Source organism: Phoca vitulina, unplaced genomic scaffold, assembly GCF_004348235.1.
Source record: "Phoca vitulina isolate PV1807 unplaced genomic scaffold, GSC_HSeal_1.0 scaffold22, whole genome shotgun sequence".
In the NCBI taxonomy this organism is placed as follows: Eukaryota; Metazoa; Chordata; class Mammalia; order Carnivora; family Phocidae; genus Phoca; species Phoca vitulina.
The window spans coordinates 15,239,561-15,311,649 of NW_022589725.1; the positions used below are offsets into that span (position 1 = coordinate 15,239,561).

Here is a 72,089-nt window from a genome sequence, read left to right on the forward strand (position 1 = left end):
AATCTCGTGGACAGAGAAGGAGCAAAGCGATAGAGTTTTATTAAGCAAGAATACAGTGAAAGCTCTCAGGAGTGAGAGGGGTCCCAACTGGGTTGCCTATCTGGCTTTTCATCTCTGACCTTGTATTAGGACTTTACCAGAGAGCTTGCCGGTGGTTCGGTCAGTGGTCTGGGACTAGACATTGTGTGAGAGTCTTTGTTTCTTGGGACATCTGTGATTTATAGGTATGGGTTGCTAGGTCTGATTCATCTTTAGAGCTAAACTCTCCTTTGAGGCCTGATCATTTTTTGTGGTTATTTGTTATTTTCTGTGGTGACAATGTAAGTATTAGAAAAATATTTTTAACCCTAGTAGTTGGGACAGGGTGGTCTGGTTTTTCTTCCTCATCTTTCTTTTTGTTCTTAGTGTCTGCCCACATAAAATACCCTCAGAGCCTGGTCAGGGGCCTCCTATCTCTCCCTGCTTAAAGTCCCATCCTTTCCCTATTCAAGTCCTAATCCAAGTCCAAAAGCCCAAGAGCCAGGGGCATGGATGTCTGCTGTCTGAGGGCAAGAGCAGAGAGGCGTCTCAAATCAAGCAAAGAGAGAATTCATCCTTCTTCCATCTTTTTGTTCTAGTCAGGCCCTCAAGGGATTGGATGAGGCCCACCCACATTGGTGAGGGCCTTCTTCATTACTCAGTCTACCAATTCAAATACTAATCTCTTCCAAAAAATGCTCTCACAGACACACTCAAAAATAATGTCTTACCAACTCTCTGGGCATTCCTTAGTCCAGTAAAGCTGACACATAAAATCAACCATCACAGCATGCACGGAAACTGAGGTCATGGCCATCATAAATCTACCCCTTGTCAACTTGGTGCACATATATATTTCTTCAAGCCATACTTAATCTCCAAATAAAAGCAATAAAATTCATAATTCCATCTAACATGATAAAATTACCCTGTGTACAACAAAAAATGCACCAATCCCTTCCCCAAAAGAAGAGATAAAGTTCTTGAATGATGTTTACTCTCCTGACAGCCCATAACTGAAATGCAGTAGTTCTCCTTATCTGCAGGAGATCATTCCAAGACCACCAGTGGATGCCTGAGAACGTGGATAGTACTGAACCCTATGTATACTATGCTTTTTCTTATCCATATATACCAATGATAAAGTTTAGTTTATAATGTAGGCACAGAACGAGATAAACAACAACTAATAATAAAATAGAACAATTATAACAATATCCTGTAATAAAAGTTATGTGAATGTAGTCTCTCTCTCTCGAAATACCTTACTCTACTGTACTCACCCTTTTTCTCCTTGTGATGATGTAAGATGCTAAAAAGCCCAGGTGACGAGTTGAAGTTAGATGAATAGCATTGGCTTGGTGACGAAGCATTAGGTTACTCTGGATCTTCCGATAATGTCAGAAGGAGGATCATCTGCTTCCAGACCATGGTTGACCGCGGGTAACTGAAATTACTGAAAGCAAAACCGTGGATAAGGGAGGATTACTGGACTGTGATGTAAAGTTAACGACACTGAAATACTGATATAAAGTCAAAACATCTTATGTTTACATGATAAGGCAATAAGAGAACGAAAAACACAAAGATATTTACTTAATAAATATGTATACGCACAAATGTATTTGTAATTAAGGAGGAAATACTCAAGACAATCATAGTCCTTATTTCTGTACCTGGATCTGCTGGAACAGATGGCTCAGTTACAGAGCTTTTTGCTCTGGACCCCGCTCAAAACCAGCAGCTTTTCAGGTCACTCAGTAAATAGGCTGGACTAACACACTCCAGTGAAGAATACGTTGCCTCTGAAATCTGTGGAGGCCCACTGAGCATTGTGCCTCTTTCTTGGCCATAGGAGGGGCCAGATGCAACAACTTTACTATCACCCTGGAAGGGATATCTCGCCACGCCCCACCCCACCGGACCTCTAGAAATTTCACGTAGTTAGAAGACACCAAATTTTCATCAGATTTACTTCCCACTTTGTGACACACACACGTCTTACCAGTAAGTCTAGAGTAGTGGCTGCCCCCTGCTTACTGGGTCCCATCCACATAGTGTCATCCAGGTCAGAGACCAGTGTGATGTCTTGAGGAAAGGGAAGGTGATCAAGATCCCTGCCAACCAAATCATAATGTGGGTCTGGAGAATTGATGTACCCCCAAAATAGGACAGGGAAGGTGCATTGCTCACCTTGCCCGCTGAAAGCCAACTGCTTCTGGTGGGCCCTGTGGACAAGGATGGAGGAAAAGGCATTTGCTCGATCAGGAGCTTCACACCAAGTACCGGGGGATATGTTAAGTTGTTCAAAGAATGAAACCACATCTGGTACAGCAGCTGCAAGAGGAGGCATCACTTAGTTCAGCTTCTGATAATCCACCGTCATTCTCCAAGCTCCATCTCTCTTCCGTACAGGCTAAATAAGAGTGTTGAACGAGGAGATGGGACTCACCACCCCCACATCTTTCAAGTCCTTGATGGTGGCACTGATCTCTGCAATCCAACAGGAATGCAGTATTGCTTTTGATTCGCTATTTTCTGAAGCAGAGGTGGTTCTAGTGGCTTCCATATCATAATATCCCTTTCTTACCATAATATCCCTCACGCCACAGGCCAGGGAACCATTCCGCCAGCTGCTGAGTCTGCTGAGTATGTCAGTTCCGATTATACATTCTAGAACAGGAGAAATGACCACAGGTTGGGTTTGGGTACCCACTGTGAGACAGATCTTCGAAAACCCCATTGATCACCTGACCTCCATAAGCCCCCACTCTGACTGGTGGGCCACAGCAACATTTTGGGTCTCTTAGAATTAATGTCAGAGCCAGTGTCCAATATTCCCTGCATGATCTGATTCCTTTTCCCCTAATGTACAGTTACACAGGTGAAAGGCTGTAGGTCTCTTTGTAGGGAAGACTGGGAAAAGATTATCAGTATAAATTTTGGGGAGTATATCAGGGCCCTTCCTCAAGGGGACCTGGCCTCCCTTCCATTTAAGGGGTGTTGGGTCTGTAAACTGACTCAAGTCTGGGGATCAGTTAAGGGGCCGTGACTCCTTTGTTATGATTTCAATTAGACTCTTGTTCACTTGACCTAGAACTCTTCTGCTTACACAGATCAAGTAAGAATTTAGTAGACTTCCTATTTCACTTCTAGGAATACCATGATTAATACCATGAATACCTGTTTCACTTCTAGGAATGCCATGGGTCAACATGAGTCACACTATTCTAATTGCTGCTTGGATTCTGCTGTCCATTATGGTCATCACACCATCTTGCCTTTGATGGTTGAGTGCAGCCACATGGCTCCTACCACCCCAGGACCCCTTTGCTCCCATTGCCTAATTTAGGTTTACCAGTTGCGTGGCTTCAGTTCCCACTGTGAGGTCTGACCTACAGAGAAAAGCGATCGTGAAGTTCTTCAAGGATGCTGGGACTCCTCTCACAAATATATTTCTCAGAGTATTTGGTGAAAGGTATGTCTTCTGAACGCTCTTCATGTAAGCTAGATCTTAAATGACAAATCCACTCTAACATTCCAGTCTCCCTAAGCTTCTGAATCCCTATCTGTACATTAAATCAAGGGAGGTTGGGCATTTCCAATTCATTCACAGTGGGCTGACCACCTTTTGGTCCATCCTTCAGCCAGTCAACCAAACAGTTAAAGCCTTTCCTAAGCTGCTTCATTAAATGTGGAACCCTTGCTTAGTGAACCCATGTCAATAAATTCTGCCTAATCTAGCTTTCTGTTTCTTCTACCATTTTCCTACTGCCTTAGTATTCATTCTCACACATGTTCCAGGGATTTCTGTCCATAAAAATTAGAAAACTCAAGTAGTCCTTTTGGATTGTAGCTCACCTTATACCTCAAATGTTGGGACCTACTGGGATTTGAGTCTAGTTACAGGTCTGGAAACAAAGAGGGGTGGTGGTGGTGGATCCTGGGAAGAATCAGCATTGTTTTGTATGGCAATCTAGATTCATCATATGTAACAAATGTACCCTCTGGTGGGGATGTTGATAATGGGGGAGGCTGTGCATGTGTGAGAGCAGAGAGTATGTGGGAAATCTCTATACCTTCCTCTCAATTTTGCTGTGAACCTAAAACTGCTCTAAAAAATAAAGACTTTAAATATAAACAAAAAAAAGTTATAGCTAATAAACCAACAAAGGAGATAGAATAGAATCATAAGAAATAGTCAATCCAAAGCAGAAAGCAGAAAAAGAGAAAGGAAACAAACAACAAATGGCACAAATAGAAAACAAATAGCAAGATGGTGGATTTAAACCCAACCATACTAATTATCACATTAAATGTAAATGCTCTAAATGCCCCAATTAAAGGAGCAAACACTGTCAGATTGGATTAAAAATCAAGACTCCAGGGGTGCCTGGTTGTCTCAGTCAGAAGAACATGCGACTCTTGATCTCGGGGTAGTCGTTCAAGCCCCACATCGGCTGTAGAGATTACTAAAAAAATAAACTAAAAAAAAAAAAAAAAGACTCCACAATAGTTAGGCACTTGTGTTTGCTGCCCTTGTGGCAAAGACTCAGGAAATGATAACAGCTAACTCTTATTGAACATTCGGTTTGCCTCATAGTGTTTTAAGGGCTTGAAATGTATTATCTCATCTAATCTTCTTAATGGCCCCAGAAGGTAGGTACTAATGTCACCTTTGTGTTATGGCTGAGGTTATACTTTGAGGCCCAAAGAAGTGAGGAAATTTGCCAAGGTCACCTCCTAGTTAGAGGTGGATCCCCAGGAGTTGCGCTCTAACATCCCACTCTGCCTCCTCTTGGACATGCGGTGCCTTCCTTATAGGGCCAAAGCAGAAGGCTGGGCCATCTGTCCCGGGGGCTGAGAATGAGGAGGACTTCCCAGCATGTGCTATAGGAATGTCAGTGCAGAGCAGCATCAAGTTAGCCTGGGGAAGCAGCTGCTAGCACCTTCGAATGAATCTTCATGTGCCACCGCCTTCTTCCCAAGGGCCTTGGCTCTGATTCCAAACTTGAGCTCACTGACAGCCTGGCAGCTGTGTAGTCTCTGGGTGGCCCGTCCCACCCTCAGAACATTGTTCTGCCCATCAGCATTAGAGATAAGATCTCTCTGGGAAGACAAGCCCTTGGAAGCCAGTTCCAAATGCCAAGCAACCAGATTGTCCTAGCATTTTTTCAGACCTTTGCCAAGGTTTTCAGAGCTGCTCCGATGGCAGGATAAATGGCCAAGCTGGACACACATCTCAGAGGACCCAGGAAGAGTCATTGGTCCAATCCAGACTCAGGCATCCATAGAGATATTTTGTTCATTCATTCATTCTTCTATAGATTTATTGAGCACCTTCTGCATGTCAGGCACTATTCTAGGCTCTGAGAATGCAGTGAGGACTCTGAAAAGTCTCTGCCTCCCAGGGGCTCACAGTCCAATGGAGGGAGACAGACAGTTGGGAAAAAGTCTTTGCAGTAAAGCATGATGACTGGCGAAATAGCAGCCATGACAAGGTAAATGGATGTACCCATCCATGTTTTGAAGGATGAGCAGGAGTCTTCTGGGGAGACAAGATAGGGAAGGCCATTGCAGGGGAGGGCCAGTGTTGCAGAGGCAGAGGTGAATAGGAGCAGGATGTGTAGGGGAGCTCCTGGAATATACAGGTAAGGAGGTGGAGTCAGGCAGGCCTGGAGAAATGGAATGTACCAGATGGCCAGGGAGTTTGGACTTGACCCATTGGCCTGGAACAAGGTGACCTTGAAGGGTTTTTTGCAGGTATATGACATGAGGGTATTGGAGTTTCAGGCAGAGGAATGGCCATGTGGGTAGGGGCTCCAGGAAGCCACTAGAGTCAGAGAGATGAGAGAGGGGGCTGGTAAAGAGATACTGGCAAGAAATAATGGGGGGTCAAATTAGGTAAATATCAGTCTGGCTAATAATAAAAGGGTGGATGGGGTGAAGAGGTGGAATGTTAGGGCCTAGAGAATTACCAGATATGAGGGAGGAAGTGGAAACCAGGGAGGGCTGTGCTGGAGTGATCTAGAAGATAGAACCACAGACAGAGGTGAGGGCTAAGGGTGAGTCTTCACCACCAGCTGTAACAGTGATCAGGAAAGGTGGGCTCTGTCACCAAAGACATATGGGGATGCCTGGATTTCTCATAGTCCTACAGGACTGTTCTCTCAGTGCTAATGAAGACCAGAAGGGGATTAGGGCAGACAAAGCTCTAAACAAGGCCATCTTCATCATGCACAAAACCAAATATCTAAAGTCAATGCCTGGGAGAGAAGGGAGTGTGGCCCCAGGCAGTCACACTCACCTTTGCTGCCTCCCTGCCCTTCCCTCTATTTGTTTCTAAGTTCCAGGCACACTTGCAGGCCCCTGCTCTGCCTCCAAGAATGCATGTAAGTTATTCCCTCTGCCTGAAATTCCTATTGCCTCCAACATGCTCCATTTGGCTAATTCTTTCTTTAGGACTTTGCCTGGTTCTCCTCCAGGACTTCTCACACTCCAGATGACTTAAGATTCCCTCTGTGCTCTGCCAGCCCCTTGTCATGCATGATTCTAATTACAGTGACGTGTGGCCTTTCTTCTTATTCCTCACCACTGGATGGTGAGTACAGCAGAAGTTAGAACTGAGTTTTATCCACTTCTTGATTTTTAGGATCAACATGAGGCCTGAAAGAATAGAAGTGGGTGGGTGGGGGGGTGGATGGAGTCATGGATGGATGGAGGGATAAAAAGATATGTGAGGGATAGGTGGAAGAATGGATGGATGGAGTGATATACAGTTAAGCAAGTATATGGATTAGTGAAGAGATGAGTAAATGAGGATTAGAGAAGTGAAGAGGTAGAGCAAGAGAAAGAGCAAATAATGAACAGGCAAATAAATAAATGAATAAGTAAATGATCCTAAGAATGAATGAGCAAGTGAATTGATGAGTGAGTGAGTGGATGAATAAGTAAAGGAGGAAATAAGAGAGAATGAATGAATAGATAAGTAAACAACTTGCATGAATAAAATTAAGAACAAGTAGATGGGCGGATGAGTTAATGAACAAAAGTAGAGAATGAGGGTAATCTGGGTCACCCAAACAATCACTGCTCGGAAGATGTCTGGTGCATAGCAGGCACTCAGTAAGCATCTGTTGAATAAAGGAAGAACACACACCAAAAAAAAAAAAAAAAAAAAAAAAAAGAATGTTGGTTGACCAGTTGACCCAACTCTGGCAAACACTAGGGCTGCTACTAGAAGATTTTGGTTCTAATTACAGCCCTTCAGTTTTCAATTATGTTACTTTGAGTTCATCCTTTTCCTTCTCTAAACCTCTGTTTTCCCATTGGTAAGAGGAGATGATTGCCTTTATTTGTCACGCCTGTGATAAAGATGCACTAGTAAGAGCCACGTGGCAATAACAGGGGCTCAACAAATGTTAGTTCACTCCAGCACCCCCAGTTTTTTGTACTACTTGAAGTACCTTGAATATTTTTTTAATATTACAAAGCCCCTGCTAGTGTCCCCTCTCACGGAAGCACACTTGCTCACTTACACATCTGAGCAGCTGAATTCAACCCATAGCGCCTCCCAGGATTCTGGTCTGTCTGTGCTCATGAAATGCTCTGCCACTCAGGTGTTTCAGTCTTCGTGGAGAACCCTCAGCATTATTATTGTTGCTTGTATCATCATCATCATAGCTTCAGGGCCAGGTGACAAAATAAATCAGTCCTGTTTTTATCTTAATTTTAAATTTTGAGTGGAGAAAAGATGAGGTGGGTGGAGAAAGAAAAGTGCTTTGTTCTTGTTCAATTTCTGAAAGCCAATTGCCCAAGCTCACTGTCCTCCCTGCTGAGGAGAGCCACGGCAAGCCTTACTTCCTCTTCTTCACAGTGAGGAAATTGCTTCATCATTTCCAGCCAAGGAAGAAAGAGAGCCATGAAGAACAGCCTATTTTAATAGGAAGTACAGAGCATAATTCTCATCATAATGCTCACAAGCGCCCATTTATATTAAATAGGTCCCTGCGCTCTCACCTAAATTCTCATTTTCTGTCTACAACCGCAAGACCCCACCCCCCAACCCCCCACCCCAGACCCCGGGATGGAGGGAAAACCTCCCTCAACCTGTGTTGCTCTGTCTCGGCACGAGGGGGCGCTCCCAGACCAGACACAGGTGGCTCTAAGCCACCTGCCTCGCTGCTGCCACCTCCTGTGGATGCAGCAACTTTGCAGACCTATTCGGAAGAGCGGGACCAAGGAGTTCCTGCCCCCTTAAGATCTCCACGAAGACCAGATGCAGTCCTCAAGACTGAAGCAAGGTCACTACAGAGGAACAGGATGTTGCTTGAGACTTCCCTGGATCACCACAGAAGAGACTGGGCCTCTGGAGAGGCAACGGGATCTAAATTGAAGGCCTACCGTGTGCCAGGGCTTTCCATAACTCAAGTCATTCACTCCACAAACACTGAGGGCCTTCGGTGATGGCTATCCAATACGAAGAGGAGACTGAGGGTCCAGGAGGAAGCTTGACCTTCATATGAGTCTTGTTAACAGCCAGCACCACTTCCCATAGCATGTTGCTAAGCAAGAAAGTGGTCTCAGCTGTGGACTAGTTTCAGCCCCCATCCCGAGTTAGCTCTGGAGTTCGAATCGCACCCACATGAGGGAGGGGATGGCCTTTTGCAACCCCAGGCCTGGGATGGGGGTGGATAGACTTGCTGAAGAGAGGGCACCTTTCTGGAGAAGAGAGCAGTGGGGTACACCAGCCAGAAATGGGGTATGGCTCCCACAGCCTTGACTACCAAAGTCGGCGATGGTCGTTTCCAGAATGTTATTATGTCCAGGAGTCATCCCTTCCCAGGCACAGAATGAGAGCCCTTGTCTTCCAGAGCTCCCCAGAGGACCTCCGTGTCCATCCTGACATTTTCATGAGTCCTCCCTCTCTCCAAAGGAAAGTCTCCAGTGAAGGTCAATGTGTAACCCTGGGAGTTAGAGCCCAGGGAGATGGGGCAGTGGGGATCTTCCCAGGGGCACCTGCAGCCTACCTGGACTCTGAGCACCCAGCCTGTGCCCGACCTGCAGGCAGATGGTTCACCGTGGCTTTTCTCTCGACACCCCTCCCCCCACCGCCCCGCCCCACCATCCAGCCAGGTGCCACATCCTGCCAGTTCCATCTCCCTAATGTTCCCCACCCAGGCTGGCATCACTGTGTGGCCAGACCATAAGCAGGGACTTCGGGTCACCCAAAAAATCCCAATTTTGCTCTTGAGTGAGCTTGGGAATATCAGTGTGGGGAAGATTTTTTTTGTGTACAGAAAAGGTTCCTTGCAAATGCTTGTTATTTAATTAATATTCAATGTATTACAGTAGCTTTAAAAAAAACCCTAGTTATTCTTAAGCTTTTAAGTTCAATTTACAAACCATTATTCTGTTTCTATACAGTCACTTTCAAGAGAGTTTTTGATTAATGGTCAATCCACTCATACTCAGTTAAATGATTCATCCCATTTGCAAACTTGGTTAATTAAATTATCTTCAACATTTTACACAGGACTTACTAATTTAACACATTCAATTTCCTTTTTTAAATACTCCCATTGCCTGACCTGACAAGCAAAACTTTCCTAAGCACTTAAACCACTTTGAAAAATCTAATTTAAAAAATTTTACATACAATGAATCTCAAACTCTCTTACACATTTTAGTATTATTTATAAATTTGGTGTAAGATTTGTTTGCTTCTTGACAGAAGAATCACAAGTCTAAAATTCATTACACAGTTTAAATTGGAGTCACAAGGCTAATTTGTTCATACTCTAATATGCAAAAAAAAAAAAGTCTCTTCAATGTTATGAATGCTGTAAATACCAAATACACGATGATATGGGTTTGACTTCTAAACCCTTGTGGGATTATGAGCATTTGCCTAGTGAGGGGACAGTTCCACCTCCTATGTGAATTGGGGTGACTTCCTTCCGGGCATTGTATCACCTCAGGGGTAGAATTTCATATTGTGTCAGAAGCTGCTGGGCCCCCATATCCATGCTCCCCTTTCTCCTTAGAAATAGACCCTTGGATTCTGAATGGGCATTTGGCCACCTGGAATAGAGATGGTAGTTTCCCACCTCCCTTGCAGGTACATGCGGCCACGTGGCTAAGACCTGGCCAGTGAGATCTAAGCAGGAACGTTCTGTGGCAACCCCCAGCAACCCTTCTGGAAAGCCAGCTGGTGTTTGTGTCCTTTCCCCCATCTTTCTCGTTCATTCCGCCAGTATCCCAGCTGAACCACAGGTGTGGTGGGCAGCATCTAGCTCTTCTCTTGGACCTGGAGGACCCAGGGCTCCACTCGAGGGATGGGGGAGTGGTGAGCTGGAAGGACCCCAGGATTCGGATGACTCCATGGAGCAGAGCATCCATTTGAGCCTGTGATAGAGCGTTTGAAATGATCCCTCCCAACCCGACACCTCCTGGCAATGTGCCTTTCCTCTCTCTTCCATCAGGAGATATGTATTTCCCTCCCCTGGATCTGGACTGGTCCTGTGACTCGCTCTGATGGGTAAAATGAGGCAGAATCGGTGTTGGGGTGACTTCCGAGGCGAGCCCATTGCCATGCAGCTTCCGCGTCCGCCCTCTGAGAGTGCTGACCTGAGACCCCAGGTGAGGAAGCCAGCTCGGCCTGCCGCGGGGTGAGGGTCTCAGGCGCCAGACAGAGGCCGTGGGAGCAGTAGCCCGGGCCAGCCTCCCGCTGACTGCAGCTGCACAGGGGAGCCCAGAGAAAACCAAGCAGGGGCGGTGCTCCTCCATCGCACAGAAGAGGAGAAATAAATTGTTGTTTTCAGCCACTAAGTTGCGGGGCAGTTTGTTTATGCAGCAAAAGCTAAATAAAACACAGCCTGAGGCTAGCCCACCTCTGATTTTTTTCACCAGAAGGAAACTTCATCTGGTTTAAGCATCGGTGTTATGGGCCCCGATGCACCCGTGGGCCGGAGATCTTGCTGGGATGTGATACCTCAGCGTCCAGGGTGATTCTCTCTTGCTGCTGATGGACCTGCTGAGCCCCACCTTTTTTTTTTTTTTAATTGGTTGCCATGACAACAAGGGACTCCATTTCCTCTAAAGAGGTTGGTCTCCTGGGCAATTAGATTCCGGCCATACCCATTACATAATTCCTCTGTCTGATCTGAAACCACAACCCCCACTCCCCCCACCCCCCCCACACACACTCCCTGCCTTGCCCACCCCTCTGCCCTGGAGGTCAAAGCCAACTTCCTCCGCTAATCTCCTTAGAGCCTAATTGAATTCTGAAGCTGTCTGCTCAGGCTGCAACTGAGAGAGAGACTCAGAGGCTTCCCTTCCGATTCTGCATGTCTCTCTTCCCAGGCTCTGGGTGGCAGCAGCCCTGGAATTGAGTTAGACGGGGATGGCGAGCCTTCTCTGGCTCAGAGCCTCAGTTTTCTGATCTGCAAATGGAGACCGTGTTCTGCCCCTGTCGGGTGCTGGGAGACCCCTGAGGTAACGTCTACAAGCACCTTGCAGTTCTCAGCCCTGCACCCCCTGCTTTAAGGCCCCACGTGACTTCCCAGAGCACTGGCAATGAAATCTTGGACACCCACTGTGGCCTGCAGGCCTGCCTAGCTCTCCACCTCCTCCAACCAGCACCGGCCACACTGGCCTCATGCTGTTCCTCACACCCCAGTGTCTTCCCACCTTAGGGCCTTTGCCCTTGCTCTTCCCTCTGCTGGGGATGCTCTCCCCTCAGCTCTACCATGGCGGACTCCTTCCCACCCTTGAGGTCTTGTTTTGAAAGTCATCTTCTCTGATCATATTATCAAAAGAGCCAGCCCCTTTCATCTTACCCCTACCGATCAAAGAGCATAGGAAAAAAAAAAAAAAACTTTAATAGTTAAATTGTAACTTTAATAAAAAGTAAAATTCTTGGTTGAAAACTTTGCCCACACAAAAACCTGAACACAGGTGTTAATAGCAGCTTTATTTAGAATTGCCAAAGCATGGAAGCAACCAAGATGTCCTTCAGTGAATGGGTAAATAAATTATGGTGCCTTCAGACAACAAAGTATTATTCAGCGCTAAAAAGAAATGATCTACCTGGCCAAGAAAAGACATTGCTAAGTGAGAGAAGCCAATCTGAAAAGGCTACATACTGTGTATCACACATACTCCATATACTATATAGTATGATTCCAACTATATGACATTCTGGAAAAGGCTCAACTATGAAGACAGTAGAAGAACAGTGGGCACCAAAGGATGGAGGAGAGGACGCCAGGGAGATAACAGGTGGAGCACAGCGGACTTTTAGGGAGTGAAACTATTATTCTATATGATACTACAGTGGAGGATACATGTCCTGACACCTTTATAAAAATCCCTAGAATGTGCAGCACAAAGAGCGAACCCAAATAATAACGTATCGCCGTTTGGCTCATCGGCTACAACAAATGCAAGATAGTAATAGCAAACACCGTTGGTACTGGGGGAGGTGAGGTGGTGGATGGGAACTCTGTACTGATGCTCAATTTCCCCGTAAATTTTAAAACTAAAAATAAAGCTCATTAATGTTTTAAAAAGTAAAGCTCTTACGGCATCTAACTTCTATAAAGATAAAATGGGGATTTCCCGGGTCGCAGTTGTCTCATCCTCTGGAGCACGGAGCCCAGGAGAACGGGCAGCTGGCCTGTGCGTCCCCGTAAGGAATGAACGAGCGAGCCAGGGAGTCGGGTGACAGCTCAGGGCTCGGCACAGAGCAGCATTCGGTACACGGACAGCCGGTAAAACCGCGCCACCGTCCCGCCGACAACCCGTGCGGTAGATTCTAAGCTCATTACCACGCACAAAGCCATGATCTGAGGCTACCTCGGCCCGCAGTGACTAGAGCTCCCTCAGGTGATGCTGGTCCTGCTCCGAGCCCAGCCCCCCACCGGAACCCCAGAGGGAGATGAATCAGGGACAAACATTAAATACAGGGTCGCACCGAGAGTGTGTCTGCGACAGGTGGTGGGTGGATGTCTGAAATTTGAGGAATGCAACCAGGTGAATTCTGAGGGTGTTTTCAGCAAGGACTGGTGGTGACCCTCTGGTTCGTTTAAGCTGATTGGCTGAAACGCACATATCACGGGGTTCTGTACAAGGGCGGTACGATAATATTAATAATAACATGAGCAACTCAAGCGTCTATCCCCTAGGAAGGGGGATCGTATAATTTTTCACTCAGGATTCTCTTAAAACTGAAAGAGTTGCAAGGATGACACCACAGCAAAGCCACAATCTCGGGAATATTCCATGCAGATGGGGATGTTCAGTCCTTCTACCCATCGGGGAATGCTTAGGTAAATTATGGTACATCCAATTTGTGAACTATTGTGATTATGTAGATTTGGAAATGGCACTTAGGAAGGATGTATAAAAAATGCTTAAGACATAGAGTGTTAAATGAGGACAGCATGTCATCCAGGGTTCAGAGATAAGCAGAGAAGCTGCCCTGGCTGGAAGTACGCTAAAACAGTAATCCAGCTATTTCTAAGGAGTGGGATCCAAGGTGGTATTGTTTTCTTTGTTGTAGGTTTGTATATAAATATTTATGCCTCACCTTGTTCCAGAAAACTCTGATTCAGCACACCTGACCATGTTACTTCATTGCTTGAAAGCCTCCACTTGCTTCCCTTGTTCTTAAAATAGAGCCATTGCAATGTGGCCTACAAGTCTTGCATGATCAAGCTCCCTCTCAGTATCCCTGCACGGCCACCCTGGCTTTCCTCCAGATGCTCGCCCACACAGGGCTCCTTCCGCCTCTGGACCTCTGCCCTTCCTGATTTTCTCCTGAAAACCTGCCCTACACTAACCTGCACTTACACTCGGCTAATTCCTGCTCCTCCTTCAGATCTCAGCTTGGGTGGGGGGAGCGCGGCTTCATAAAGCCTTCTCGGCACTGCCATCGGGCCAGGCCCCTGTTCTCTGCATCTGAAGCTCCCTTGGTAACACACTCCTCCCCGGAGCAACTCCTCGTGTATTCTTCACAGTTATTTGTTCCATCAGGTCTTCTCGGCTGAACTGGAAACTCCTTCAGAGCAAAGGTTACGCGGGTTTTGATCCCCACTGTGCCCGGACCCGGGATGGAGGCTCAGTAAATGTCTGATACCTGAACCCTGACTCTTGGTGCATTTCACAGGAGCCTTCCTGATGCTTTTATGACTTTGTCAAATGTCTCCAAATGGGCAAGAGGCACTGTCGTAATCTGTAAAATCCAAAAGGAAATTGAATAGCAATATTCCCCCGTGCATTAAAATGCAATCCGATTTGTAAAAACTAGATTTATACACTTTCCAATAGTTCACCTTTTATGTAAAGCAAGTCCCAATTCAGGGACTTTTCTCCCCAGAAGCTCAAAACTCACACCACTGAGGCAACATTTTTCAAAGCTGAGCGGGGGCAGGGCAGGTGGAGTTTGCTGTCAGCTGACTTCTGTCCTCTGGTTTCTTAAATGCAATCCACCAACACCACTGGCAGAGTCCTGATACCCCTATGCTCCCTGCAGCCTGCTCTCCACATGGCAGCTAGCGCGATTCCTCTGAATTTTTGTGTCAGATAATGTCCCTCTTGTGCTTAAGACCCTCCAGTGCTCCCACCTCACCCCGAGCAAAAGTCAAGGTCCTTCCCATGCCCATAAGTTGGGCAATGAGATGCTATATTACTCAAGACAGGCATTTTGAGAGTAAAGGAGTCTCTAGTAATTCTATGGGTAATGGTGCACACCGGGACAGTGCCGAGTCCTGGGGGTGGGGGGGTGTCTGTGACCTGTCCTGTCTGCTTCTGCAGCCTGCCTCCTACCCTCTGCCCTCACTCCTCCCCTTGGCTTTCTTACTCTTTTCTACACAGCAAATATGCACCCTCCTCTTGGCCTTTGCACCACTGCTCCCCTGCCTGGAATGATCTCCCCCAGAAACACACAAGGCTCCCCCTCCCCACCTCCTACACACCTCTGGCCAAATGGGCTCCCCAACCAGAGAAGCCTCTGGGACTCCCCTGAGTAACTCCTCCCATCTGCTAACACTTGCATCTTGTACCCTCTAATTTCCTTCATAGCACCCATACCCCCCTGAAACATTGACCCATCGGTTAATCTATAGGTGATTGCTCTCCTCCCCCTAGAAAGTGAGCCCTATGAAGTAGGGACTCTACTTGATCACTGCTGAATCCCCTGCCCTTACCCCAGTGCAGGGTATACAACAGTTGCTCAATAAACATTCATCAGGTGATCGGATGAATTCGGATTGGGATGGTGTTAGCACTGTTCCTGTGTCTTCTTATGTGACCCCCACTACCTGCCAGGGTAGAAATCATCGCCCCCATTGTCAGACAAGGAAACCGAAGGTCATTTGCTTTGTTCATCATTTATTGGTGCAGGGCTTGATGCAAGACAAGTGTTATGTGTCAGCTTTAGAAAGGACAAAAGTCCTTACGATATTATCCATTTTACATTTTTCATGTTACAAAAGAGAAAACTGTGTCCTGGAGAATCCAAAGCCCACCCCCATTACGAGTTAGCAGAGCCTGGCCACACTCAATCAGCTGCTTAGGTCCCCAGACTCTCAGTCCAGTGCTCCTTCCTTCTCCAAGTCCAAACCCCGCATGGATCTTCCCAGGGACAGGAAAGCACTCCCAAATTTCACAGACACGGGGGCAGGCCCTTTAGGAGCTATGCTGGTGTAACAGGGAGGTTAAGAACGAGCTAGGTGGGCATTTTCCGATGGCAAACTTCACGTCAAAAGCGACTAAGAATGAGGGGAGTCCTGGGGACAAAGAATAATGGGGCTTGGCTCAAGTTAGACAGGAACAAGACAAATAGGGTAGAAGTGCAACTTACGTGCAAATTTACATATCAGAAGAATAATTATAAATCTTTGTTATAAACCTCCAGAGCTACAGTGGGAGTCCACATGGACGCAGCACATGAATCAAGAATGCTGAAATGACACCTATTAGGGAACCATTGTTCCCAGCACTGTCATGGGAATTTTTGTTGTCTTCACTTGGGGGCCCTTAATTAATAGACAAGCCCCATCACTGGGCCTGTTTGTGTGAAGGGCTTGGAGCTGGGGGTGGGGGAGGGATGATCTAAATCCGAGAGATCATTATGATTGTCATGATCATTATAAAAAGACTTTCCTCGCTGCGGATGGTGTATGGCGTTGTCGTGGAAACGGCGTGCTTATTAGTAACATGCTCTTCTAAGGTTACCGGGATGTTGGCATCCCTTAACCAAGGACTGATCTGTGATTGCTGCACAGTGGCCTTGGTGACATGGACAGAGAATCAGGACTCTGCAGGGTCTGCGATATTTTTGTTCCAATCCTTCCTCTGGCTTGCTCTCCATCCCTCATAAAAAAGTGATCACCCCTCTGGGGTGCTGGAAATGTTTTATATTGTGATCGGAGTGGTGGTCACAGGGGTGTATACATATGTAAGAATCCACTGAGCTGCACACTTAAGATTAAGTACACTCGATAGCATGTATGTTATAGAGCAACAGAAAATAATTTTTTTTTTTTAAATTTCATCCTTCTCTTACCATCAAGAGAATTTTGCTCTTTCCACAGGTGTCTGCCTCGCTCAGGTGACATCTGGAATACCGTCATCAGAGGCATCACCCTTCAAGATGGGGCAGCACCTCGTGTCATAAGCCTCTTGTGTGCCAGATGCACCTGAGACTTCCCATTACCGAAACCTCACCTCCGGTGACGGAAGTCAGAGTTTTCCTCCCCAGTCGACAGATTGAAAACTGAGGCTCAGGGGCACCTGGGTGGCTCAGTTGGTTAAGCATCTGACTCTTGGTTTCCACCCAGGTCATGATCTCCCTCTGCGCTCAGTGGGGGAGTCTGCTTCCCCTCTATCTCTCCCTCTGCCCCTCCCCGCACTTGCGCGCGTGCGCGCTCTCTCTCTCTCTCTCTCTCTCTCTAAAATAAATAAATAAATCTTAAACACACACACACACAACCAAGGCTCAGTGAAGTGCAGTGGCTCTCCCAGAGCCACCCAGGAAAGTGGCATCGCCGCCTAGCTCTCTGTGACCCCTAGCCAGGTTCTTTCCACCGTCCATGGCCATGCCTCATTGACCAAGTGAAATGGGTCCAGAAAAGGGAGTAGAGAGCAATAGTATTCTGGAATCCATGGCATATACAGAGAATGTAAAAACCCAAAAAAGAAGTGTTTCTTATTTAAAAAAAAAAAAAAAGATTTAGAGAGGTCATAGAACAGTGGTAAGAAAGTGATGTGTCTTGTCCCAAAGATGCTATTGTTTGTCCTACTCAATACTTCTTTTAAAAAATTACTTATATGGAGAAAAAGCAAAGTCAGATTTCCGTGGTCTCTTAAAGATCAAATCTGGCTACCCTGAGCCCATATTCCCCATGACATACACTCTCCAGTTTGCCCCAGGTCCCACCGAGCTAATTTCACTCACTGAGGTGGGGGGGGTTGACAATCTATTATTTGGTGGGCTGGCATTTATTCTTTCTCCTACTGGGAACCATGCTCCAATTGTCCTCAGAAAAACTTCCCCTTCCCCACTTCTAGTCCAACTACTTTGAGTTGGATTGTTTTGTGTTTTTTTATTATTATGTTATGTTAATCACCATACATTACATCATTAGTTTTTGATGTAGTGTTCCATGATTCATTATTTGCATATAACACCCCATGCCCCATGCAGAACGTGCCCTCTTTAATACCCATCACCAGGCTAACCCATCCCCCCACCCCCCTCCCGTCTAGAACCCTCAGTTTGTTTTTCAGAGTCCATCGTCTCTCATGGTCTTTGAGTTGGATTGAATCGATCCCTGGCTGCCCATGTGGTTTAGTCCTGACAATCAGAGCATCACATTAACCTGTCCATAATGATTGGCATGAGCTCAGGATTGGACATATGACCCAATCAGAGCTAATGAGGTACAGTGAAACTCTGACAGGGATTTCCTGTGAAAATAGCATGCTAGACCTGAACCTGCATGGTATAGCCTGGAGCTGTTGTCAGCATCTGAAAAGCATGTGGAGTCTGAGAATGAATCCAACACAGAGGAGAAAAAATCTTAGTGATAGAGAAGTGTCGGTGTTCTTTTTGAGGCCCTTGATCAAGCTGTACCTGAAGTAAATATCCTGTATTCATTTATGTGAGCCAACAAATTACTTAGTTGTTTTTGGTTTTGGTTTTGGTTTTGGTTTTGGTTTTAGTTTTGGGTTTAGGTTTAGGTTTTTCTTTTCTTTTCTTCTTCCTTTTTTTTTTTTTTTTTTTGTTGTTGTTCATTTAACTTATTTGAGATAGTTAGGAGCCATTTGTTTGCAAGCAACAGAAAATTCTGAAAAGGTTCCTGGGCTGGTAGACAGCAAAATCAGGACCCAATGCATCAAAGTGACAAGAAACCTTAATTTCAACCCAACATAAAGATAGAACTTCCCCACACTGAATTATTAAGGAGTAGCAATATGTTGTGAAATCCAAGTTAAAAATTTATTGTCAGTGTGTCAATTTTGGCACAGAGTAGGTAGTTGGAGGAGATAATCCCAACCTTAGGTTCCTTCCAATTTGATGATCCTATGAACAGCAAGAATAGAATATCCCTCAAGAAAGATTTCCTGAACTCCCTGGGGATATTCCTCCCCTACCCCTATTATCCATTATTACTAAATCCCAGTTGTTCCTTTCACAATAATGACCACTATTTTAAATTTCATTTATATTTAATTTTACATTCATTACACTTATTTATTTTTTAAATTTAATTTTTAATTTTAGATTTATATTTTTGTTTACTTGTCTGCCCACCCATAGACTGTAAGTTCCACAAGAGCTGAGACCTTGTCCATTTTATTCTCCTGTACCTCCAGCACCTAGAAAAAGACCTACCACACAGTAGGCTTTCAATGAATTCTTTCTTGAATGAAGGAAAGAAGGAAGGAGACCAAACTCCCTGGCCCTGTGTTTTCTATAAAGTCACTCAGAAAACCAGTGGCCAAATGGGACCCACGAGGTCTGGAGCTACTGAGACTCTTCCACACCAGCCCTGTGTTAAGATATCTCCTCGATGCCATTTAATAAAGCATGTCATTTTAGTAAAGGACATTATGCCATGCACTCTCTAGAGAGTTCTTCATCTTTGTCTAGCAACAGTTGTCCCTCTTGCCTTAGTAATCCAGCATAGGAGACAGTCCCTGGGAGTCAGGGGGTCTTTCTTTTACAGGAGAGGAAACTAAGGCTCAGAGAGGCAAATAACTTACCCAACATCACACAGATCTCAAATTTAGGGTGAAGGCGTTCTCAAGTCTGTGCTCTTTCTGTTATCCTACACTTAGTTTTCTGACATGAATATGTGTGTGTGTGTGTGTCTTTGTGTGTGTGTGTCTGTGTGTCTGTGTGTGTATTTTTCATTCCCCAGCACTCTTTTCTGCAAATGGTCTTTCCACGCTCTGGAGACTGAGGCGCACACATACACACCCCGAGTCATCACCATCTTTCTTTTATTTATTGCACTGGAGGAGTAGGAAATAACATAGGCCTGCTAAGGAATAAGCAAATTCTGGGTAAATTGCATAAGTGGGATTTTTTAAAAGCACACGAAGTTAACCCTACAACAATCCATACATTTCAGAACATCATGAGGGACCTGGGGGTTGCGCATGAAGAGGTATGCTCAGTAGCATTATATACAAATTAACTGAACTCAAGACCCTTTCCTCTCCTATCCAGCCCAGCCTCCTGGACCCACAGACCAAACCATAGTGCCCAGGGATGAGCGAGCAAGAGCAACAGAGAGAGAAGACTTTGATTGAAACCAAGACATTGGGAGGTCTCTGCCTCTGATTCTGGGTTATTTGAATCAAGAGAATTCATTTGGCCTCAAACACTTAATCACTTCATGCCTCTTTCTGGTTTTATTCTGAGAAATCAAGAGGAAAGAATCATCACAGGGGTTGAAGAAGGCCTTTTTGTCTTTCTAGCTGTTGCTTCTGGATTCCCTTACCCAATGCCCAATGCATATGTTTGGCCAGATGGCTAAGACTCTCGGCGGCCAATTCAGCTGCTCAAGAACATGGTTGTGCTTAACCTCATCAACTTGACTCAGCTTCAGTTCATCCTGGGGTAGGAGTGTGCTGCCGATCTGTTTAATTAGTTTAATGAGGGCTGAAGGAACTGGTCCACATTTTTAGTTTGCTGCACAGAGCAAATTGGTTTGTCTTGCTCCCTTCCTGATCATTTCAGTATTCAGTGGGAGAACTGCTCTCATTACCATTTTGGAAGGGGTTTTCATGCCCTTCCTCTCACGTGAGGAGTTGGGTGCTATCCAAGGTACCAACATGAACTGGAGTCCAGGAACTCGGTTCCTCGGAGGTGTGTTTCTAAACAATGAGAACACAGAGAACACAACAGAACACGTGCCCACTGGAGGACTGAACGCTCTAGTGTAGAACTTCCTGCTCCAATAAAATGCAGCATTTGAGTGTTTTACCTAAAGCATGGTCTCCGAAGTGGGGAGCACAAGGAGGTCCTTTAAGGTTTGGGATAAAGTGTTAGGATTTCTATTTGTTTCTTTATCTTGTTTTGCTATTTATCTAGAGGGATGAAGAACAAGTCAGTCTGGATTCCTGAAACTGGGGAGTCACATTAATGGGGGGGGAGGGGTTAATAGCAAAAGCTGCTGTTGGCAGTAGTTTCAATGTTCTAGAGTTGGGACCAAGCACTGAGCCTACTGGAGAGGGGAACCTCCGTCCTTCCTCCTTGCTGACTCCAGACCAACACTGCACCCCAGGCAGAAAAGAGGCAGGCTGGGTTTGGATGTTTTGCAGACCAGGCTGAACTAAGCATGGGTACAGGGGATGTAAGGTAGGATGGATGAGGGCACTCCAATCTGGAAGGGTGTCAGGGGGAGCTCCTGACTCAACTCCACGATGGGGAGGGGTTTACCCATCAAGAAGCTCTCCAGAGTAGGCATTGGGGTCTTCCTGAGACCGAGTCACCACCTTGAACTGGCGCCGGAGAAAACCTCCATAGCGCTTCTGGTTGTCCCATTTGAGCTTGGGACGGATACGCCTCAAGAAGCCACCATAGCGTTTGTACAGGTCCTCGTGGCCTGCCCTACCTCCGTCCCCGTCCCCCTCCCCAGCCACCTCTGAGCTTCTCTTGGGGTATTTGCGCAAGAAGCCCCCATAGCGTTTGACCTGCTCCTTGGTGTCCTCCTCATTGGAATCCAATGCCCCAGCCTCCAAGGCATCATCATTCAGCTGGGTGTCCCCCATCAGCTCAGACTCCTCTCCCTCACCCAATCTGCCAGAGAAACCCCAGAGCTTCTCCGCCAGGCTCCTGCTCAGGGCATTCTCTGTCGGGGTGCTGAGGAGAAATCTGTTTTTCTCAAGCTCCTTCGGGAAGGGCCCAGAGCGCTTGGCCAGCTCACTATAGGGTTCCTCCAAAGCAGCCTTGGTCTCCAAGTCTTCTTTGCCATTGAACCCGAAGGTGAAGGGGGTGAAAAAAGACAGAAGGCCTTGGCATGTCTCCCACTCCTCAGCCGGTAGCAGAGCGGACTGGCATTGCAGGGAACAAATCTGCAAAACCCCCCAAAGACCAGAGTGGTAACGTCACCCCCGTCGGACCATCAAACGCCATGCACTCCCCTGCCCCAGATAGTCCCTGTTCCCATGTCAGAAAATCAAAAGTAGCTGCCATTACTAAGCCCCAGGCTTCCCACTTCAATGCTCCCAGGGGTGCATGAAGGTAGGGGACTGTGCACCTGTGCGTAAGAGGAGGAAAGAGACGTGGAGAGGTGGAACAACTTTCCCAGGGAAACGCGGCTACGAAACGCAATGCCAACATCCCAGGTAAGATCTTCCTGGAGTGCTCTGTGGTGTGCTCACTCATCCTCTGAGCTCCTGACTCCAGAGGGAGTATTTGGTTCTCCCCACCTTTCCCAAGTGTGAAGGATGTTCTTGCCATGTGATAGAGAGACACGGAAGCCATGCAGGCTGGTGGAGAGAACACATGTGAGGGGTCTGAGGGCTCATCAAACCTGGGGGACAAAAGTATCTCCTTCATAGGAGTGCTGGGGGAATTTGAATGTGAACATGATGATGGTCATGAGGATAGCAGTGACAACACTGGACAATTCTGGAACTTGGACCCAGGCAGGCTAATGCCACAAGCCCTGGTGCTTAACCTCTGTGCTCCCCTGTGATCATGTGCCTCTCGCTGAAGAGCGACTAGAACCGTGTGTTGAGGACTTCGCATTGTTATCTCATAGAATCATGCCCATTTTGCAGATGTGGAAACTGAAGAGGCGGGGTTCCGGGGTCTTAGAGTGAGAAAGTGGCAGTGCTCCGTCCACCACACCCTTGGGACCTTTACTCTCACCTGTCTGCCATCAAGGAAGAGACACGTGGGGGAGTTTGATTCAAAGCAAAGCCAACAAGGCCAGGCCAAGAGACGCTAAGACCCAGGAGAAGGGTCAAGGCTTGGATCCTCTCCACCAGATCCTGGCATTTGGTGGTGGTGGAAAGATCTCCTTCCATGGGAATGACTAGACTGGGAGGCGCCCAGCAGCCTGGTGGTAAGAAGCCCTGGAAAGTTACTAAAAGGCTGCCCACTCCCAAAGCCAGCACTGCCTCCTTAATGACCCGCCTTGTTGCCAGGCATCAGGTTCCCTGGAGACCTGAGTATCCTTCCCAGAACAGAGCAAGCCGGTGGTGGTGAGGTCCGAGGTGGGGATGGAGGTGGGAACCTGCGCCGGCCGACTCCAGGGCAGGATCTGTCTGGCACAGGTAGGACGAGTCTACAGGACAGACACACAGTGGCCCAGACTCCGCACAGATGGCCCCTTCCACACACAGGCCCAGGACCTGGGCATCCTGAAACCTACCAGAGGGTCGACGGGCTTGGGCCCGTCCTGGGTCTTCACAGCACACAAGGAGCACCGGGACAGGCAGTCCGCCATGGCGGAGGGGAGCACGAGGAGGTAGGCGGCCAGCACCAGCCCCTGCCAGGCCATGCTGTCTCTGCTCTTCCCGCTGGGGAGGGAGGAAGAGAAGAGGATGAATCTGTGAGCGCCTACTCTGTGTCAGTGTCCTGGGCCATCTCGCCAACCCCTGCGGAAATACTGCAAGGCCAATGTTCTTATTCCCATTTCACAGTCAGGAAAATAGAGGCCCCAGGAGGCTCAGTGGGTGCCCAAGGCCAGGGGTCAAGGAAGGGAATTGACGTGCTGAGTACCTGCCACATGCCAGCAACTTTTCCCCGAGCTCACATTCATCTGCGTAATAGCTCCGGAGGTGGGCTCTGCTATTTTTATCAGATAGGTGGGGAAGTTGAGGCTCAAAGAGGGCAAGTGATTGCCCGCACAGCTAGGCAGTGGACAAGCCAGGACTTGACCTGGGTCCGTCAGCCTTCAAAACCCACTTTGCCCATCCCCCAAGCCAGAAGACCCTCAGCATCTGCTTTCCTGGATTCTTTGAGGCCCCATCACCTGCCTTTGTCCCCAGGCCTCAGCTTGTCCCCAGACCAGTCCTTTCTGCCTTGTAAGTTCTCTGGAATTTGCCTTTTTCACCCCAGCATTCTACTTGCCATGGCCATTGTTCTACCTTCTCCGAGCTGGCCTCCCTGCCTCCAGTTCCTTCTTGGAACCCTCCTGCACACCCTAAAACGTCCCGCTCAGCATGGCAATGCTGCGTTTGCATCTGTTAGGCTGGGTCAGGCCTGGCCCCTTTTCTAAATGACAGGAACACCCTCAGTCTCATCCCTACACCCTAACACTTGGCCCCAACCACATCCGGCTACTTGCAATTCCCCTAATAAATGTATCAGGCCCTGTCCCATCTCTAGGACTTGGCTTATGCTGTTCCGTCTGCTGGAAAACCCTTCCTCTCCTCTTCTGTTACCTGCTAATTTAGGCCCTACATTTGATATCACTTCCTCCAGGCAGCTTTCCCTGATCTCCGAGGCTGGATAGGATGCTCCTCCTTTGCATTCACCCTGAAACTTGTGCCTCCTCCATCAAAATATTCCACTATTTGCTAATTATCTGAGTCTTCAGGCTTTGGCTCCATGAAGGCAGGAGCCGTGTCTTGTTTTCGTCTCTCTCTGTGTTCCTCAAACCTGCAAGCTTGCTCCTACCCCAGGGTCTTTGCACTTTCCATCCCCCGCTCTGCAGTACTCTTAGCCCAGATCTTCACAGGGCTTGCTCCTTCTTGTAATTAGATGAAGGCAATGTCGAATCACCAGGGAGCCATCTGCTGCCCCCTGCATTTAATGCTGCTTCCTGGTCCCTCTCCTGTCACACTGCTTTGTTGGAACCAGAGCACTCACCATCTCATAGGATCCTATGGATTTGGTGTCTGTTTGCTATTGGTCTTGGCAAGCATCGTCGCCCCCACTGGAGTGTTAGCTCCTTCAGGACACGGGCGCTACCTGTCATGGGCTGTGTCCCTGACCCGCCCATAGCAGGCGCATGCAGTAAATGCTAGGCATGGGAGCTCATGCTTCACAAATAGTCTGTTAAAAGCTCTTCCTCTCATAATTAACTCCTTATAAACCAAATATCAAGACTCAACGCCATTCAAAAGGGGGCACAGGACCTTTCTCCCAACTGGAAATGGGGAGTTCCCCTGAGACACCCCACGCAGGGCGGGAGGCTCCCGGCTCTTCCCAGCCTCGTCTTTGCAGCCGGACGCCTGTCACACTGCTCATAGGGATGCTGTCCTCCTTCCCTCCTCCAAGTCTCCCGCGCCTGCCTTTGCAGCAAACTGCCCTGTTTGCTCAGGGGATTTAGAGGATACCTCCCATGGCCCCAAATTCCCACGTTGTAGCCCAGAGACGGGTCTCCCCCTCGGGACACACAGTCCTCTCCCCCCCAGCCCAAGTACACCTAGTAAGATCCCAGCCAGCATTTACGGAGCCCTACTGTGCTCCAGGCCTTGAACTGAGCCCCTAGGCCCATCATCCCATCTACTCCTCCCCAGTGAGGTGGGCACTTCCGGTTCAGTGAATCGCCCAAGCTGGGGTGCAAGGCTGTTCTGCTTGACTCCCCACACTTGTGCCCTTAATGATTACAATTTCCAGAGCAACTTTGATTCATTACCAGCTGAACCCTTTGTGAAACCCAGAGGACCCATTGTCTAGGGCCTTCGACTTGTATATTGTCCTCAATCCACCCACCAACTATGGGAGGTGGGTATCACCATCCCCACTTTATAGATGAGAACACTGGTGCTCAGAGAGGCTTGGCAGATCTCCTGAGGTCACACAGCGATTGAAGGAGAGAACCCGGGCCTCTCTCGAGGCTGGGCAAGTTCTGCTCCCCAAAGAAGGGAGGCTCAGAGAAGAAAACCCAGGAAACCCACCTCTCTTGCCCGCCCTGGACATTCTCTCGTGGTAGAACCAGCAGCTGAGCGGCTTTGGGCTCCGGAAGAGTGAGCTATACGTCTTCTATGCAGACACAAAGCAGAGAGCTCCTGTTTTCTCCTTTATCAGCGATGGCGATGTCGGGGCTGGCCCCTTAGGAGATCGGCAGTGATTTCCCTGCTGGGGAGGAGCCTACACTACACATCTCCTGGCCCCCAGGCTTCCCACACAGCGCGGCTGCCAAGGTAGGAGGCCCAATTTGAGATCCTTTTTGTCCCAGGCAAAAATAACGTCAGCAGCCTTTCCTTTCATCCACTAACTTTATATTTAATAATAGTCCTAGCTGATCAGATGGATGTTAAGTACTTGTGACATTCTGAGCGATTCTCATGAATGAACTCATTTCTACTCATCATGACTCTCTGGGGAGGGTACTGTTGTCGTGCCCACTTTACAGATCGGGAAACTGAGTTAAGATGCTTGACAAGATTCTAGAGCGAGTAAGCGGCGAAAGCAGGGATTTGCATCCCAGGGGTCTGCCTCGAGCCCACCTTCTTAACCACGGGGTACTGGCCAGGCTCCCCCTTTCCCCCTCCCACCCCCACCCCCAGGCTCCAGCTTCTCCCTTCCTCCCTCCCTCTCTCCCTCCCAGGCAGCCTCCTCCTGGCTCCAGAGCAGCCTCCAATCTTCCCAGTCTGACTGCACCCCTGCCTTGCATCCCAGCTCTCCACTGCCCTTGAGAGGAAGCTTGCCTCTTCCCCAGATGCTCATGGGCTTTCCCACCAAGCGGAGCCGACGCTGACTAGTGCTCACTGCATGCCAGGCCCTGCTGAGACCCATCTGCGTCTTAACCCATCTGCCTCCTAACAACCCCATAAAACTGGGAGTAATATACTTTCCATTTTATAGGTGGCGAAATGGAAGCACAGAGCTTATGTCATCTGTCTAAGGGATCCCAGCAAATGCACAGCACCCAGCCTGGCTGTGAGCTTTGTCTGATGTGGGCCTGACCACACCACCTGCAATTCCAACATGAATGCCCCATGCGCCCCATCTTCCAAGCTTCACCCAAGGGTTTCCCTCTGCCTGGAACACCTCTGTCACCCCACCCATCCACTCCCATCTCCCTCTGACCTGGCTAACTCTGACTTGTTCTTCAAAACTCAGCCTCAGTTGCCTCCTCCAGGAAGTCTGCCTGGATTAGGCCCCTCCTCAGAGCTCCCACAGTCACCTAGGCTGGCTCTATCACATAACTGCTTCTTGTTTTCTGAGTTCCCTGACCGGGGGGGACTTCAACTCCGCAAGTGAAAGTCGCTATGGTGAGGGTGTGTGGTGCGTGTGAGGATAACAAAGAGGCCAGGGTAGATAAGAGGGCATGAGGCAGGAGACTGGGCTAGAAAAGCAGAGAGATGAGCTGTGGGCAGATAGTGAGGAATCTGCATTTCACTCTAATGCTATGGGAAGACTAAGGCCGTCTGAGGACTGATGAATGAACGGATGCGTGAACGGTGTGCCCAGCACAGCACACAGGGCTCCAATGCGAACAAGAGCTCCACCCAGGTTTGTTGAGTGAATACACAGGCCACCCCTGGATGTCTGGGAAGCCTAGTTTGAATTTTTCTGGATCACAGCTCCGTGCCCCCAGAGAAACCTCACAGGGACTGCAGTTGTCTAAAACCAACACTGCTAAAGGAAATTCAGCTAATGTTTTGGAAACCAGGGAGCCAGGGGAGGGGAGGGAAGAGGAGGTAAAAGAGGGCAGACAGGAAGGGGAAGGGAGCCAGAAGGAGGGATGAGGGGGTGGGGAAAGGCAGAAGAAGGAACCAGGTCACATGATGAATATTAGGGGCTTTATTCTGAGGCTTTGATTCTTTCCCTGACTTGCTCAAGGCGTGACCAGAGCTGTGGTTCCTTGGCCCTGGGAAGGGCTGAGTTCCTGTCTTCCAGCAAAGCCCCTCTCACCCCATCTCCCCCCCCACAGACACCCCCACGCCCCGCTGTCACAGCCTTGGCTCCCTGGGCCTTAGTGGGTTTCCCAGGAAGAGCTGGGGAGGGAGGTTAATGGCATGGGGAGCGAGCAGAGGGCTGCCTAGGGAGGATTAGGGCAGTGAGAGGGGTCAGGCAGGGTCAGGCAGGGCTGAGGCCTCTGGCTTCCTCCTCCCCAGCCTGCAGCCCTCTCCCTGCACAAGGCAAACATCCAGATGCTGTAGATTGGCCGCCTGACTTGCACAGGGATTTTTTTTTAATTCTGTTGCCACCATTTTTAAATTGGGACATTTTTACATTTCAAAATCTTAATTTGCAGCTTACCTTAAAAAAAAATCAGAAGTTCTGGAGACATCGGGCCTGCATTGTAATATGGCAACAGTCACCAAAGGGACATGTGCAGCCTGGTCACCACTGTCCCCACCCAGTGGTTTCCCTCACGTCTGCTGCTGAGCATCTGATAGACACTTGACTCTGCGGCCCCTGCACTGCCTACTCCAACAACTTGGAGAAGCAGTGTGGGGTCAGAAAGGAGAGGGGTGCCTCCAATTGCTTCCTGACCCAGAAGCAGGGTCACCAAGTGCTTAGTTATGCGGATTCAAATCCCGACCCACCCCTTAGCCCCAGTCTGGGAAATTTACTTAACTTTGCTGTGTCTCTGCCTCCTTGGCTACATAATAGGGCTAATAATAATGCATCAGGGGGTGAGTGTAGGAATTACGTAAGAGATCATGCACAGGGCACCTGGCAAGGTACCTGGCACATAGTAGGTGCTTTAAATAGTGGAGTATGAAGGCTCCATGCAACTTTTAGGCTATAGGAGGTGCGAAAAGAAGAAGGCAAAAAGGAGTGATAACAAAGGCCTGGAACACAGTTGAAACTCCAAAAAACAAGTTGTTGAATGAATGAACGGCCACGTGCGGAGGGCCCTACTGTGTGCCAGGCGGGACTGCGTGCTCCGTATGCATGGTCACATCGGTCCAATAACAGCCATCACAGCTCAAGAGCCTACTAGGTGCCAGGCTGTGCGTTCCCACTTTACACACATGACTCTAATTCCTCACCACAACCCGGGGGCGAATGTCTTTATACCCTTTGTACAGAGGAGAAGACTGAGGCTGGGGAAGGCGAAGTCGCTTGCCCCAGTTCGCTTGGCTTGTAAATGGGAGTTAGGCTTCTGACCAGATCTCTCTGGGTTAAAAGCTGACTCTAATAATGACACATCAGCCCTGAGATTTTCGCCACGCAATCCTATTTCCTGCCTATTGTAGGATAAACAATTATTGTGCCATGCCAGATGGGTCTTTTCACCTTTGCTCGGGGGATTTTCTTGAAGTCGTACATCAGAGATAGCCTTGCCAGCTCGTCAACTCCGATCCAGAAAGAGCTAAGAAGACACGGCACTTGGATGCTCATGGGCTGAGAAGTGGAAGCAGGCCCAGTTGGGGGCAGAGGGGCAGCGTCAGGTGCACAGACCCCAGTGGAGAGCATGCATTGTCCCCCAGGGAAGGAGGGGCCCCCTTCACGGACTGGGTGGGCCAGGGGGCCTCCCCACAGCCCCTCCCACAGAAAAACTCTCTTTACTTGCAGGTCTCTGAAGGACTCCTCAGCCACTGCCTCGTGGGCTTTGTGACAGCCCAGGGAGGGAAGCAGGGGCTGGTGAGGAGGAGGGGTGATTCTCCCCTAACAGGCAAGGAAATTTTGGACCCGCCAGCCTCCATGATCAGGTGATCCAACTCTTTCTACTCAATCTCGTTCTCTCTATGCACACATCCTATTGTTTCTGTTTCTCTGGAGAACCCTGAGATCGCCTCCAACACCCCTCCCCATCCCATGTGCTTACTATCGTAAGCGGAGGGTTGAGACAGGGACTGGAAGCCCAGGTGCCCCAAAATATCGACTAGCTGGTCTTTCACGGACCAAGTTTGCCGACCCCTGCTTTCATTTAATCTTATCACTATTTTTCTAATTCAGATTATTCTCATCGTTTTGAAGCTGACTTTCTTGGGAAAAATTGGAGGGGAGTCGCTCCCCTCCCCGAGCCTCAGCTTCTCACTTCTTGTCCGTGAAGGGGCTGCATCACCCCCTGCCCTGCACCAGGGCTGCCCCAGCGACACAGAAGTCCCCTCTCCCACCCAGGCCCCAGAGTTCCTGGAGAGGGAAGGGACTAGCTGCCCGCCCTCTCGTCTCCTCTCGGTGATATTTCTATATTGTAGTCAGAGGGCTCAGAGGATTAAAAAGCCAGCATGGAATAATAATGGCTTGATTTAACATTGCAATCATCTCTCCCAGCACTTTATCGCATATGATTATCCCTATTTGATAGCAGAGGAAACGGGAAAAGGTAGGAATGAAGTCACTTGTTTAAGGTCACATCATAAGGTCACATCAGGAGGGAAGTGGAGACCGAGCTGGGACCTCCCACACCCAGGCGGTGACTCGAACTGAGGAGATGGCGTTTCAGTGACCCTCCAACCACCTGCCCCATGGCGGCTGAGGGGCGTGCCAGGCCCGTGGCCTCCTGTGGCCACTGCTGGAGCAGCCACAGGCTTAGGCGGGAAGGGTGAGGACCAAGGGACCAAGGGCAGGCACGGCTGAGCTGGGCTCTCTGAGTCCGTAGCATCCCTGTGTAAGGCCCGGCTACAGGGCCAAACTCGCTTTCAGCTCCATTACTGCATGTTCGCCCTCAGGAGAATCCAGGAGGCTGGCGTGATGAGCCTCATTTTCCAGATGGGGAAAGAGAGTCCCAGAGAGGCAAGATCACCAGGTCAAGGCCGAGAGGCAAGGACACAGCAGACGCAGGCTTGAAAGTCAGTCCGCAGCCCCACCCACAAATAGTCCCTGAGGCGTGGGGTCACGTTAAATGTCCTCCCACCAAATTCTCATGGTCCTGGAGATGAGACTGTTTCTGGAGTTTTACCACCACCACCACCCCCACCTGAAAACATATAAAGTTCACCTTTGAGGGTCTTCAGGGGCTGGCAAAGGGAGATCCTGAAAAGTGGAGGAAGATGTTCCTGTGAGGCCTTTAGGGTCATTAACAAAGAATGGATTATCACCTGGGGGGGATGGGGGGCTCGGATCCTGGATGGAAAGTGAACCCACCGTGTAGTCTGGCAAGAATCAAACAAAGCACAGAACATGTGGGATGGGGGCCCACGCACAGGGCCGGCCCTCTCTCCTGGGCCATTTGCTGTTCGAGGACCAGAGTGAAACAGGGCCCTGCACTCCGTGGTCATGGGGGGTTATTCACTTTGTTTTTAAAAGAATGATTCTTAAGAGCAGGAGTCACATGAAACCCCCGCCCTTTGTTATTTGACGCAATTAAGGGATGGGGAGAAAGGCAAAGGAAGATGGGTCAGAGAGAGAGGGGGATAGAGATGCAGAAAGAGAGACAGAGACAGAGAGGAAGAAAGAGACAGAGAGAGGCACGTGTGCCAAAGAGTAGCAGAGACTCTTGCGCACAGAGAAAGAGATAAAGACACCAGAGAAGCAGAGAGATGGCGCAGAACAGAGAGGGAGAGGTGGTGGGACCAGAGGGAGAAGGTACAGGAGGAACAGAGGAGCGGGGGAGGGGAAGGAGGAGGAGGGGAGGGAACAGAACCAGAGCCGGGGAAGGCAGCGCAGGAAGCAGACTTGGATTCAGCGCATTGACCTACTGTGTAATCACAAACACCAGTTCCTCCTCCTGCCAGTGGACCAGGGAGCCAACCGCATAATAACTGCTCACTAAACCCTTCTCAGCTTAAACTAACTGTCCAATAACAGGTCAAAGAGCCAAATGACGGCGGACAAATATGGTGAACAGGCCTGGAGCCTCCCACTCTGGCCAGGGGGACAGCTGGATGGCCTCAGGGAGAAGCCTCCTGAGCCCAAGGCTGTGCCTTGTGGATCTGGGCCATTTACCCTCCTGCCAGAAGCATCAATCTGGACCTGGGCTGGGAGGGAGGGATTAATGAGGCCCAACATCAAAGGACCCAGGACGCTGCTCCATCTCCAGGGCCTGATCCTGGGCTTACTGAGTGTCTCCAGAAATATTTACTGCCCTCCACAATGGCCAGTCCTGTCTCAGTGAAATCATTTTAGCCCTTTGTCCGATGCAGTGAGATTAACCAACATTTATGGGCTGAGATGAGCGAAAACGGTGAGAGAAATCAGCTAGCCAACTGCACCTTCTCAGACACACGTTGAAATCAAACCAACTATTGATCCCACTTAGAATGATGGAAGACATCTAATAAATACAAAAATTGTACAAGAATGGCCCAAGGAGGTAGGCAGCAGTAGGGGGGCTAGGGAGGATCGATCAGGAAGAGACTTCCTGATCCCGAGGCAATAGATGAAGAAATGGTCTTCTCTTGGTGTGGAGAGGACAGGATTGGGAGGGGAGGGGAGTGCCAGCCCCACAAACTGAAATACCAGATGTATTTCCCGGACGTAGGGCACGGTTCGATGGTGTGGGGGTGATGAAGACTGAGGGGGAAGCGGTCCAACTCTGCCGCTTTGGACAGTGAGAACTTGAGCAGGTACTCTAGCATTTATTAAGTACCTACTGAATGCCAGGCAAATTACAGTATCCCATGGGAGTCTCACAATAACCTTCGCAGGTGAATACTATTACCTGTACTGCGTGGATGAGGATATGAACACTCGGCTACTGTCCCCAAATCATACAGCAAATGAGTGGTGAGACATGGGATTTGAGCCCAGATCTGGGTGATTGTGAGACACACATTTAGACAATATACGGACCATTCCTGGCTCCCAGGAGTTATCGCAAGACCCGAATCCCCGTCCGTTTGCTTTATGATGATGGCAAATTTCTCAAATAGCTCCCGAGCCAGTCCCTTTTCCTGCTCTGCTAAAACATGCTGGGATCCTCGGGAAGCATGGCGACATCTCACTCCCAGCTGCGAGCGGGGACACAAGATTTGCCTGCCACCCATCACACCTCTAGCTCATCTGGAGCAAAGCAGTGGGCTTGAGATCCCGTCAGCAAACGCAAACCTCCCCCAGGCAGCGCAGCTCACCCTTGGGCTGCTGCAACAGCTCCCCCACGCAGATCTCAGTGCCTGGAGATAAATGACCTGCAAAAATAGAACAAAAGGCAAGGTGGAGTGGGATTGAGGGGAGGAAGAAAGGGGGAAAAGAGAGGGAGATGTGGCGGTGGGAGGGGGAGGCCAGGGGTTGGCATTGTGAAACATTTGCAATGGATCTTGACTGGAACGCCTGTCAAATTAGAAAGACTTGTATATTTTATCAACCCTTGGAAGAAAGATGGTAATGAAGACTTTCAGTCTGTGCGAAGGGAATTGAAATCAGATCCAATAACCTGAAGAGCTTGTTTCCCCTGGGAAGGTTGGAGGCTTAATTAAGGAATGTTTGTAAAGCTTGGAGAGATTCTAGATAAAAGATACCCAGGAAAAAAGTACGAGGTCACAGAATTTACTATTCAACCTCCATGTCGTCACCAGACTTCCCCCCCCCCCCCCTTTTTTTTTTTTTTTTCCTTTCTCTGAAACTCACCAGCTTTTTTGCTGGAGTCAAACTTTGGGATTCTATAATACTTTCCTAGAACAAGGATATCTTTACCAGGGAGCAAATCACTTTCCCATCTGAGCTGCTTCTTCCCTGCCCAACTTGGCTATAATTTACATGAAAGCAACAAGTCCTTTCAAAGTAAAATTGACAAGAAAAATCCTGCTAAGCCTGAGTCTCTGGCATGCTGTCACTCCCTTTCCCCATTCCCTCCCACCAAAATAGCCCCAAACTTCATTTCTGTGTAAATTATGTCAAAGGAAACCACTCAAGCCAGCACCCTGTCAGCAATTAAACATGATCCAAAAAAGAATGAGAAGGCTGAACTTGGTTGTACATTGATGTACATGATACCTGGTAAATGCCAGAGCCCCGAATCTCATTAACGTTCCCCCAGACCTTGTTCTCTAAGTCCGGTGAGAATCACTGACCTTTAAAACCGCCCTGAGTGGCTCAACTCACTTCTTCCACCCAAGGTATCCCATCTTCACATGGGAACCGTGTGTGCTGACTGCTGGGGAAGAAGAAGACCCTGGAGCTAAAACCAAGGGGTGGTCCTCTTGGGGGAGAAGAACCCTTCCACCTATTTAAGCCGGGGCTGCGCCGAGGGAGGATTCCGAAGAACTGTCCATCTCACACAGACGGATCTGGCGTTTGTAAACTAGCTTCATATCTGTGACTCTATCTGCCGGATTATCAGACCCAGACCTGAAATCCCCCAGCCCGAGCTCCTACCACCTCCGGGTCCAGAGGACCAGGAAAAACAGATATAATCAAAAGAGAGATTCCCGTGCCCCTCCGGATATTACCTGTGCTCTTCTTTGTCCCTGGGCAGCTTCTGGCCAAGCAGATCGGAGGGTGGTGGCAGGTGGCTGGGTCAGGACTCAGGCAGGGGTCTCCCTGACTCTGGCTTGGAAGGAGGTGCCAACGAGGCGGCTGTGAGCATCACCAAAGCCCCTTAGAATGGCAGTTCTGGTGCCTCGCCCCCCCCTTTTATGGACTAGAGCCTCCCCGTGTCGCTCAGCCCTTGCTGAGCACCGGCTGCTGGGAGCCAATGGGGAAGCAGCTCAGAGCAGTCAAAGGAGCAGACCCCCGGGCCCTTCAACTCCAACTCCCTGGGCCCCACACAATAGGTTCTCTTCGTGACAGGGGATGTGGAGGAGGAAGGCAGCCGTGCAGGGAGGGGGCTGGATCCTGGGTGTAGTGCTGTTTGTCACTTGAAATCCGGCCACTTCAGTCTTTGATGCGTTTCCAGGAGAGTGTCACAGAAAAAAGAGAGAGAGAGAGGTAGGGAAGGACAGAGACAGAAAGAGTTGGAAAAAGAGACACAGAAAGAAAGAGACAGGCAGACAGAGAGATACAGAGACAGATGGAGACACAGAGAGAGAGAGTCAGACAGATCTGGAGACAGAGAGAGGGAGTCAGACAGATCTGGAGACAGATGGGGACACAGAGAGAGAAGCAGCGAAACAGAAGATTCAGAGAATCGGAAAGAGAAGGAGACACTGTCAGAGAGATAGTGTGTGACACAGACGAGAAAGAGTTGGAAAAACGGAGAGACGCGGAGTGCCAGAGATGGGGCCACCCAGAGAGACGGGGGAGACGCAGGGAGAGTCAGAGGAAGAGAGAGAAGGAAACTGGGAAAGAGGACAGGCTCAGAGCCTACAGGGATCTAGAGACAGCGGAAGAAGCAGAGAGCCCCCCGACGAGGGAAGCGACGAGAAGGGGGGGCAGCTGGAGCCGGTGCCGTGTGATGAGGCGGCTCCGTGTGCGGCTGCTCACGCGTGTGCCGGAACACTTCTGTGTGCACACTTGCCTGCACCCACTGCCGACTCTGGGACATGCCTGGGCCGGTGCCAGGCACAACCAGCCCTGGCAGGAGCTCAGCCCTTCCCCGGCAGCCAGGAGCTGCAGTTTACTTTTCTCTGGTGGCAACACAAAATGAATACCATGAAATCCCCCTCAAAACATGGGCTCCGATGTGCCTTTGCCTGCATCCTGGGTGGGGGGGCATCCCTACCTCCTGGGAGCCCTCGGCCCATGCCAGCAGCAACTTGAAGGTGGGGGGGAGGGTCTCTGAGTTTGGAAAAGAACATGCTTCTCCTCTCAGTCAACAGCAGACAGGCAGTTTGTGGGGGGGGGAGGCACGTCTGTTCAGAAGCCTGGCAGGGGTGGCCCATTCCCTGGGCACCGATGCTGGGCCAGGCGCTCAGCCAAAGCCGTCGGGTTGAATCCTCACCACCTGGCCAGGTAGTGAATATTATCCCCATCTTGCAGGTGAGGAAAAAGAGGCTTCAGAGCGAAGAAACATCCCCAAAGACAGACAGCCAGTTAAGTCATCAAGCTAGCTAGGAACAGACGCAGGCTTGTCTGACCCCAGAGTCCCCCGCTCACTCCCTCAGCCCTCCTGGGTGCGAAGGCTCCAGTCTGCCAACGCTGAGGGGTGGGGGCCCAGGGCTGCCCTTTCTGGGGCTGTCTCTCTCCACCCCCCCACCCCCCCCCCACCCCACCCCCGTCCAAGGTAGGACAGGGCTGTAGCTCAGAATATTGGAGACATGGGTTTGCTTCCCAGCTCTGCCAGCTCACAGGTGGAGAAACCTTAGACAAGTTTCCAACTTCAGTTTCAGTTTGCTTATCTGTAAAATGGGGATAACGGTCTCTAGTTCGTTGGGCTCTTGTGGGGGGTGAAACAGAGGGTGTGGGCAGCATCACTTAACGCAGCCAACACTTAATGAGTGCTCCATCGCCATCTGTCCTTGTGATTAATGCCATCGTTCCCACTCTGACGCACCAGCGTTCTCCGTTCTCCAGGCGCTGGTCCTCTCCCTGCACCTGATTCATTACAAGGAGGAAGATGGAAGGAGCCGTCTGCTGGGCACCTACTATGTTCCACACACTTCCTCATGTTGCACCGTATCGTCACAACCAGCAGACGTGTGCATGGATGCCCCAGCCACACAGGGAGGGAGGAGAAGTTGAGCCCAGTCCTTTGGGCCCCAAAGCTCAGCTCCCCCCACCACTCCCCTCCAGCCTGGAGATAACATCTACCTCCTCCCTTTCAGAGAGGACTCTTCGGGATCCGAATTTGCCTTTCTTCTCCTCCTTGTCCGTGTTCTCAGGCAGCATGTGGGGTCTGATAGGCAGGTGCAAAGGACTTCGGATGTCAGTGTGGAAGCCCCCGTCCCCAGTGTCCGATGGCCACGGCCCAGGCTCAGTGAGTGCCTGGCCACACATCAGGCTGGCTTCCGGCCAGGGGACCCAGAGGACTTGGGTGGAGTCGACTCACTGCCACCCCGGGAATCTGGGAGCCTGGGGCTGCAACTGCTTCTTCTTCCCTAAGCCCAACTTCATCCCCAGTCTCTCTCCAGCCTCCTTATTCTTCACATCCTGCTCAGCCTCCCCACCTCTACCTCTGTAAGCTCTTGGTAATAACCTTGGGATAGACAAAGGCTCTAAGAGATGGGGTACAACAGCTCCCATTCCTGGGAGTCAGCCGGCACCCGAATAGAGGAGTAGGGGCCTCTCTTGACCATTGTTCATCATAAAGAGGAGTAAGTAAGGACAGCCAGGGCAGAGACACTGCGGATAATCCCGATTCACACCATCAGGGTTTGGCATCCTTCACCCCTGGAGTCTATTGCGAGCCTCGAAAACAAACAGTTTATTCATCTGCTTTTCCTTTCCTTCTGCGGCGTCCTTTACGCGCATGCGCAGGACAAGGCCAGGAACAGCTTTCTCCCACAGTCCTAGGGAAGCTTGTTGTAAAGCTCACCCCTCTCCCAGGCTCAGTGAGGCTCGGGATCACGCCCCAGCCCCATGGGCAGTGGCACGTGGGTTGCGGACCCATGGAATCGCAGGCTGGCTTGGGCTCAAACCCCGATGTTCCTTATTCACTGCGTGGCAGCTGATGGGTCCCTCGCCTCTCCGGGCTCCTGAGTCATCCGAAGAGAGGCGGACAACACTACTCCACGCAGACGTGGGGACTAATTCCAAAGCTCTGTCATACTCTCTTCCCTGCATGACGAGGCTCTAATTCGGATCTCGAAGTGGGCCAAAAGCAAACACTGGAGAGAAGAAAATATTTGCAACAACCAGCCCTTGAATCATTCTGTTAGGAAGGAACAAGGAAGAACTTGGCAGAGGACTAGCAAGGAGAGCCAGCATTTTCTTAAGGCCTTCCCCCCGTGCCAGGCCCTGGGGCGAACCGTTCAGTTAGCGCCACGCCCGATTTTCCCAATACTCATGCAATCAGCTGCACGCCGTACCCCCACTTTACAGATCGGGAACAGAGGCTGTGAGAGGGTAAGCCGTTGGCACGGAGCCTTGCAGGGGGGGCACGTGTTAGAGCACAGCCTGAAACCAGGCCGCCGGGTCCCGGGTGTGTGCCCCAGGCACGGGTCCTACTGCCTCCCAGCGTCTCTCCGCCCTGCTTCTGTCTCATTTCAAAGCCCTGTGTATTTTCTCTCTTCACCTGTTGCACTGGGAACGTAGGCGCAGCTGACCTGGATCACTCCGGAGCACTTGGGTGGGATTCGGTGCCTGTCTCCAGCTGGTTTCCGGTCCCCTCGCTGCTCTCGTGCCGCCGCACGCATGCGCCGCTGGAGTCCTGTCTGCGCCGGGCTGCCACGGGATCGGGGACCAGGAAGTCAGAAGGGTCCCCCTGCTCAATCTCTCCGTCTCTGTCTCCCCCTCTCCCCCTCCCTGTCTCTCCTACTCTCGTATCGAAATGTCACCGTGTACCATTCTGTGCTTGGCCCTGAGAGGAAGTATGCCACACCCAACTGTGTCTCTTTGGCTTCATGGTCCAGGGTGGGGGGCGATGGAGGGGCAGGAAGTGCCCAGCAGTGTGATGAGGACCCGGCTGGGAGGGGACCTGGAGTTCCATGGGGACACGGAAGAGGGGCTCCCAGCCCAGCCAGGGGTGGGGTGGGGGGAGGAAGGGAGGAGGGGAAGGTTTCCTGGAGGACAGGAGAGCTAAGTGAGAAATGATCACGAGTAGGAGTTGTCCAGGCAAAGGGGAGGAGAGGACGTCCAGACAGAGGGAACACCTCAGGCGAAGACGGAGAGGCAAGGATAGTAGAGGAGGATGTTATCCCCCAGAGGACTCATGCTTGACTCCCCTTGTCAAGTTGTCTCGTCCGCAGCCAGAGAGATTGTTTTAAAAATGTACCTACAGGGGCACCTGGGTGACTCAGTCCGTTAAGCATCTGTCTTTGGCTCAGGTCATGATCTTGGAGTCCTTGGATTGAGCCCCATGTTGGGCTCCCTGCTCGGCAGGGAGTCTGCTTCTCCTTCTCCCTCTGTCCCCATTTGTGTGTGTGCGTGCTTTCTCTCAAATAGACAAAACCTTTAAAAAAATTAAAAAATAATAAAAATAAAAATGTACCTCTGACTGTGGTACACCCTTGTTTAAAACACTCCAGTGGTTTTCTTCAGCTTGGAAGAAGCTCCACTTTCCTTACGTGCAGGACCCGCTCTCTGCTGACCCGTCCCCAATTCACTGCTTCTGTGAGGCACCTGGAGCAGGCGAACTAGCAGAGACAGAAAGGGAAACAGATCACCAAGGGGCACGTTATTGCTTAAAGGGCACAGAGTTTTTGTTTAGGGTGATGAAAACATTCTGGAAATAGGCAGCAGTGATGGACGCACAACATAATAAATATCCTTAAGACCGCTGAACTGCACACTTTTGAATGGTTAAAAATGGAGGGGCAGGACAGATGGAAGAAGGTGTCTATTTTCCTAGTTGAGGAGAGCTCTTGGGTAACAATGAGGGAGAAAGCAGTTGTTCTTCTCCTAGCCAAGAGACGCAGGCCAATGCCAACAGTGGATTTGATGAACTGGAATTGGAGAGAACTTCCCACACCCGGAGCCTGTCCTGACTTCTGCCACCAGTCAAACAAGAGTTAAATGGTGGGAAATGGTTTTGCCCAAATGAAGAAGAGACAAACCTTCCATCTCCAATCACCCAAATCTTATCACAGCCACCATATATCCAGTTTCCACCAGGTGTTAGGCATGTCTCCTAAACCACCACAGTGCCCCTCACAACCACTCTATGATGTAGAAACCATTAGGTCCCCTTTACAGATGAGCTCAGAGGAGTGCAGTCACTTGCCTAAGTTTGCACAGCCAGTAAGTAGTAGTAGAGCTGGGATATAAACCCATCTGTCTGCCTGGAAAGCCAGGGCACTGCACTCAGCATGCTGCCTCTCAAAAGCCTCCAGTTCTTATATTCCTCGGGAGCAGCCTGGGCACCAGTAGGAGGACAGATCTACCAAGGGATTCTGTATATTTGATCTGAAATGGGAGCCTTGACACAAGAGCTTCTCCTCATCATCCCATAAGCTCCATGAGCTCCATCACCCCTAATAATAGCTCTTAATGAGAAGTGAGTTTCTTTTTGCCAAAGGGGGAGATTAAATTGCTTTATTCTCAGTCTGTGAATCTTAACAGTTTCGCCTAAATCCTATTAAACTGGCAAGTTGCTACCTTTTCTGTATTCATTCCACAAAATGCACACAGAGTACCTGCCATAGGCCTGGTTCTCTGCTAAACACCCAGGGGTACAGCTGAGAAGACTCAGCCCCTGCCATCTGGGGATCACAGTGGGTGGGGATGATAGAAAGGAAACAGTTAATTTCAGTACCATGTGGAAAAGTCTGAGATGGGGGTGACTGTAGAATCACAGAGGAGAGGTACCTCAGTCAGCCTAGCTGGTAAAGGTAGTCATCCGAGAGCTGAAGGCTGAGGCTAGGTTTTAAAGACCAAGTAGGAGTACGCCATGCTAATTGGTCCAAGTTCAGTGCAGATCAAAGAAACTATCCCAAGCTTTCATCAACAGAGATTTAATGTAGCAAATTGGGGGATTTTAAAAAGGTGCTGTTGGCGGGGGGTGGGGGGGTGCGCATCTGCTGGAGGACTAGACTGGTAATATGGGAGTCCCCTTAGAGCCCCAGCCCTGTGGCCCACATAGTCTGAGTGGGAAAAACCTATCAAACCAGACGAATCCAAATTGTCATTTTAGTGATGAGGGAAGTAAGGTCCGGAGAAGAGGTAGTCCTGTCTGAGCTACCAGCCACCGCACGGCCAGTGGGGCCTGGAACTTGGTTATTCCTGTTGTATCACACCTGTTCTGCCAGCCAGCCTCAGCCCCTCTCCTTCCTATCCTGGGGCTCATCCTACCAGGGCTGGGGCTTGGTTGGAGCTGGGGGTGGTGGCTGGTGCAGGCCAAGGATGGCCGTCTGACATGGTGGGAAAAGTTCAGGCCCCGGAGTCAGACAGACCTGAGTTCTCTTCCTGGCCCCAGTCCTCCTAGCTGTGTGACCTTGGGAAAGTTACTTTACCTCTCTGAGCTCCAGTCGCCTCCTCTATGAAATGGTAGCACAGAGTAGTGATGAGCACGCAACTAATGTATACTAAAAAGCATACAGTGGGTACTCTCTAAATGGAGCTCGTATGACTAGTTCTACAATATTATTGTTAATTTATGAACTGCTATTATTATTAATAGTAGCTCATCTTCCCCAGTTCAGGAGAAAAAAAATACTTGAAAACTATCATCTATTTCCTTCTCTTCTCCTACATCACAGCAGCATCAAAACACCTGCTCTCTAAGTGCTTCCCCCATCCTGGCCTGCCTACATGTCAATTTCTAACCAAATATCCCCTCCTGGAGGTCCTCAGGCACTTATGGCCAGAGACCCACAAGTACCCTCAGGCCCACACCCACAGATGCATACCAAACACACACTGATGCACACACATGGTTAAGAAGACACACACAAACAAAATCACATACACAGACCCTCACCACCACTTCGGACTCACACAAACTCACAGAAACACAGCCACACCCAAAAACACCCACAGCAACCACAGGCAAACATACCTTCCAACAGGCACACTGCACACTCTCACAGTTGTGGGACACATCAGGGATATTAAAAGTTGCAAGAAATGGAAGATGGGGAGCCTTGTTTCTCGACTTCCCTTTGAATAATTAACTGGTTGGTGACCACTCAGGACTCCTCCTGGCCCTCGTTGAAAGGACTTTATCAGTCTAATTCTGAGTATGCAGCCTGGGTCCCATCTCTGATAAAGCAATTAATTTTCCATTATAGCTTCTCCCTCTCTGAGTCATCCTTACAGGTCCCTGGAATAATAGCACTTAAGGAGGAAACATTCTGAACACCCCAAATCCCTACATAAAGGTTCAGCTTCCCCAGTGAAGCATTTATGTGCTGGGAAGGGTGCACAGAGAGACTGGTTTCCACATTTGAGAAAAGTAAGTGGGAGGGAATATCAGACAACTGCACAATGCAGATCATCATTTAAATAAAATCCCCATGGGGCTCCTTGGCAGCATTAAATCACTCTGTGCTCCATGAAGGTGTCAAAGAACAGGCTCTCTCCTTTCTTCTGCTTTACCACTGAGAAAAGCAGTGTGGAGCAGTGGAAATATTCTGGAGTTTGATCCTGGGCTTGAGTTGAGCCATCATTTCTGGACTATATATAACTGGGCAAGTTGCTTACCTCTCTGAGTAATGGTTGTTTTATCAACAGAGTACAATGATTAAGAGCAAGGGCTCCAGAGCCATACTACCTGGCTCTGCCCCTGACTAGCTGTGTGATTTTTGGCAAGTTATTTAATCTCTCTCTGGGTTTCAATTTTCTTATCTATGAAATGGGAATAAAATGGCACTTACTTCATACGTTTGTTGCAAATATGAAATTAGTATATGTAAAATGCTTAGGAAAGTGCCTACTACATACTTAGTGCTCAGTGAATACTAACCATTATCATTCTCACCACTGCTACCTTCCAACATTGCTGGGAGGATTAAGAAAGATTAAGAATGAGACTGTGCCCCATAGAAGGGGTCGAGATGTCAGGGGCTTACCATTATCAAAGTTGGTTCTAAATATCCAGGGGATTGGTCATTTTTCAAAAAAGCCAAACACGAGCTCCATGGTTGAGATCCAAGAACAGATTAGGACTGCAAATGGCTTTGGGGTCAGGCAGATTCAGGACTGAGTCCTATTTCATCTCTTTAAGCATTCTGTGACCCTGGGGAAGTCACTTAACTTTTCCAAGCTTCAGTTTCTCATTTGTCAAAAGAATAGATGTTACTCTGCCAATATCTCAAAGTTGCTGAGGATCCTGCAGCTACAAGGGAGGATGTATAAAATTCCTTTGCAATCTAAGACCAGTGAAGGATGGACTCTTCTTGTTTGGCAGGATTTATTTCAGGGACTTGGGAGTCTCCTGATGGGGGTGATAAGGAAACTCCAATCACCTCATGGAACCGATGTGAAGACTAAGTGAAATTCTTAGCAAAGATGTCTGAAATGTGAGCTGCTTTCCCTATGCTGTCTGGCAAGAAGTAGCCCATGCTGCTTTACTTGGACTGAACCTCAGTGGTGGGGGCTTCTAAAGCATCTGTTTCTAAGGCATAACCTACTCTAGACCACTGCTATTCCTATCTCTCAAGAGGCCCTATTGGAGAATAGGTAAGTATCAGAGAGAAGTGGCTTTACCTCAGCCTTCTGCTATCTGGAGCTTCTTACCTGCCTTTGGATATTCTGGTTCCATCCAGTGATTCATTCCCTCTTTTCCCCAGTTCCTAGACCTGAGACTTGCATTAGACAGTGGTCTTTGGGTACATAGCAGGTACTCAAAAAATGTTGGCTGAATAAATAGTACGTTGCTAACTCCCTCTGGCCTCCATTTATTAGATCATTAGACATGGTGAGATCTATATAGGCAGAAGCTCTAATTATCCTTATATCTCTAGTGGCATCCAGAGTGTTGTGGTTTATCCATGGAAAGTGCAGCTACAACTGTCATTCTGTAAATGTTTCTTCTATTCTGAGCATCTTGCTTTTCCTCCTCAAAACATGGGATCCAGTTTCTGTGTATTTATCCAATGCTTTCTAACGTCCCCTTTGATAAATCTGCTCTGCTCACATTGACCTCTTTGCTGTTCCTTGAACATCTTCTTCCCACTCAAGACTATTGCTCTGGTTGTTTCCTCTGCCTGGAACACTGCCCTTCCCTAATATTTACATGTCTTATTCTTTCAATCAATTTACATCTATGCTCAGATTTCACCTCCTCAAAGAGGCCTCCCATGATCATCTTACCTAAAAGAGTGTTCCTTTTCATTATCCTTCCTCTTGACTGGAATTATACAATACATTCATTTGTATAGTTGTTTATTGTTTATCTCCCCCACTGAAATGTAAGTTCCAGGAAGCCAGGGCCTTGACTTTCTTGTACTTAACTCTATCTGGAGCTCCTATAACAATGCCAGGCCATGGTAGGCACACAATAAATATTTATAGACTGAATGAATGATGAACATATTATCACATAAAATACTGGTCAAAATGAATCGTTGGCTAATCGGAACACTCATCCAGCTCCAGACTATTAATCTCAGGCCTTGCCTCTCTCTGGTTTCCCTATGGCCAGTTCTGACTCAGAGCTTCCCACATTCTTGGGTGACAGACATGGGTGAAATCAACCGGGAGTGGGGGGCATCTGTGACTGCTGCCTTTTCCTTGCCCAGGAAGAGACTGAAAAAAGGACCACCAGTTTTCAAGAACATTTTCAAACAGTGCTTTATGGGGCTGTGGGCTCCCAGGTATTACCCTGTGTGGTTATCAAAAAAAAAACACCTGTCTACCTAATGTTCCCAGCTAGCGAGAAATGCCAAATGGGGACAGCTGGAAAAAGAAATACCAGCTTTGGATTCCAAGATATGGCAAAATTAAGATGTCACTAATAGCCAGTGAGAAGTTGGCTCATTCTTCCCCCTCTCTATTCACTTCCCCTGGGCTCCATTTTCTGCCTCAGCACCTGCGCTGCCTCATGCCTACTAGCAGGAATTTGCTTTTCAGCACCACGGACAGCAATCGGCTGGCAGCCGGGAAGGCAGAGGGAGCCAGAACTTGGGGCATCTATGCAGCCAAACAAATATTTACTGAGCACATCCTGGGGCCAGGCACACTGGAGAATACAAAGATTTACGTGGTCTTGACCTTCAAATAACTTAATCCCTTCAAGTCATCAACATTCCTAGACTGATACAGCTGGGACAAGGCCCTGAGCCTCCAGATACTTGAAAAGTTGGAGAATCAAAGGGAAAATGTTTTATTTTTCAACGATTGTTGAATTTCTGCCTGTGTGTTGGCACATGTCATCTAAGTTTCTCACTAGACTGCCACCCTCGAGGAGAACAGGTAATGCGCCATCCTATGCGTTGTTATATTCCAAGTACTCAGCATTGTGCCTGGCACATAGTAGACACTTAGCAGTTTTTCAATATGTGTGCAGACACAGGAACTCTTACAAAATCCTATTCTATACCTTGTCTTTTTATCCTTAGTTTATAGATGAGAAATCTGAGGCTCAGAGAACTGTCTTCTCATGACAGCTGTTAAGGGGCAGAGCTTGGATTGGAAACCCAGGACCTTCTGATTTCATGCTATAATGCCAATCAGAGACACTTACTATGTGCTGGGCACTCATAGAACCTAGAAAAAGTACCATGGAAAGACTAGTTCTAACCTTAACATGACTTTAAATAAATCACAACCTTAGTATATCACATTTTTCTTTCTGGCATCAATTTCCCCATATGTAAAGTGAGGAGAGGAGGTTGGTATGGCTAAAGGCTCCCCTCCCCCCTGCACCTGGTTTATAAGCACCCGCACTCCCAGCCACTGCCCTCCCCCAGTTGAATCATGCACCCATTGCAGTTGAGCAAGTGGACCAGCAGGGGGCGGTATAAAATGAATTTAAAACCTCTTCCCCCAGCCTCTGCAGGGCGTCAAAGGAGAAGTATATTGTTATCCCAACAGACCTTGGGCTCCCTTTTCATCTTTCTGCTATAACCAGAATGTGTGCGCAAGAAGTACAGGCTCTTTTCTTTTTAGAGTGCAACAAATGAACTTCAACCCCTCTTGAGAAGTGAGTAAAGAGGCAGCCCCAGGACACAGAGACAGTAGAGTGAGGTTGTGGTGACTTATCGCCCAGGAACCCACTGGCTGAGTAACTTTGGACAAAGCCCTGAGCAAAGATAACTGTTTAAATGGCTGCAGCAGCGGAAAAATCAGTTTGGTTGATTGATGTCCTGGGTTTCTAGTTAGCGGGTGGCTTCCAGCCATGGCTGTGCCTCAGCTCCCAGAATTACTCCAATAAGTGATTTACTCATCCCTAACTCTTCCTGGGAGGCAAGGGAGGGGGCTGAATCAGCTATCTCCAAGCCTGATTGGGATTTAATGGAGGCCAGTGGGTATGTGCACTGGGGGCAGCGTGGGGAGAGGAGGAACAGATCCGTCAGGCTTGGCAGAAGTATCTGGTTCCTGCCTGGAAGTGCAGAGGAGAAAATAAAATCAGGAAAGAACTGATTGCAGAGTGAATGTCTTTCAATTATCTGAAAAGGATGTGAATCTAATGTTTCATAAAGGCAACTTCTCTAACCATATCTTAGTCATTGAAATGTAGATTGGCCAAGGAGGGTGTCCAGGTTGAAGAACAGTAATGCGGGACTTGGGAGATTTTGTCAAGGAGCCTGACTCAGTCAGAGCCATCTAGAATAATTGGAAGAGAGCAAGCTCTACGATTAGCCAGACCTCAGTTCAGATCTTGGCTCTGCCACTGACTACCTGTGGGACCTGGATCAAGTTACTTCATCTTTTTGAAACTCAGTTTCCTCATCTGTAAAATGGGATAGTGATAATAGTACTTACTCTTTCAGCTGTCTATTTCTGCATAAGAAACCACATTAACACTTTGTGGCATAACAAAACCACCATTTTATTATGCTCACAGATTCTTAGGCCAGGAGTTCAGACAGGACATAAGACTTATGCCTTGTCTCTGCTGCACGAAGTCTGGGGCCTCAAATGGGAGAACCCAAATGTTGGGGGGGTTGGAATAGCCTGGAAGTTTCTTCACTCATAAAGGCCTAGGCTGGGGTGACTAAAGGCTGAGTTCATCCAAAACAATGACTAGTGTCCTCTCTAGCATGGCATTCTCAGGGTGGTGGCTCAGGACCCAAAGAGTTAGAGTTCCAGTTAACACACTGAAGTTACATGACTTTCTATGATCTAACAACTTCTTAGAAATCGCATAGTATCACTTCCTTTGCATTCTATTTGTCAAAGCCATCACAAATGCACCCGGATGAAGGGGAGGGGACATAGATCCTACTTCTAAATGAAAGGAGTGTCAATTTGCAATCAAGTTTTAAAACCACCACACCTACCATGCATGGATGTTGTAACAATTAAAAGCATGCTAAATACTTGACACCAGCTCCTCCTGTTTTCTCAGATGACTGACTAGTTCATTGTGAGAGCTCTTCATTATTCTTAGCTAAAAACTGTAAATCCCTACCATGGTGTACAAGGAACTGTATGGTCTGGACATAATTTCTTCTCTAGCCTAATAATTCTTTCAAATTCCTTGCCAGTTGCCTTCCTTCAGCAACTAAAAGGCATCATGCCCCCTCCCATTTTCTAAGTCCCTTTGCTCTGCTGCTTCCTCTGCCTGGAACACTCTTTGCTCACTTCACTGCCTAGGAAAAAACACATATACCTTAGGTCACTGCTTCAGGGAAACCCTCCCTGATTCTTGAGACCTACATCAGGTCCCCTCTTTATATGGTCTTAGAGTACACAACGCTTTCCTTCATAGCACTAATCACAAGGTAATTATTTAATTAATAGCCATTTTGGGTGGTGCCTGGGTGGCTCAGTTGGTTGAGCATCTGACTCTAGATTTCGGCTCAGGTCATGATCTCAGGGTCATGGGATAGAGCCCCGCGTCGGCTCCACACTCGGTGCAGAGTCTGTTTATCCCTCTCCCTCTGCTCCCCGCCCACCCCCAGCTCTCTCTCTCTCAAATAAATAAATAAATAAATAAATAAATAAAAATTTTGTAAAAAGCCATTCTTTCCTCATGCTCAAACTGACCACCATCATGATAACTAATGGACAGTGACCCTGTGTCTGTTGTATCCTCAGCATCTAGCAGAGAGACTCACATAAAGACTCAAATATTTGCTAAATAAATGAGCAAATCGGTGGCTGGACCTTTAAGGCTTTAGATGTGGGCTTGAATCACACTTACTAACAGTAATTAGTTCATGATAATCAGAAGATCTGATTGGCTTTGGTGTCATCATGGGGCTTAGGTATCTTCAGGGAAGAAGTTTCCAGTATTGAAGATGATAAACTTTCGAGGGTTGGTCTCTTGGAGAGACCTTAAAGATTCCCATCTCCAATGTTACACCTAGCACCTTCTGAGACAGCATTGGAGAATTTTGAGCATTTCCAGCTGGATTTTATAAGATGCAGTGAGAATGTTTCAACATTAACTCATTTGAGCTCAGCTTCTTTTCAGCCAAATAGTGCCAACAACACTGTAAGTATTAAATGAATAATTAAACCACAGAATTATATACACAACACACACACAGTTGTATTAGACACTGTGCCAGGCAATAAGAATACAGTGATAAGGGGAGGGCAGACATGTTCCCTGTTCTCATGGGTCTTAAAATCAAACAGGCAAGAAATATTCCAAAATGGGAAGAGAAGAGAACAAGTTCTGTGTAAGAGAGGAGTTCCAGCGGCTAGTGAGAGAACAGGGGTGGCCCCAGTTCTGCCTGTGGTAGGAGTAGTTAGGGGAGGCTTTCTTGGGGAGCTGACATCCAAACAAAGAATTCGTAGGTATTATTGAAGGGAAGAAGGAGGTGACACAAAGAAATTCCAAGAATGGAAATGGCATGTAGCACAAGGAAATAAAAGAGAAAAATAGCACGGCTTCTTCAAGGAGGTGGAAGACATGAGTATAAGAAAGGGAGGCACAGATGAGGCTAAAGAGCAGGCAGAAGCCTCAGGGTTAAGGACAAACTCTACACCATGTCAGGGAGCCTGTCCTTTTTCCTAAGGGCAGTGGAAAGTCACTGAAGGGTGCTGAGCATGGGCCTGATAAGGCTTCCGTGTGGAGAGCAGATTATAAGGGGAGACACTGAGCATAGGAAACCGGTTGGAGAGTGATCACTGCCTCTGCAGGAGGTAATGGTGGCTTCTGCTTGGGTGTGATGGTGGATCTAGGAGAAATTAACAAGTTCCAGGGAATGTGGCAGGAATAACGGTGATTCACAAGAAATGAAGAGTGGAGGAGAGAGAAGAGTCAAGGAGACCTCCAGAGTTCTGTCCTGAGCACCTGGATGTAAGGGCAGTCAGAATCTCAAGAGTAAAAGCAGATTTTAGTAGAGGAAGATGAGGGGTTCAACTTTTGGTATACTGCGTTTATGTTGCCTGTGAGCATGCTTGCAGAAATCTAGTGCTGGTGCTCGCGCTGGGATGTCTTGGTCCTGGAATTCCCAAGGGATTTGGCTTTATTTAAGGAGTGGATGGAGTTATGAAAAGAGGGTTCCATCTCAGCCAAAATCCCCCTTAAAATTAAAAATCTGAAAATAATAAAATAAAATAAAAATCTGACTTAATCTTCTGAGTTCCCCAAATCCAACCAGGTTTCCCACGGCTCAACTCAGGATGCATACAATCTCCTGGGCATGTGTCTCCTCTGTGGGGTAAAGAGAACATAGTTAAGAAGTCAGAAACCAGGAAGTTCTCATCAGACCTGGGAAGTAATGAGTTCTTTCTCAGTAGTTGCATTTAAGCACAGCATTCAGAGAGATGTTGTATAAGAGACTCAAGTATTGGATAAGTAATTAGATCAAGTGACCTTCAAGGACCCTTACAGTTCTGTTCTTTACTTGTAATTTTATATCTGTTACTAAAAAAAAAAAAATCTAAGTATCTCATTGCCTCAATTTCTTCATTTGCAGAAGAGGGTATAGAGTAATGATTTCAGAGAATCCTCCTAGTTTGGTTAACTACAACTGTTTTGTCAACAGTCTCCTTGTTGGAAGATCCAAAGGGCCCTTCTCAGTCCTTATCTTGACTGATCCCCCATAAGTATTTTACACTGCTAATTCCTCTCTATTTCTTGACTCCACTCTCTTTCTGGAGCTTCTAAGATGAAGAACTCTCCTTTTCTCTCTCTGAGCACTCCTCTTGTGCTTTTTCATGGTCTCCTTTTCCTCTACATATCCCTTAAATGGGGCTCCCTCTTCACTCTCTCTTGACACACTCTTATTCCACACTCTCATTCACCACCATGGCTTCCATACCCATTAGATGCTTATATATCAGTCAGAACTCTTTACTCAAAAGGAATAGAAAGCCCAATCAAACACAATTTAGGAAATATGGCTCACATGATTGAAAAGTCTGGAGACTGAGCACAGATTGACCAGGGGCTCAAACAGTATCCCCTGGACCCACTCATTCCCAGCACCCCTCAGCTCACATATTTGCAGATGATTCTTCCTTCAGGGAAGAAAGATGGCAGCAGCATCAGATTAACTTCAACTAGAAACAAAGTGTGTCTCCCCAAGATGATGGGACAGAAGTATTGGACCTTACTCTCATTGGCCAAATTTGGTTACAGGTTTAACCCTGAGCCAATTCGTATGGCCAGGAGGAATGGGATATGATAATTAGTTGAGTCTACTCAAAACCCACTTCTAGAGTTGAGAGTGGGTTAGTCCCTTTCCTGTGGCCAAGAGTTAGGGATGGGGTGCCAAAGGCCAACAGATATTAAGTGTCAAAAACAACAGATGCCAACTGCAAATGAGGAGTTCCAAATCTATCCTTCTGCCCAGGACCTTTCTCCTAACTTCAGACCCATGTGATAAACTGCCTTCTGACAGGGCACCTGGGTGGCTCAGTCAGTTAAGCATCCAACTCTTGATTTCAGCTCAGGTCAGGATCTCAGGGTCCTGGGATTGAACCCTTCGTTGGGCTCCATGCTCGGGGGGAGTCAGCTTGGGAATTCTCTCTTCCCCTCTCTCTCTGCCCCTCCACTCCACTCATGTGCTTGTGCTCTCTCTCTCTCAAATAAATAAATAAATAAATATTTTTAAAGATTTATGTATTTATTTGACAGAGAGAGAGACAGCGAGAGAGAGAACACAAGCAGGGGGAGTTGGGGAGGAAGAAGCAGGCTTCCCATGGAGCAGGGAGCCCGATGCAGGGCTCGATCCCAGGACCCTGGGACAATGACCTGAGCCAAAGGCAGACACTTAAAGACTGAGCCACCCAGGCGCCCCTAAATAAAAATATTTTTTTAAAAATTGCCTTCTGACATCTCCACTTGAATGATCCACCAGTATCCCAAACTCTGTATGTTCCAGACAAAACTCATTTCCCTGAGATCTGCTCCTCCATTTAAATTCACCCTGGTAGCGGATGACATCACCTTATACCCAGTTCCTGATCCAGAAACTTCAGTGTCATACTTAATCCTTTCTTTTTTCCTATCCCCACATTAAATCAATTGCCACATCCTCTTGATTCCAGTAAACTGTTAAAAGTCAAGTATATATGTATTGTATTCCCTATATCAAGCATATATACTCTAATACAGCAACCACTAAAAACTGTATACAAAGAGATATGATAAATAAAAAGAGAAAATTTAAATAGAATGCTAAAAAAATTTTCAAAAAAATCCAAAAGAAGTCAGGAAGAGGAAAACAAAGCAAAGAAAAACAGAAGTCAAAAATGAAAAATAAAATAAAATAGGAGACCTAAAGTCAAACTTCTCAATAATTACAGTAAATGAAAATAGTGTAAACAAGAATCCCATCTTAAATTCATGACATGGGTAGGTTAGAAGTTAAAGGATGAAATATAATATACCATACAAATACTAAGAAAAAGAAAACTGGGGTGGCTTTATTAATATTGAAGTGCACCTCAGAGAAGACAAAACTACCACTAAATAATGATACAAGGGTCAATTCACCAAAAAAAGATACAACCTTCTTTTTTTTGAGAGAGAAAGAGAGAAAGGGAGAGAAAGAACATGCAGGAGCAGGGGGAGGGGCAGAGGGAGAGGGAGAGAGAGAATTCCCAAGCTGACTGCCTGCTGAGCATGGAGCCCAACAACGATGCAGGGCTCGATCTCATGACCCTGAGATCATGACCTGAGCCAAAATCAAGAGCTGGACAATTAATCAACTGAGCCACCTAGGCACCCCAAGACACAACATTCTTACATGCATGTATATAACAACAGAGTTTCAAAATAAGTAAAAACTACTGAGCTGGAAGGAGAAATGAACACAGCCATAATTATATTTGGAGATGTGAATATTATTCTCTCAATAACTGACAGGACAAGCACAGAGAGAGTCATCAAGGATAGAGAAGAACCAACTCTTCATCAAGGAACTGGATCAAATCTACTTTTGCAGAATACTTCATCCAAGAACAGCAGAATATACACTCTTTTCAAATGTCCAAGGAACATTCACCAAAATAGACCATATTCTGGGTCACAAAATAAGCCTTAACAGGTTTGAAAAATTGAAAACATCCAAAAAATATCCCTGAAGATAACGGACTTAAATTAGAAACTCACAACAAAAAGTGATCTGGAAAATTCCCCAAATACTTAGAATATTAAAAAATGAAACAAGCAAACCAAAAAAACACTTGTAAATAATCCATGCATCAAAGAGGAAGTATCAAGGGATATTAGAACAGTTTGAAATGAAGGAAAATGAAAATACATCTCCACATGTGTGAGATATAGCTAAAGCAGTGCGTAGGGGAAAATGTAGATCATTAAATGCATGTATGTGGAAAGCTGTCATATAGGTGTCAAATCCACGATCTAAGATTCTACCTTATGAAATGAGAAAAGAAGGAATAAAATAAACCAGAAACAATCAGAAGGAAGGAAATAATAAAGATAGATATGATAATAAAGGTCAGAAATCAATGAATAGAAAACAGGAATAGTAGAGAAATTTGATCAAACCAAAAACTTCTACTGTGAAAATATCAATAAAATTGATGAATCTCTAGCCAGACTAACAAAGAAAAGACATGAATTACCAATATCCAGAGTGAAATAGAGACTATCACTACAGACCCCACAGATGTAAGTGGATAATAAAGAAAAAATACTGTGAACAACTCTATGCACTTAAATTTGACAACTTAGTTGAAATGGACTGATTTCTCAAAAGTGACAAACTACCAAATCTCACCCAAGAAGAAATAGATGACCTTAATATTCCCATGTCTAAGAAATCAAATAAGTAGTTTAAAATATTCTGAACAATATAACTCCAGGCCCATATGGTTTCATAAAAATATTAGCAAACTATATGAGTGTGTATATAATGTATGTACGCACACATGTACACATAATATATCTTTACCAAGTGAGGGTTATCTGGGGAGTGCAGTCTGGGTCAACATTTGAACATCAATGTAACCCACCACATTAACGTAGTAAAGAAGAAAACCACATGATCATATTACCTAATGAAGAAAAAGCACTTAAACTGCACCCAATATCCATTTGTAATTTTTTTTAAGGCTCTCAGCAAACTAAGATTAGAAGGAATCCTCCTTAACCTGATAAAAGGCCTCTATAAAACACTGACAGCTAACATCACACATGATGGTGAAAGGTTAAATGCTTTCCCTAAGACTGGGAACAAGGCAAGGATGCCCAGTCTCACTATCGACTCAGCATTGTACTGAAGTCCTAACCACTGCAAAAAGGCAAGTAAAAGAAATAAAAGCCATATAGATTGAAAAGAAAGAAAAACTGTATTCACAGATGCTATGATTGTCCATACAGGAAATTCAAAACAATCTACAAAACAATCTACAAAAAAGAAAAAGCTTCCAGAACTAATAGGTGAGTTTAGCAAGTTTATAAAATAGAAGGTCAGCATGTAAACTATTATTTTAAAATATGATTATTAATCGTATCTATATATACTATCAATGAACAATAAGGAACTGAAGTTTTAAAAACAGTACCATTTATAATAAGTCCTAAAAAAGTAAAATATTTAGGTGTAAGCCTAACAAAACATGTCTGGCATCTGTATGCTGAAAATTCCAAAACACTGATGAAAAAAACCTAAATTTAAAAAAAAGACACACCATGCTCACTGATTGAGAGACAACATAGTTAAGATGTCCATTATCCCCCAACTAACTGCAGCAGGAGCTTTTCTGTAGATATAGACAAGATAATTCTAAAATTCATATGGGTATGCAAAAGAACCAGCCAAAATAATTTTGATGAAAAAAACAATGTTGGAGGGCTCACAGTAACCAATTTTAACATTTATTATAAAGCCACAGTAATAAAGACATTGAGGTGAGGTATTAACCAAAGGACAAATACATAGATCAATGGAACAGAATAGAGAGTACAGACATGGACGGACATAAACATAGTTGATTGTTTTTCAACAAAGTCGCGAAAGCAATTTAATAGAAGAAAGATAGTCTTTTCAACAAATGATGGTGGAACAATTAGACATTCATATGCCAAAAAATGAACCTCAACTTATACCTCACACCTTATACAAAAATTAACACAACATGATCATAGATAAAATGTAAAACATAAAACAGTTTAAAGAAAAGATAGGAGAGCTCTCCATGACCTTTAGTTAGACAGAGTTCATAGATATGACACCAAAAACATAACCCATTAAAAATTATTGATAAACTGGACTTCATGAAAATTTGAAACTTTTTTTTCTGCTAAGAGAATGAAAAAACAAGCTACATATGGGGAGAGAATAGTTGCAAATCACATATTCTGTAAGGGACTTTTTTTTTTTTTTTTTTTGACAGAGAGAGAGATAGCGAGAGAGGGAACACAAGCAGTGGGAGTGGGAGAGGGAGAAGCAGGCTTCCCGCGGAGCAGAGAGCCCGATGCGGGGCTCGATCCCAGGACCCTGGGATCATGACCTGAGCTGAAGGCAGACGCCCAACGACTGAGCCACCCAGGTGCCCCTCTGTAAGGGACTTTTATTCAGAATATATAAAGAACTCTCCAAATTCAGCAGTGATAAGACAAAAAATGGGTCAAGTATTTCAACAGCCACTTTACCAAAGAAGATATATGAGAGGTAAATAAGAGCATGAGAGGATGCTCAACCATCATTTGCTTATGGAATTGCAAATTAAACCATCACCATTACACACCTAATAGAATGGCTACAATTAAGGGAGGGGAAAACCCACCTAACAATACTACATGCTGATAAGGATTCAGAGCAACTAGAACTCTCATCCACTGTTGGTGGGAAGGAGAATGGTATAGCCACTCTGCCCTTCAACAAGTGATAAAGGAACTGTGGATCATCAACACAATATAATACTAATAAATAATAAAAATGAAGTGTTGATACACATAACAATATGGATGTAATTCAGAAGTATTACGCTGAATGAAAGAAATCAGAATCAAAAAGTTACATGTTGCGGGGCGCCTGGATGGTTCAATCAGTTGAGCTTCTGACTTGATTTCGGCTCAGGTCATGATCTCAGCGTCCTGAGATCAAATCCCACCCACGTTCAGCATGGAGTCTGCTTGAGGATTCTGTCCTTCGCCCTCTGCTCCTCCCCCATTCAGGCTCACTCTGTCTCACTATCTCTCTCAAATAAATAAATCTTTAAAAAGGTTACATATTCTATAATTCCATTATATGACATCTATAGGCCAAAACTATAGGGACAAAGAATAAATCCCTGGTTGTCAGAGGTCAGTGGATGGGGGAAGATTTGTCAAAAAGGGGCAGCATGAGGAAATTTTGGAGGATAACGGGACTGTTTTGTGGTTGTGGTTGTGGTTATGTCAACATTACATGCATTAAACTTCATAAAACAGTATATTGGAAAAGTCAAAGGCGCTGTATATAAATTGTTTTAAACACCCAATGATAGAAAAACAGTAGAGCAATGTCTACAAGTTGCGCACCAAAACCCCATAATTTTATACCTAGTCAAGTTTTCGTTTGTATAAATGCAGCGGCGGCACATAGACATTTTCAAGTGTGCATGAACCTAGGAGCAAAGACACATTGTAGGGTTTTTTTCCTTCAAATTTTTATTTAAATTCTAGTTAGTTAACACACAGTGCAATATTGGTTTCAGGAGAAGAATTCAGTGACTCGTCACTTATATACCACACACAGTGCTCATCACAAGTACCCTCCTCATTGCCCATCCCCCATCTAGCCCATCCCCTACCCACCTCCCTCCATCAACCCTCAGTTTGTTCTCTATCTTAAGAGTCAAAGAGACATTGTTTTTTTAAAGTATTCATTTATGAAATCCAGCCAATAAAGAGATAAACCAAAGTAAAGAATTCAAGAAACACAGTGGTGAGCACAGAATTATTTAAATACATAATCAAGATTAAACCGCTCCAGTAACAACGAGGAAGTCAATGTTCTAAAATCTTGACAATATAAAAATAATTAACAAAAATCTGCAAGTTTAGGAGGAGAAAATGAAAGGATTTCTAGGGGTGCTAATGCCATCGTATTTCACGACAGGGAGTGTTCCATACCCTCTTGAATAAAAACATAATTAGAAACTACTCTAATTTCATATGTCAATTGTAATTCAATAAAAAGCCTACTCTAATCTTCTGTTTTATAAATTTGTTTTCTTAAACTGAAAGTGATTTTTTAAAAATGTTTTATTTTGAAGTAATTCTAGAATTATGGAGAAGTTGGAAAAATAATACAGAGGATTCAATGTATCCTTCACCAGTTTCCCCTAATGTTAACATTTTACATGACCATATACAGTTATCAAAACCAGGAAATCGACACTGGTATAATACTATTAACAAAACTACAGATCTTATTAAAATATTACCAGTTTTCCCAATCATGTCCTTTTTCTGGTCCAGAATCCAATCCAGGATCCCACATTGCACTCAGTTGTCACATCTCCTTAATAATTTCCTTAGAAAGATCTGTTAAGACATAATATCCTTTGTGTGAAGAAAAAGTATTTGAAAATCAGCAATTACTTCAATTTCACTTCCATTTCTTCTTTTTCTTTAAAGTCGGGCAAAGTCAAATTTAATACTCTATTTGAAATGCTATTGCAATAACACCAGTGTCATATGACTTGAGTAAGAGATTAGTATCTCAATATTCATCAGAAAAAACTAATCAAGGTGCTGAGATGCTCTTTGAAAACCCTTATTTAGCCAGAAAATAACACCATGCCTGGGGTTGTTAGGTGATGAGAAACCTTTGAAAAGTTATCAGCACAGAAGGGAACTGATTTGTATGCTTCAAAACATACCTGTGGCAGCTATGCAGGGAATGAATTAGGGGGCTCACCCAGGGGGAGGCAAGTTGGCAAGTTGGGAAGCTGATAACACAACATGTAGACCATGTAGGAATCCATTTAGTTCTCAGTAACAGAAACCCCAAAAGACAGCAGCTTACACAAAGGAGGGGTTTCCTCTTCTTCTCACAAGAAATTTAGAGGTCAGCAGTTAGCTATTTCACCAAGGATCCAGGATCCCTTTTTTTTTTTTTTTTGGTGGGGTGGGGGGGTTCTTTCTGTTCCATCTTATTATTTCATGGTTCCAAGATAGCTGCCACAGCTCCAGACATCACATCCATGTTTAAAAAAAGAAAAATTCAGGCAACATATAAGGCAAGGCTCCACGAGACTTTTGTTTCCCTCTTTCTGGTCACAACTGTCACTCCTAAGTGCAAAAGAGGCTGGGAACATGAGTAACCTGAGATATAATGGACATTACAGACACAGTGATGCTTTCAGTGTAGAAGAAGGAGAGATTTACATTTTGGGTAAGCAATTAACAATGTCTGTCAGACAGGTGTGACATCAAGAGCCCCTAGCTATGTCAATGAATGGGGGCTGGAGATGACTGGGTACATATGAGATATTTAGAAGACAGGAAGGGCAGAACCTGGTGACCGATTAGCTGTCAGGTACAAGGAGAGAGGAATGAAAGATGCCTCTCCTGCCTCTGAGTTGGTAGAACAAATGAATGGCGGTGCTAGGACTGCAGGGGAAAATGCCACCTGCTACCTCCTTGGGGCATCCAGTATACTGAGCAATGTTAGGAATGTGTTCCTTGGTTAATTTTTAAAATAATAATCAAAACAACCACCAACTAATAAACATATACAATGGACCAGGCATGGTATCAACTGTTTTATTTGCATTATCTCATTTAATCTTTATAACAACTCAGTGTGTTTGGTCTGTTTTGGTCATTGGAATATCACCAGCATCCAGAAAAGCACCTGGGACATAAGAGGTGTTATTTAAATATTAAACAAAGGAAGAAAGACCAGCAGGATTATCATTATTTTAAGATGAAAAATCGAAGGCTCAGAGAAATTTTTTTTAAAGATTTATTATGGGGAGGGAGGGGCAGAGGAAGAGAGAATCCCAAGGAGGCTCCACACTGAGCGCAGACCCCACCTGGGGCTCGACATCATGGCCCTGACATCATGACCTGAGCCAGAATCGAGAGTCAGACACTCAACCAACTGAGCCATCCGGGCATCCCTGAGGTTCAGAGAGGTTAAAGGGCTTGCCTCCAAAGGTCATACACCTGTAGACTGGTAGAGCCAAGAGCTCAGTTTAGCTCTGTGCTTTTCCACCATGGCTTACCACCTTCCTATTAAACAAAGCTGTGAAACTCCCACTTCTTCAGAGAAAATGGAACCACAGGGAAATTGGAAGCTTTCCAGACACCGACTCCTTCCATAGCTTCCGTATCAGACTTCCCAACGTCTCCCCAACCCAGTCGTTTGTCATTCTACCGTCCTTAACGCACTCTGGTCGTTCCTTGCTCACTCAGAGGTTTTCTCAACCTCAAAGCCATCCTCAGGCTCTTCTCTCTGCCCTGAAAGCTCCATTCAGCTCCCAGGTGGATGGATGGCTCTTTCTCACCCACCAACTCTCAGAAGCCTTCCCTGACTGCAAGACTAAGTCAAGTTCCCCAGGGACAGGATCTCTAAGCACTACCTACCCCTTTTCTACAGTACTTCCTGGAGCTTATAACTAAAAAGATACAGGCAGGATTATCTGCTCATTTTCTGAACTCATGCTAGAATGTAAGCTCCATGAAGGCAAAATATCTGACTCATTTACCATATTCCCAGTGTTCAGCACAGTGTCTGGCACATAGTCGATGCTGCGTACACATTCTGTGCCTGACGGGATAGACTCTGATGGACAGGTGGATATGATGGATGGATGGATACAATGAATGAATGAACAAATGGCTGGAGGAACACATTTGGATGGATGCTCTAGGTAAATAACAGTTGCTTCATACAGACAGAAGGACAGCTGGGTGGATGGATGGATGGATGGATGGGTGGATGAGAAGGTGTCCTAGACCACCTATCCCAGAAGGGTCTCCATCTCACCTTCAGGCTCCTCGGGCTGTGGTTTTGAGTGTTCCTTCTTCCTTTGCCAACAAAGACTGCCTGGTTGGATCTCACCTGGGCCCACACTGCTGGGAAAGTAGCCAAGAGACTCCAAATCTGACCTAGGTGTGCAGCAGCAAGAGACTAGGGGCTGGTATGGAAATATCCTCCTGGGGAGAAGGTGGGCCCATGGCAATTATGCAGCAGAAAGGGTTCTCAAAGTAAATCTGTCTTGCACAATAGGTTAGAGTTAAATTTGACCTGAGCCATGAATCACACTGTCAGTCTCCCATTCAACCACATCACTGAGTCAGCGACCTTTGTGAGTGCTACTATTTATACAGATACAAATACATGTATTTAACCAGAGAGGGGTATGTGTGCAACTGAAGCATTCTGATTAATTGTATCCTTGGGGAGCAAGACTTTTTTGTCACTCTTCCTTTCAGTAGAGGCTGGTTCAAGAATGTAGAGATGGAGGGCCTTGAAAGACCGGGAGTGGGAGGTGTGGGAGATCACTGATTCACTCGGCAAACACTTCCTGGTGCCCACTCTGGAACGAGCCCTTGGTAGTGGGAGTGGGAGTGGAGTGGCAGAGGGTATGAAATTAATAAGATATGCTTTTCACCCCCATTGAAGTCTGGGGGTGCTGCTGACTGGCAGGTGGAAGGATGGTGGGTGGTTGAGGATTTAGACTCTTGTAATCAAACAGATGGAGATTCAAATCCCAGCTTCACCTTGTACTTGCTGTCTGACCTTGGCAAGGTGTGTCAAGTCTCTGAGCCCAGCTCTCTTGTCTATGGGTAAAGAGAGATATAAATTCTGCCTTCTGGAGTTTGTGTGAGTCTGGAATAAGACAATGAAGGTAAAGTCTGGCACAGACTAAACACTCAAGAATCTCCATCATCGTCCCCATCATCATCATAGCTAATACTTTTTCCAGCGTTCTGTATGTGCCAGGTGCATGTGCTAGTTTATTCCTCACAACGTCCCTAGGGAAGATACTATTACATTCTCTCCATTTTTCAAATGAAGAAAGTGAGACACACAGACATTAAGTGACTTGTTCAAGGTCACACTTCTACAAATCTGTGGGGCCAAGCCTCGAACTCGGAATACAAATGCAGACCCAGGGGGTCACAGACCCACCCCAGGATTTCTTTAGCACCCTCCCAGCACTCTTTACTTAACTGCGATGATCCTCCTGGGGACATTGCTTCTTTGATCATTAATCATTGCTAAGCACCGGGTGTTTCCTAGGAGCAGTACTGTGTGATGCTTATGGTTCGAATCTGTGCTCTTCTCTCACGTTAGAGAAAAGGTTCATAGCAATAATGATGGGATGAACAGTCTAATTCAAAAGGCATTGTACAGAGAAAGGCTTTAACTCCGATCAGGCTCTGAAGTCACTCATCTGCCATCCACCTCTGGGCCACTCACTTCCCCTCCGACGCCCTTTCGGCTACTTTACTTCTTTAGCAAACACTTCCCTGGCCACTGTTTTGTTGTTTTGTTTTTTTGAGTATGGTTGACACACAATGTTACATTCGTTTTGGGTGTACAACATAGTGATTCAACAAGTTTATACATGACGCTATGCTCACCGCAAGTATAGCAACCCCCCGTCCCCGTGGATACACTGCTATTATAATACCATCAACTCCATTCCTTATGCTGTGTCTTTTATTACCGGGATTTATTCATTCCATGGCTGATCACTGTTTTTAACATTTTACTAATATTAATCTTCATAACTACTCTAGGAAAGAGAAACGATTGTATCTCCATTCTGTAGTTGGGAAAACTGAGGCACAGAGAGGTCAGAAAACTTGCCATGGTCAGACAGCAGGTAAAGACAGAGCCAGGATTCAAACCAGGCCACCTGGCTTCACGGTCGTCAGTCCCCTTAAGCCGGATGTTCTCTGGCTTTATTCACCTTATCACATTCGAGGTATCCTCCCAACAACCCAAAGTGGGTAAACATTTTTTACCTCTATTTTACAGATGAGGACGCTGATGCTCAGAGAGGCAAAGCCACTGACCCGAGACCTCTGGCTCGTGAGCGGCAGTGCCCCAAGACAGAGGTCAGGTCTGCCGTGGGTGAGGTGTACTCCACACAGCAGCGCTGGGATCATCTGGGGACAGATCTGATCAGATATAGGCATTGACTCCTCGTCGCCCTCAGGATGAAGTCCAAGCGTGCTAAGCGGGCTGACCTGATGACCAGTGTGCTCTCCTGCCCTGTCACTCACCACTCCCTCTGGCACCACAGAGTCAAGTGAATGACATGCACCTCCCAAGGGTGCCAGACTCCTCTGTCCCAGCTCCAGTGGCATGCTGCCCTGTTGCCCCCAAAGAGCCTGGAACCTCCCACTCCACAGCCTATGGAAACAGAAGTCCCCCGCCCCCACCAAGTTCCTGTGACATCCATGGGGCTGTGTCTGGTCCCCTCTGTTGACTGTATTGGGGCCACTGTCTCTGATATCTTGGCAAACCCCACAGGCAGCCCCCCCCCCAATGCCGTGGACTCCACAAGCAGTCCAATCACAGAAAATGGTCAATGAATCCAGAGGCATGTCCATGGGGAGATGTCCTGTAGGGTTTTGTGCTGGCTGGAAACAGCCTGACCCTGCTAGGCACTCTATAAGGAGAGAAGAAGGGAGGGAGGGAGTGGGGAGGTTGGGGAGTGAGGAGGGAGAGAGGGAAGGAACGGGGTGGGAAAGAAGGAGGGGAGGAATACCTGGGTGGCTCAGTCGTTAAGTGTCAGCCTTTTGCTCAGGTCATGATCTCAGGGTCCTGGGATGGAGTTCCACATGGGGCTCCTTGCTCAGCAGGGAGCCTGCTTCTTCCTCTACCCCTCCCCCTGCTTGTGCGCTCTCTCTGACAAATAAGTAAATAAATAAATTTTTTAAAAAAGGAGGGGAGTGGGGAGCACATGGATAGCCCCTTACACCATCACCATTCCTAATTCATTTCACAACCAGAAGAGATGCCCCTGCTTTGCTCAGTTCCCACATTAGAGCAATCACCTCTCCATAGTTAAGTGATGCTCTTGAGGGTCTCATATCCTATCCACCCCAAAGAGCCCATCCAGCCATTTATTTTAAACAATGACAGGGCTCCCCAAAGGCAAACGATGCCCAGGTCCTACCCCAGACCAACAGAAAACAGATCTGTGGGGAGGACCTAGGCATTGGTAGTTTGAAAATATTTCCCCTCCATCCCTCCACCACCCCTGCACCATTGCCACTCCTCTTGTGTGGTTAACTCTCATTGGTCCTTTAGGTCTCTCTTCCTCCAGGAAGCCCTCCTATTGTCATTCTCAAAACCCAAGTTGGGTGTGCCTCCTCTGAGCTCCCATAGCACTGATCATCTGCTATAGTCACACTGACTGCCCTGGGAAAACTGTCCCCTCTGAACCTTGAGTGTTACATCCAGATTGTGTCTTATTGCTTGCTTGTGTCCCCAGAGTCTAATACAAATGTCTACCCCATTGTAAAAGGCCTTAATAGTGGAAATAAATGGGTGAATTGCACACTGAGGATGCTTCTGGAATTTTACTCCTGTAAATAACAGCGAGCATCTCCATAAATAAGCCTTTTCTTGGGTTTTAGAACATTCCCCCAGAAGTAGGGCTACCGGGACAAGGACATAAAGATTCATGTGTCTCTTGCTGTAGGTAAGATATGTCTTGCTCCATACTTTTCCTTTCCCTCTTCTTTATAAGACCTGGGATATGCCACCCATAGGTAGGATTGACCAACCCTTAATCCCTTGAGTAAATTTTCGGTTTAATCCAATCAGGATATCCTATCGCTCCCCACACCCACCCACTGCCACATGCAGTGATGGATTTAAGGATAATTACATGATCAAAGTTAGGCCCATGGGGCCAACCAGACTCAGATTCAACACTTCTTTTTTTCACTATCAGGAAAATGCATGACTCTGACCAGAGCCAGAAAGCATAGAGCTCCTATGCTGGTAATAATCAATTCTGTGGCCATTAAGGGGAAGTCCCATTGCTTAATAAGGATTAGCACACTGCCCCCTCCCTCCTGCAAGGAAGCAAAGGAGGGAAATGCACAAAAAGAAATTGACCCTGGTCACATTGCTGCTGGATTAAGCCTCACCTGAAACTTCTCTACCTCTCAGCTTTTGAGTTTTGTTAGTCAATAAATTCCCTCTCTCGTTTAAACCACGTTGCTTTTTTTTTAAGATTTGTTTTTAAGTAATCTCTACCCCTGCAACGTGGGGCTCGAACCCACAACCCCAAGATCAAGAGTTGCGCATTCTACTGACTGAGCCAGCGAAGCACCCCTGAGTTGCATTTCGTTTTTACTTACAAACATAAGCATCCTAATGCATATACTACATGCTGCCAGACTGTTTTTCAAGGATTTGTCCACATTTGCAATTAGGCTGAAATTGCTTTAACCTATTTGATAAGACAGCTGCTTCAAAGAACTCAATAATTCAGAATATCAGGGATCACAAAGATCACATTGACTCATTCATATTGCTCCCCCTCCCAGAGAGCAGTAGAATATAAGGTCAAACAATATCTGTCGCCCTGACCTGGAGAAACAGGTAGATGCGAGAACAATTTCTGTTCCCAGATGGTGCTGTGGGTTTTTTGTTTGTTTTTATGTCTGCGACTTTTGAGAATAACCTTTCCTGTTGGTGTTTCTTTTTCAATTCTTAAATATAAAACAAACCTTGTTCATTGCAAAATAACCAGAAATATCTAGGTTTCAACTATCTATTGATGTGTAACAACCCTTTCCAAAATTTTGCAGCTTAAAATGATTTTCTTACGCTCCCACATTCTGTGGGTCAACAATCTGGAAAGGACACAGTGGGCATGATATATATTTGCACCACCATGGGCCATCAGTTGGGAAGACCCCAATGCTGGGAATGACTTGACTGCTGGGGGCAGAATTATTTGGAAATATCTGAACTTAAATGTCCGGTCCTTGATGTTGGCTGGCTATTAGCTGGGACCTCAGCTGGGGCTGTCAGCTAGAACACATACATAGGGATTGTCCGTGTGGCCTGGGCTTCCTCATAACATGGCTGCCTCAGACGTCTTACATGGAAGCTCCAGGCTCCAAGGCTTGTGTCCCAAAAGAACTGGACCAAAGCTTCATAGCATTTTATGACTTAGCATTGGAAGTCACATAGCCTAATTTCCACCACACTCTGGAGAGCATTCAGTCATTAAGGTCCTCCAGAGTCAGTGGGAGAGACAGAGACCCCATCTTTTGCTGGCAGAGGTATCAAAGAATTTGTGGACATGTTTGGGGTTTGGTGGTGGGGAGGGGGTTGGACATGTTTTAAATTTACTACAATATTCCAATAAAAAGAAGACAATAAGCAACAACATAGCCCTGACCACCCAGAGAAAATCACAATCAACATCTTGGTGTCTACTTTTATGAATACTTTTTTTTAAGATTTTATTTATTTATTTGAGATAGAGAGAGCAAGAGAGGGAGAGCACAAGCGGGGGTGGAGGGGGGGCAGAGGGAGACAGAGAAGCAGGCCTCCTATGGAGCAGGATCCTGGGATCATGACCTGAACCGAAGGCAGACGCTTAACCTACTGAGCCATCCAGGAGCCCCAATACTTTTTTTTAATGAATTTTGAGTTTTTTGTTACTGAATTTTATAAAATTGGCCTGTTTTAGTCAAGTCTTTTTTACTTTAAAGTGAGAGAAATCCAATTCAAACTAATGTAAACAATAAAAGAAATGCATTGGCTCATAGAGTTGAAAATCCTAGGAGCTTCATGATCCTGGAGTCCTGGAATCGACTGCCGCATCAGGCTCCCTGCTCAGCAAGGAGTCTGCTACTCCCTCTCCTGCTCCCCCCTGCTTGTGTGCTCACTCTCTCTCTCTCCCTCTCTGTCAAATAGATAAATAAAATCTTAAAGAAAAAAAAAAAAAGAAAGAAAATCCTAGGGGCTGACTTCAGGAGCAGGTGGATCCAAGGGCTCAATGACTGTCATCTGAATCCGTCTTCCCACACCTCCTGATTCTACTTTCCCTTGTTTGATTTCATTTCAGGCAGACCCTCCCACATGGAGGCAAAAAGGGATGCCACAACTCTTGGCATGTGTGGTTGTCAGGCCTTAGGCCTATAGAAAGAGTTGTTTCTCTCCTGAGGGTTTTAGCATCATCTTAGGGATGGCCTTCATTGGCCCAGCTTGAGTGAGGAGCCCAGGGCATCCTGTCATGACATGGCCTGCCCCAAATATCCTGAGGAGATGAAAAGCTCATGTCCACTCCAGGGATCATGCAACACATGCAGTTTTGTTCCCTGGTTTTCTCCAATTAACTTTATATTTATGCAAATGAATACACTTCCAAACAAATCATTTAGAACGACTGCTTAGCCTTATCAGCAGATGCACCCTTATTTATTTAAGAATTTGTTGCTGAACATTAAGCTATTTTCAGTTTTTCACTGCAACTGTCAGTCTAGCATGCCCTTTAATTAAATCTTTGCAAGTATCCACTAAATATTATATCTGGCCGTGGAATTGCTAAGTCAAAGGACATGCATGTTTTTAATGCTTTTGATGCTTTTTTTTTTTTTTTTGGTCAGATTCCCTTCATGAAAAGTTGTAGCAACTTCTACTCCCACCTACATGATTTAAGACTGTTGATTTCTCCCCAACAGGACCTATACTGATACTAAAACTTTAAAAACAAAATCTTTACCAAACAGACAAAATGTTATTTTGTGGTTTTCAATTTTTTTTTTACGTTTTATCACCTATAGTTCTTTTTTTTATTTTATTATGTTATGTTAATCACCATACATTACATCATTAGTTTTTGATGTAGTGTTCCATGATTCATTGTTTGCATACAACACCCAGTGCTCCATGTAGAACGTGCCCTCTTTAATACCCATCACCGGGTTAACCCGTCCTCCCACCACCCTCCCCTCTAAAACCCTGTATATTTCTCAGAGTCCCTAGTCTCTCATGGTTCACCTTCCATTTGTTTTTTGTTTTGTTTCATCTTCCTGATCGCTAGGGAGGCTCAATGCATTTCACTTCCTTCCATTAATTGCATTTCCCAGGGAAGAAGCAAAGCCTGTGAGGGTAGCCTGGCTCAAGACCCACAGCTCCCAATCCCTGAGCGGCAGCGGAGAGTAACAAGAGTGCTATTTGTGGTGATAATTTAAATAATAGTAGCTACAGTAATAGAGCCTCCCTCTATTAGTAATGATCAAGCATTGTGCCCAACACCATCTGTTGGTTATAGCATCTGACCTCCTGGGACATCATATGTGGCCCCTTCTGCTGGGGCCCCCTCTGGTAGACAGAGAGCTTTGCTCAGACCTCAGTTTCGTGGCTATGACGTCCTCCCTCGGGATTTCTGCCAAAGGGTTTCTTCACTGTGTCCTCTGCAGAAAAATCTCCGTTTCATCCCCTCCCTACTCAACCTCTTCGCTTACAGACCCGACAGCCACAGAAAGTAGGCAAGTGGCTTACAGCACACACGGTCTGGCCAACTTCACCAGTTTTTTGTTTCTTGTTTTCTCTCCTCCTCCCAGGAGCAAAATCATCCTTCTCTGTCCACAGAGCAGCATAGGAATAGCCCTGGGTGGTTTCAACATGCCCTCATACGGGTATGTGGCTCTCATCCTGCACAGGCTTATCAAGGTATTTATTTCCACACACAGAACAGGAAAGAAGTGGAAAATAAAATGTTCTCTAGGCTTTCAATATCTATAAGGTAGGGGGCTGACGCTGCCCCATTTTATAGATGAGAAAACTGAGGCTAAAAGAAATACCATCATTTGTCTGCGGTCCTCCACTTACTTTCGGCTAAGAAACCCTCAGGGATGCTGCCCCCAGCAACAAGAACCATCTACTCACCCTAAACTTAAAGCACATCTTCTTGCCCCAGGCCTTCCCTCCTGCAGCTTCCTGTGTTTCTCACTGACCATCCCACATCCTCCCATTATCCCAATATTGGCTGTGCCAAGAGGCCACATCCTCGTCCTGCGGCTGGCCAAACAGAGCTCAGCCCCTAACAGCTGGAGAGATCGGTCACAGACACATGTCCGCATCGGCCTGAAAGGTGAGCCTCTTGTGACCCTGAGACCTCTCTGTCAAGTACCCCCAGGCGCTCAGCCTGGAGAACTAGGGCACCCTGAGCAGCTCTTGAGTGACTCACAGCTCCTCCGGACACGGGTAGAGATCAGCCTGTACCAGGGCTGGCAACTGACTCATTCACCCAGATCCTTTCCCATCTTCTCGACTCAGGCAGCTCCTGGTGCAAAGCTGAACGCTCTCCTCTGCCTCTTTGTCTGCCTATTCTTGGGGGCGGGGGCTTTGGGTAGATTTTTGAAAAGCAATTATGCTTATTACTGGTTAGGATTTCAGAAACCTTCTCTGTTTGCTGAGTGCATTAATTGCCAGCTCTTTCCATCAATCATGCTTCCTGACAGCCCCATTTTGCAGGTGGAAAAATGTGCCGATGCCAAGCAATAGAGAAAGGCTGTAATAGGAAACCAAAGATGGAAAGAGAATGTCCTGATGATGTTATTGGTGTCCATGGAGTTCCCAAGCCCTCACCCTGGACATCTTGGTTATGTGAGCCAATAAATCCTCTCCTTTACTTAAACAGGTTCCAGGTGAATTTCTCTCCCTTGCAATCAGGAGGCTCCTAGGATGCCTCTTGTAGGTGGTGTCTTTAAAATATATGTTTTAGGGGCACTGGGTGGCTCAGTCGTTAAGCGTCTGCCTTCGGCTCAGGTCATGATCCCGGGGTCCTGGGATCGTGCCCTGCATCGGGCTCCCTGCTAGGCGGGAAGCCTGCTTCTCCTTCTCCTTCTCCCACTCCCCCTGCTTGTGTTCCCTCTCTCGTTGTGTCTCTCTCTGTCAAATAAATAAAATCTTTAAAAAAAAATTTAAAAATTTAAAAAATAAAATATATGTTTTAAAAAATAAAATATGAATTATATTTATTTTTACTAAATGTTATTATATATATATAATATTTTAGTTTATTTTGCAAACTAAGGGCTCATGTTAAAAATTGAAACCATACAAAACTCTCTAAGGACTTGGGGTTAAGCGTAACCGAAGAAGCCCGTGGGCATGCCCCCTTGCAAATTCCCACTACAGTGAAAGGAAAGGGATAAAAGAGGTGAGCCACAAGGGTGAGGGGAAGGAGAGAGAGGACAACAGCCATCAAACACAGAGGTGCTGCAGCAAATGGACAAATGGTGACTGTCAGAGCAGAGCTAAGAACGCTGAAACCTGTGCAAAGCAGAAGAGAGCGGGCAAGCCATCTAATTTGTGCCTGGATTCCCCAAAAGGCTCAGGAATGAGAGGTGTCAGGTGCTTCCTAAAATAGGATGCAGACAAGGCAGGAAATGGCCTGTGTGTTAGAAGTCTGTAAAAAGCAGCTATTAGAGGCCTCTGCGGGAGGACCCCTCACCCAGGCAGAAGATCAAAGGGTGTCTTTGTGGGGTTGAGGCAAGAGACTTTGGCTGTGGGAGTCTCCATCCAGAAGCCAGGAAGGAGCGGAGTTAAGTGAGAGGTATAATCTGAAGGCTGAGGCCCAGCTGTCCTCTCTACTCTGAGAGAGTCAGGCCTTCCCCCACTGGGCAACTGGAAGATTCCACTGTGGAAAAATGAGCAGCGTTATGAGAAAAGGCACATCAATACTCACAGCTTCGCTCAAATAAACAGCTCAGCCGGACCAGTCCTTTTCCAGGCAACACCCTCCTCCGATGCATTTACTCACATGCATAATCACTTACAAAGGAAGGAAGGCTGTAATTATCCACACAACGCTGCCTTTTGCTTTTTTAATTTAATAATGTACCATGGACACATCCCGTGTCTGTACATATAAGTCTCTTTTTGCAGTAGACGGACCTGTGTGAAGAACAAGGTATTCATGCAGCCTCCAAGAAGCACCCCACAGGTTACTTATATACAGGGCGAGGAGGGTTCTTTCCAGAGAAATCCAATGGCTACTGCTTTCATCAAAGGCTCGAATTTGGCCTCATCAGTGAGGGACGCACTAATACCACACACTTCTGTGATGCACTAGCAAGCATACCATTACTTGCAAGACATTCCCGCTGAAACTGCATGTCCCGAATCTAGCCAGGAGGAAATAGACAAATCCAGAATGTGACATAGTCTTCTAGACTCTTCAAAAATGTCAGTGTTATGAGAGGGGGGAAAAAAAGGCTGAGAGCTGTTCTAGATTGAAGGCAACCAAAGAGATATGACAATCGAATGTAGCGGGATCTTAGATTGGAAGGAAACTAGCTGGAAGGGACATTTCGGGGACAATTGGGGAAATGTGAATATCGGATGTAAATCTGAATACAGAATGGATGGAATGTATTAATTAAAGTGTTACCATTGTGATTCTTGACTATGGTACAAATATGGCAAATTGTTGGCAATTGGTGAAACTAGGTAAAGGTTATGTGGGTGTTCGTTGCCCAAGTCTTGCAAGTTTGCTGTAAGTTTGAAATTTTTCACAATAAAAGGCTGGGGGATGAGGGATTGGCCTCCGGAGACAGATCCATGTGATCCATTTGGGCAGGCGACTCAACTTCTCAAGTGCCTCTTCTGTCAAGAGGGATAATAATAGAACCTACCTCATGAGCCCGTTGAATTAAATGAGATAATGCCTGCAAAGTGCGTATGAGAGTTCCTGACATAGCAAATGGTAACTGTCACGAGCATTTGCCGCATTCTCTTTAATGGATGCATAATTCCATTGTCTCGAGTTTCTCTCGATTTGGCAGGAAAGTCATCGCCCAGCTAATGAGCTGTGCTATTTTCTTGTCAGTGCCAGATAAGGTGGCCCCAGCTGATGCCGTCTGCAAGGGATTGGAACAGAAAGAGGTCTTGCCCCGACTGTTGAATCTGGATGCCTAACCAGTGGACCACTGCCCTTTCCCTACCTCCTTTGGGTTAGAGCTCCCTTTACAGGAGCACCCATTCGAAGTGGTGTGATTTGGATTAACTCTGCTTCTATTGCCAGTGAAGCAGCCGCCCACCCAGTCCTGGATAAAGCCCTTTCCTCCTGGCAGTACTGGTTACTTTAAGCATCATCGCAGATAGGGTCCTCCCTAGGAGTCATTTGCTAGCACAATCTGGAATAGCTACGATGAACCAGAAGTACAGAAATAGATGCAGCCCAGCCCCGGACAGAGGTGATCCTCGGGTCTAAAAGGGGAGACAGCCAATACGAAGACCCAGCTCCCCAGTACCGCAAATCCCAAAAAGATCACTACTTCTCACTTCTCTGTCATGCCTTCAAACGAGGCACCAAAACTGAACTTCTCAGAAACCGGCTTTATCTGAAAGACAGAGATTTAAGGTTGCCACAGAAAGACTCGCGAGGAGCAATTTCCTCCCAATTACCACTAGTTTCTCAACGCCATTCCCTTGGGAGGCTTTATCGAGGGGAGATGGTACCGGCTGATAATGTCAGGGGATCTGCATTATTAAGTAAGTTCTGGAAATCCCCAAGGTTTAATGACAATGCTTTTCCTTTGAACTCCTTACTTCTTATTAAAAAAAAAAAAGCATTCTCCAGCTATTTCATTTTATTGTGTTCAGACTATCCTTTGACGCAAATGGGACAAATATAGTCCTATCTGTCTCTCCGAGAGCAGAGGAGGTGGTGCAGTGTCATGGAGAAGAACGCGGGCTCTGGCGTCAGACTGCTGCCTTCACCCTTGGCTCTGCCAATTAGCAGCTTTGTAATCCTGGGCCAGTGACTTGGCTTTTTTTGAGCCCCGGTTCCCTCTTCTGTGAAATAGGGGTTAAAAAGTACCTGCTGGGTGGCATTGTGGTAAAGCTCAAAGGAAATCATGAATACAGGGGCAAAACCTGGCACATAGTAGGTCTTCAATAAGTATTAGCTATTATTATTATTGTTGTTGTTGTTATTGTTATTGCAGACAGTCCAGGGATGACAAAGGTAGATAAGCAATCATGGATGGCTTCCAGGCAGAAGCATGATATTAGACATGGAGGCAGATACAAGGGCCAAGAAAATTGTCCCTGCTCTCCAGGACCTCAGAACTAGGTTGGGAAAGGGGGACAAAATCAGGGGCAAGCAAAATAATAATGCCCAACAATTAGAAAGGGGTCTTCCATCAAAGATGTTTCAAGGGGGCATCAACACCCAGGTGTACAGTATAGGCACTGATGTGAGCTCCACATGGTCAGATGGGAACTCATTCATCTCCAGCTGGGACTCAGCAGGGACTCAAGCCCCAGGAGATGCTCAAGTAAACATATATATACATATACACGTTCAAATGTTCAGAGTGAGGACATTTGTTACAGACAGATGTGCTTTGAGAAGTGTCTTGCCAAATTCTCACAGGGAGGAAATGTCACGAAGTTAGCCTGGCTTAGAATTCAGGCCTATCTGATACCAGAGTTCCCGATCTTTCTGTGACGTCCCACTGCCTTCACTGATTTCTGCCCACATCTCCACGGTTCTGAAGCACGGTGGGTGGAGATGATAGAAAGATGGGTAGATGGCATACAGTGGGTGGATGGAGGAGGGAGGGTAGATGGTGCGTGAATGGAAGATGAGGGATAGAGAGAAGGATAGTGGATAGCAGAAGGGGTGGATGGTGGCCAGATAGATGTGCGGTGGATGGATGGGTGGCTGGTGGCTGGAAGAACGGGAAGGGGGAATGGATGGGGGGGATGGAGGGGTGGCAGATAGATGGACAAAGACACAGACTTGCTTTATATGTAAAAGCCCAGGAGATGTAACCTATAGATGAGACACTAGCCCAGGGTGAAGTCCGGATGACAAAGCAACCTAGTCAGGTACTTAAGAGCCCAGTTACTCCTTGTTAAAATAACAACTATCTCATGGTAGTTAATAAGTACTATAACTGAGTACTTACTATGTGCCTGAGCCTGTGCTAAGCCCTTGAGAGGGATCATGTCACAAAAATCCCGAGGTCACTGTCGTCACACCCCTACAGAAATGGGAGCTTCGGGAGGTGCGTCCCCAGGTTGCACAGCAAGTAAACAAGTTGGCAGAATCAGGACTCAGGCTCAGGCTGCCAAAAACCCCAAACTCCTGTTCTTAACCACTGTGATTGACCCTCTTCTTCACAAAAGAAGCGTCAGAGCACCAGTTAAGAGTCAAGAAATTTTCCCAGGGAAGGAGACACCAGAGCTGAGTCTTAAAAGCCAGGAGAAGGAAGGGCTGTCGAGGCAGAAAGCACAGAGAGCCTAGCACTGAGGAGACATGACAAATCCTACCTACATGTGATAGCGAAGCAGGAAAAGAAATGAGGCTGGAGATGTAGGCTGGGACCGAGTCAAGGAGGGCCTCAAGTGCCATATGTAGAATAAGTAATAGTAATACTAATAGCAGAGCACTATGAGTCAAGCATTCTGCAAAGTACCTTCACTTGTATTAGCGCATCTGATCCTCTTAAATATGTGAGCTTAGATGCTACTGTTTGCCCAATTTGTGGCTGAACATCTGAAAGACTGAGTCACTTACTGAAGGTCACACAGCTAATAAGTGGCAGAGCCACGCCTCGAACCCACATTTCTCTGACTCCATGGTCCATGTCTTAACCACCATGCTGCACTGTCCGGTGTGAGCTTGAACTTGATCCATTCCACAAGGGTTTGGACTTCCTCCTGTCCAATGGGAAGCCATTGGGAGTTTTTGAACAGGGGAATAACCTGATAAAATGCATGTCTTCAAAATGTCCCCAACTCTGCAAGTTGGACAGAGTAAGACAAAACTGGTCTCTACCGTAAGCCCACCT

The 72,089-nt window shown here is 46.7% G+C and overlaps 1 protein-coding gene across 2 annotated transcripts; it reads right to left on the reverse strand.

The window, feature by feature from the left end:
* Positions 1-18,924: 18,924 nt before the first annotated feature.
* PDYN (prodynorphin) lies at positions 18,925-34,152 on the reverse strand. Of its 2 annotated transcripts, XM_032420051.1 has the most exons (4): positions 33,727-34,152; positions 32,410-32,466; positions 22,917-23,064; positions 18,925-21,609 (listed from the first exon to the last, which is right to left on the reverse strand). In XM_032420051.1, the coding sequence occupies exons 3-4, from the start codon at positions 23,043-23,045 to the stop codon at positions 20,971-20,973; spliced, it is 768 nt and encodes a 255-aa protein (XP_032275942.1). In that variant the 5' UTR covers positions 23,046-23,064; positions 32,410-32,466; positions 33,727-34,152; the 3' UTR covers positions 18,925-20,970. The 2 variants fall into 2 exon arrangements, with proteins under 2 accessions (XP_032275942.1, XP_032275941.1); XM_032420050.1 differs by lacking the exon at positions 32,410-32,466.
* Positions 34,153-72,089: the final 37,937 nt, after the last annotated feature.

Excerpts from the sequence above, each read along its gene's own strand:
- PDYN (XM_032420050.1), bottom strand. The coding sequence starts at position 23,045 with ATGGCCTGGCAGGGGCTGGTGCTGGCCGCCTACCTCCTCGTGCTCCCC. Across the intron at positions 21,610-22,916 it reads CCAAGCCCGTCGACCCTCTG|ATTTGTTCCCTGCAATGCCA; the intron begins GTAGGTTTCAGG and ends GGGGTTTTGCAG.